A 69,702-nucleotide genomic window follows, 5' to 3' on the forward strand; every position below is an offset into this window, starting at 1 on the left:
CCCAGGCGCCCCTCCTGAACATTTTCTATGTGCCAGGCTGCCAGTATATAGTAAGGGGCCAACAAGACGCCCGGTACCAAAATCACTTAATGTCGGTCCTTATCCTCTTTTCCTAATTCACAAGTTAGGTAAAAGTTCAGGACAGAAATACAAGAGAGGTCACAAGGCAGGACAGGCTAAAAGCCAAGAAAAGAGCACGAGATCTGTGTATTTAGGAATAGTGGGGACACGGCCAGGAGGTCTGCAAAGGCTTCCTGGGGGAAAATGGGCTTGGAATCAGACCCTGGAGGACAGTTAAGAGGGGGAGGAGGGAAGACTGTGTGAAGCCATGATGGCATGGATGTAAGGTTGGGCTGGGAGAGGAGTTAGTGAGAAAAGAAGATTTGAACTAGACCCTTTCTGCAGCATTCTGGGCTTTTGGGTGGGGTGTAACCCCGGAGCACCAGTGAAAGAAATGTTCTAAATCTAAAAGCGGCAATCAAGGATAAGAATGTCCTTAACCATATCACAAGTGTTTGCATTTCTTTAAATTTTGCTCCAACGTTAGTATCGCCTTTTCTGCAGGGCATTTCCTGTAGGGATTAGTTCCATTCTTTTCTACTATATTTAACCCGAGTGCCTTTCTTACTCAGCAAGGCTCCTTGAAGGCAGAGGCTTCCTCGTAGCCCGGTGCAATCCCGGTGTCTACCTCAGTGGGCACTCAATCAGCATTTCATTCAGTGAGTAAATACTTCTATACTTCTATTTTACCTAAGAGCATGGAGCTTTGGATGGCGTGCTAAAAGTAATGTTTCCTGGCCTGGGGCAAGTCTAATATCGATACGCACAATCCCCAAGCCAGGCAGGATTGTTTAGTTGGCGACAGCTGCTGGAACGACCAGCACAGGATCTGGCAGGACAGAGTCACACAGAGGCCTTGCTAAACTAAACGTAGGAACTCACATCAGTTAAGGCGGTGTTGCTTTAAGCTCAGCCAACCAAAGGTGGATGCAAAAAACTTTCTTTAAACAAGCCAGCAGCTTGAGACTCGAAACAGAACAGAAAGGGAATTCACAGGACTTAACTTTGTCTTCTGGCTGGAGCCCTTGAGATCTGGCAATGCTGGCGAGGCCAACTGTGTGTTGAGATAAGAAACCGTAGCTTCTTTAAGGTTTATTTTGTTTTTGGAGCCGCCCGATCCAGTGGGCGGATCGTGCCTTGAAATAGAAGCATCTCAAAAAGCCTGTGAATCATTTCTTAGTGCCGGCCTGCAAGGTTTCATATCCTGTTCTTGGCGTTACTTTGGGTGCTGTGAGCGTGTGTATGTATTGTTTTCGGGGTTGTTTGCTCAGGATTTGGTTTTGAAACTTTTACTTTCTTTTAATAGCTTTTCTTTCTTTCTTTCTTTCTTTTTTTTTTTAAGCTGGAAGAGTTTTTCAGATGGTTTTTGCGAGAAAGTTCAAACTCTGGGATGACTAAGTCTCTGGAATAATTCGGACTCTGGGAGGGGGAATTTGCTGGCATTTGGCATGAATCATTCAGTCGCTGATTTCTGCAGTGAGATCTTTTGGAAAGCTTTTAGGTCAAGCCCCTCCGGGTACACGTGGGGAAACTGAGGCTCAGGGAGGGAGAGGGCTTCAGCCAAGGCCACACAGCACATCAATGGAACAGAGGGGACTAGAACGTAGGTCTGACTCCTGGGACCAGCTTCGGGTTTGCAAGAAGCTCACATGCACATGGTTCACGTGGAGGGGCCACATATTCGAGATCACTAAAGGAACAGAAAGAGAAAGAGAGTTGTGAAGAGTTACAACTCAAAGGGCATTCAAAGGGCATAGGTTTAGAAGGCTCAGAGAAGGGAACGGATGTGTGAAGGCATTCTACATGCACGACCCTGCTTAATCTTCCCCAGGTCCTTTTAGAGCAGTGGTTCTGAACCAGGATTGATTTTGACCCCAGAGGACATTGGGCAAGGGAGGAAGACCTTGTGTGTTCACCACAGCCAGGAAGGGGGTTTGCTACGCATCTCTCAGGTAGACGCCAGGGATGTCGCTCAGATCCTGCAAGGCACAAGACGGGCCCCGGCAGCCAAGGTCAACAGCGCCAGGGCCGGGAAGCACTGCTCTGGGGAGGACCCTAGAATCTGTTAATTCAGGGTAACAGCTGAGAAAGCTGAGGCTCAGGAAGTACAGCCACTCATGGAATCTTGGGCAAATTCCTCGACCTCTCTGTGCCTCATTTGCCCACATCTATAGGAGGGAGCTGGCAGCACTCGTTACGATGATTAGCAAAGTTAATATTTGTAAATCACTTAGGACAGTGCCTGGCACATATTAAGTATTATATGACTTGTTGCTAAAAAAGATAATAATAATGAAAATAAGTACCCTGGTCTAACACACACAGAAAATACGTGGAAGAATTATAACAAAATCTAGGGATCATTAAAGGGCACGGGGGCTAGAAGATGAGAGACCTTCTGTGGGTTCCAGGCTTAGAGAGCAGATGACGCACGTGGCTGTCCAGGTGACATCTTACATCCTCGTGGCCGTGAGGGTTTCCTTCCCACAACGGCTACCTTAAATGCAACTTCATCTTTTTATGTTAAAATGACATGCACTGTTAAACATGAATATCTTGGGCAAGTCTGACACAGCGAGCCACTATGAGCCATCAGTAATCGCTCATGAGAAATTGATCGATGAGTTCCTTCCCGGCGAGGCGGCCTGCCACTCCCCACAGGAATCCTGACCCACTGGTCGTGCCCACACCCACCAGCACCAACCCCGCACCCTGCCCCAGCTTGCACCCGACGTGAGCACCTGCTCCCCATCTTCCCGCCTTCTGCTCCAACAGCCCTTTCACCCTGCCTGGAGCCCAGTCCCTGCTTTGCCACTTTGTTTTTTGTGTTTTGTTTTGTTTTTAAAGATGTTATTTATTGGGGCGCCTGGGTGGGTCCACCGATGAGCATCTGCCTTCGGCCTGGGTCGTGATCCCAGGGTCCTGGGATTGAGCCTCGAAGCATCAGGCTCCTGCTGGGCGGCAGGCCTGCTTCTCCCTCTCCTACTGCCCCTGCCTATGTTCCCTCTCTTGCTGTGTCTCTCTCTCTCTCTCTCAAAAAAATAAATCTTTTTTTAAAAATTTTATTTATTTATTTATTTATTTATTTGACAGAGAGATAGAGACCACAAGGCAGGGGAAGGGGCAGAGGGAGAGGGAGAAGCAGAGTCCCCACTGAGCAAGGAGCCAGATGCAGGACTCCATCCCAGGACCCCAGGATCATACCTGAGCTGAAGGCAGACACTTAACCAACGGAGCCACGCAGGCACCCGCCCCTGCTTTTCCACTCTGACCCTCTAATGCTGTCTTCAGTCAAGGATCAGTCTCTTGGGTGCTGGTTGCTGAGCCCTACCAGGTCGCTGGCCTTGTGTGGCCCCCAAACTCTACCTGCTCAGCCCAACTCTCTCAGCGAGCACTGGACTCTGGGATGGAAACCAGGCACTGACGTCTCCCCTCAGCCTGGGATCCACCTTATAAGCCCATCGCTTACCACAGATGCCACAGATCAAGACTTTTAAGCTACGTGACTTACGCGCTTACAACAGTTCTCACCAGCTGTGCCCCACTCTCTCAAGCCCAGATCTCACTGAGCTAAAATCAAGGTGTTGGCAGGTTCAGTGTTTCCTTCTGAAGGCTCTAGGAAAGGATCCATTTCCTTGCCTTTTCCACTTTCTAGAAGCTGCTGACATTCCTTGCTTCATGGTCCTTTCCTCCATTTTCTTTTTCTTTTTTTTTAAGATTTTATTTATTTATTTGACAGATAGAGAGATCACAAGTAGGCAGAGAGGCAGGCAGAGAGAAGGGGAAGCAGGCTCCCTGCTGAGCAGAGAGCCTGACTCAGGACTCAATCCCAGGACCCTGAGATCATGACCTGAGCCAAAGGCAGAGGCTTAACCCACTGAGCCACCCAGGCGCCCCTTTCCTCCATTTTCAAAGCCAGCAACATGGTACCTCTCTGACCCCGTTTCCATAGTCATCTCTCTATCTGACTCTCCTCTTCTGCCTCCCTCTTCCATTTGTAAGGACGCCTGGGATTATACTGCACCCAACAAAATAATCTGGGATACACTTCCTATTTTAAGATCAGCTGATTAGTGACCTTCTGCATCCTCCATTTCCACCTGCCAGGAAACAAGGCCTATGCTCAGGTTCCGGGACTGAGGATGCAGACATCTTTGGAGAGGCCATTAACCTGCTGGCCACATTAACCAGCAGGGGTGGTGGGAACCACAACAATCCAGACCGCACATACTCCTTCTAAAGCCCCGGCTGATTTCATCACGCGTGAACCCAGGTTCGGTATGGTTGGGTCTACCCATCTGGGGCTTGAACTCTATGACCCTGAGACAGATCTGAGCTGAGATCAGGAGGTGGATGCTTAGCCAACTGAACCACACAGGCACTCTGGATCTACCAGTGTTTCAAATAAAGCTGGAACGTTAGAGTTTCAGGTGAAATTTTCCAATCTTGTAATCACCTGGTAAGACTGAAAAAAAAATTTTTTTCCGCACAAGCTAGATTTGGCCTGAGGCCACCCAGGTGTGACCTCGGGATCCACCTTCATCCTATCAGCTGCGGTGAGACGATGAGATGTTCTCTGGCATTTACAGGCTCTGCAGGCTCCGGGGTATGAGGAATAAGCTGGGCCTGGAGGTGGGAGGGAAGGTGGTCAGGAGTGTAGGGGGGATGCTGGTGGGGATTCCTCGGGGGAAAGTTTGGAGGGAGAAGGGACCAACCATTTCCCTGAGGGACCAACCATCACCTGCAGGAAGCAATGGTGCATGAAAGGGTACAGGAAATCAGGCAGAGACTGACCTGAAGAAATCAACCAGAGTAAGGTAGGCTTTATGCCTCATGACTTCAGAACAAATTAAGCATACACTTTCTAATTTCAAGAGGTATCAGTTCTTCCCTTCCCCTTGAAAAAATGAGCAAGACTGGCAGGATGGGGGATGGCAGGAATGGGGTTGAGAAGGAGGCTTTTCACCTGCATGCTTTCTGAATTTTGGGTCAGATGTGTTACCTATTTAAAACATTAAATTGAAATCCTTTTATAAATGTAAAAATATTTTCATATATGATAGTTCATGCTAAAGGTAAGACAGATATGGTTGTCATGGTGACTCTCCGTACTCTCATGAAGATGACAGGTGTGACCTCCTTGCAGAGAGGTTCAGAAATGGTGAGATGCTAAAAAATTACTTTGGACTTGTCATCTTAACTGACTGCTGCTTTTCCTTATCCTCACACACCAGAACTTCAGTAAACCAGACTGGAGTTGTTTTCTTCTTCCCCTCCTCCTCCTCCTCTTTCTTCTTCTTCTTGTTTTTTTTTTTAAGATTTTATTTTTAGGGGCACCGGGGTGGCTCAGATGGTTAAACATCTGCCTTCGGCTCAGGTCATGATCTCAGGGTCTTGGGATCAAGCCCCACATTGGGCTCCTGCTCAGCCGAGCCTGCTTCTCTCTCTCCCTCTACTACTCCCACTGCTTGTGCTCTCTTGTTCTCTCTGTCAAACAAATAAATAAAATCTTTTTTTTAAGATTTTATTTTATTTATTTGACAGACAGAGATCACAAGTAGGCAGAGAGGCAGGCAGAGAGAGAGGGAAGCAGGCTCCCTGCTGAGCAGAGAGCCAGATGCGGGGCTTGATCCCAGGACCCTGGGATCACGACCTGAGCCGAGGGCAGAGGCTTTAACCCACTGAGCCACCCAGGTGCCCCTAAATAAAATCTTAAAAAACAAAACAAAACACATTTTAAAAAAAAGATTTTATTTTTAAGTAGTCTCTACACCCAATGTGGGGCTCGAAATCACAACCCTGATACTGCGGTCTTGAGTTCTATTCTGTTCCATTCTAAATGGCAAAAAGCAGGGCACCTGGCTGACTCCATCGGTAGAGCACGCAACTCTTGATCTTGGGGTTGTGAGTTCAGGCCCCACGTTGGGTGTAGAGTTTACTTAAAGAAATAAATAAATGGCAGGGGCGCCTGGGTGGCTCAGTGGGTTAAGCTGCTGCCTTCGGCTCAGGTCATGATCTCAGGGTCCTGGGATCGAGTCCCACATCGGGCTCTCTGCTCAGCGGGGAGCCTGCTTTCCTCTCTCTCTCTCTCTCTGCCTGCCTCTCTGCCTACTTGTGATCTCTGTCTGTCAAATAAATAAATAAAATCTTAAAAAAAAAAAAAAAGAAATAAATAAATGGCAGAAAGCAAAGGCTCTGCCGTCAATTTGGCTTGTCCTTCCCACACTGGGTGACCTTGAGCAACATACCTGACTTCTTTGAACCCCAGTTTCTGCATCTGTAAAATGGGAGTAATAATAATACTAACATCATGGGTTGTGATGAAGATTAATGAGTTAATGCAGGGAAAGCACCTAAAACAGAACAGAATCAGCATCCATAAATGCTGACTTGAATTATTAACTATTTTTACTATTCTCTTTTAACCTTGTTTTTTTCTTTCTTTCTTCCTTCCTTCCTTCCTTTCTTTCTTTTTTAAATATATAATGAAAGTATTATTTGCTCCAGGAGTACAGGTCTGTAACCTTGTTTCTTTTGAGTGGGGAAATTACTTAGAACCGCAGCAACTTAAGACATGTAATGCAGGCAGTCTAAAATAAAGTGAATTTTTAAAATAAATAAATAAAATAAAATAAAGTGAATTTAATCCCTGGTTCCCCAAATCTTTACAACCACCCAAGGGAATATCACTGTCTCTGTTCCAGAGGTAAGAGAACCAGAGATTTGGAGCACGTATGCAAGTCACTCAAGGACACTGAATGGGGAGACTGAGAGGTAGAGGTTCAAACCAATTTTCAAGATTTCAGATCCTGTGACTTTCCACTCAAGTCTGCTCTATGATGCGATTATAAAATGACAGGGTTTGTTCCTTGGGTTTGGGGACGGCCCCTCCCCCATCTTTGGCCCCGGATCCACTAGATTCCAAGGTGGGGGTCAGGTCAGGTCTCTGGCTCCTATTCTGGCCTCAGCTTTGGAACCAAATCCTTTTCTCTCCTGGGAGGGAGGCAGAGTTGGGGTGGGGTAGTCAGAGGGGGAGTCAGAGCAGGGGACCTACACATGACTCTGGCCCAGCTGCCGCAGATTTCTCACGAAGCAGGCTCTGTCCGTGTCCCAAATCCGCAGCCTCCCCCTGACCCTTGTATTCTAAGACAGCAGTTGCTGCATCTTGAAAACATGTCTGGCATCAAACCGGTGCGGTAAGTACCCCCAGAAAGATGGAGTGCGCAGCGCAAGCAACCTTCATCCGGTGGGAGAGCCCCGAGGTCAGGAGCCTGGCTCTGCGGGCTTCAAAACCCGACTCCTCCGCTTCCTGGCTGAGCAGCCTCGTGTCACCTTTCCAAGAGGTCCACATCTGTGCAAGGAGACAAGGGCAGCATCTATGGCAAACGTAGGTGGAAGTACCACCCCCACCCCGCCCCCACCAAGACTGATTGATTGATGCAAGGGAGAGAGAGAGAGACCAAGCATGCATGAGTCCTGGGAGGAGCAGAGAGAGAGGGATAAACAGAATCCTCGAGCAGCAGGGAGCCCAATGAGGGGCTCCATCTCACCACTGGGAGAAAGGAGCTTTAGGGGTGACTGGGTGGCTCAGTCAGTTAAGCACCTGAATTCTGGTTTCAGCTGGGGTCGTGATCTTGGGTGGTGAGATGGAGCTCAGCCTTCGGCTGGGCACTGAACTGGGAGTCTGCTTGAGATTCTCTCTCCCTCTCCCTCTGGCCCACCCCCTGCTTGTACGTGTGTGTGCTCTCTCTCCCTAAAATAAATTTTTAAAAAATGAAAGTGCTCTATTAAGATATAATTTACATACCATCAAACTCACCCATTTTAAGTATACAATTCAATGATTTTTAGCATATTTACAGAGTTGCAAAACATCACCACATCAATTTTGGAATATTTTTATCAATCCTTTCCCCCTCCAAAACGCTGTTCCATTAGAAGTCACACCCCTTCTTCCTCCCAGCCTTTCACAACCACTAGTCTACTTTCTCTCTCTGTAAAGTTATCTTTTCTGGAAATCGCACATAAATAAAATCATACAACATATTCTCCTTTTGGTCTTGCTCTTTTCACTTAGAGAGAGGGGAGTGGGGAGGGGCAGAGAGAGAGAGAAACAATGTCAAGCAGACCCCCCACTGAGCCCAAAGCCCGACTCAGGGCTCAAGCTCACAATCCTGAGGTCAAGACCTGATCTGAAATCGAGTCCGACCCTTAACCAACTGAACTACCCAGGCACCCATCACTTAGCATAATATTTTTAAATTCTATCTGTGTGTTGCACATACCACTAACCCATTCCCTTTATTATTGCTGAATAATATTCCATTGTATGGAGGTGTGTCTGTTTATCCATTCATCAGCTAATAGATATTTGGGTCGATTCCACTTTGTGGCTCTAGTGAACAATGTGGCTATGAGTATCCATTCATATACCAACATACTAGACGTATGTTTTTACTTCTCTTGGGTGGATGCCTACAAGAATTGCTGGGTCCTATGGTCAATTTATGTTTTAACTTTTTAAGAAAGTGCCAACTGTTTTCCAAAATTTTCCATTCCCATCAGCAATGTATGAGGGTTTGTTGAGAGAACTAAGTGATGTAATTAACATAATGTGTTAGCATAGTGCCTGGTCATAGTGAATCTTCAAGAAATGGTAGCTGGTGCTAACCAAGATCTTAATAGAATCAACACTACCCACGGTACGGCTGTCTTCTTCCCTGCAAAGAAGGTGGATCTCTAAAGTATTAACACCCATATTCTTTATGCTCTTAGCCTGGCACTCAAGACACCCCGCACACCCCCACCTCCAACTATTTATCCAGTCTTGGCCAGCAGCGACCCACTTTCTAGCGGCTGCCTATGCAAGCTGATTAGCACTTTTGCTCACATTCTCTGCCCTCTTTCCTCCTGTCTTCCTCCTGCCTGCTCTTCATGTATTAGAATCCAGGCTGGGGATGCCTGGGTAGCTCAGTGAGTTAAGCCGCTGCCTTTGGCTCAGGTCATGATCCCATGACTCCTTGCTCGGCAGGAAGCCTGCTTCTCTCTCGGCCTCTACCTGCCTCTCTGCCTGCTTGTGTGCTCTCTCTCTCTCTCTCTTTCTGGCAAATAAATAAATAAATAAAATATTTTTTAAAAATAAAATAAAATAAAATAAAATCTATGCTGGCCTTCAACACTCAACTCCAATGTTCTTTCCTCTTTAAGATCTACCTTGGCTTTCTAAGTAATTCGTCAGTCCTGTCCAATTGTTTCCCACTAACCATGAGTGGCTACTAAGCACTAGAAATGTGGCTGGTCTGAACTAAGATGTGCTGCGTGAGGAAAAGCACACCAGGGGCACCTGCGTGGCTCAGTGGGTTAAAGCCTCTGCCTTCAACTCAGGTCATGATCCCCAGGTCCTGGGATCAAGACCCGCATTGGGCTCTCTGTGCAGCAAGGAGCCTGCTTCCGCCTCTCTCTCTCTGCCTGCCTCTCTGCCTACTTGTGATCTCTGTCTGTCAAACAAATAAATAAAATCTTTAAACAATAAAAAGGTGGCTGCTAGGAAACTTTAAGTTACAAATGCGGTCCCACTGGGCTGCCTCATGGTTCTATCTGGCAGTGTTGGTATAGGGCATCGATATTCTAACAGTTCCTGTTTATTGAGCACCTCTTTCTTCCTTTCTTTCAAGATTATTTATTTATTTATTTGACAGACAGAGATCACAAGTAGGCAGAGAGGCTGGCAGAGAGAGGAGAAAGCAGGCTCTCTGCTGAGCAGAGAGCCCGATGTGGGGCTTGATCCCGGAACCCTGGGATCATGACCTGAGCCGAAGGCAGAGGCTTTAACCCACTGAGCCACCCAGGCGCCCTTGAGCACCTATTTCTTACATTTTTCTGCTATCTGATGTAATGCTCACCACAATCCAGTGGGGTTGATGTTATGAATATCTCCTTTTTTACAGATAAGGAAGCAGAGGGAGGGTGTGACCTCCCCAAGGTCACACAGCTGGACGCCAGCAGATTCAGTATTCAAACCCAAGTTGTCTGACTCTGAAGCAGAGTCTCCCATGGGATTCTACTGCACAGACTACTAAAGCACCAGGGCTTTGGGGGTCTCCGTGGGGTGTCTTTGGCTGGAATTAGAACAGCTCTGCGTGGTAATGAATCATGCTAATCAGAAACTCTGAATGCTTGTCTTTCATAAATACAAAATGAGAAAGCAGATTAATTAATATAAGCAATACATTTGGAATAAATTGGATCTTGGGATCTGTGGGTAGAATAAAAGGCTGAGGACCACTGATCTAAACAAAGATCTCGTTTTGCAGGTGGGTGAACTGATGCCCAAAGAGGACAGAGGATTTGCCCAGGGTTGTCAGCTAGTGGCAGAGCCAAGTGCAAAGGCTGTGTTTCCAAGATTGGAGGCTGAGCCTCCCTGCACATACCTCCGGTCTCTGCCAGGATGGTCTCTGCCCCAAGCCACTTGGACGCCCTTTGTCTTGACTCAGCCTCCTTCCTCCCCCAAGCCCTGTCCCAAGGACTAGATGGGAGGGGGCCAGGAGACCCAACCCATTTCCCATCAGGGTCCCAAGGCCACCATCTGGTCCTGGGCCAGGAATTCCTTTGACAGACTGAACTAAACTGGGCCAAAAATAATGCTGAACCCTTGGATGCCTCCAAGAGCCCCTGTTCCTAGTGGACCCTGGTCTAGCAGGCCAGGCCACCCCAAGTCTTCTCCCTGCCTGTTCTCTGGGCTCCCGCAGTTTTCCCCTTGCCAGCTCCCATCTGCACTCATACGTGTGTCCGTGTAGGGAGAGGAATGTTTCAACAAACTACCCACATCCCAGGTTCTCTCTTGCCAGCCCTCTCCAAACAGGCAGGAGACTGTGCTAAACCCAGCAGCGTCCCTATGAGCCAACCCAGGAGAGCCCCAGCTGGAGACACAGACAAGGAGCCACCTAGAAACTGAGACAAGGCCACAAAGAGGCACACAGAGTGTGTCCGAGAGACAAAGAGAAGAGATAAAGGATGGGTGTTTAGATCTAGATAAAGAAAGACACGGAGTAAGAGACGAAGAGAATAGAAATGAGAAGAAAAGAGGTGGACGAGCAAAGGGGATTCTCGAAAAGGAAAATTAGAAGAACGGAAAACAGGAAGAAGACCGAGAAGTTCGAAATAGAGAAAAGGGACTGAGGGACAGACAGAATGGGCAGGAGCGAGAGGGCTCAGCGAGTGGGGGCGCGGGGCACACGAGGGTCCGCGGTGAGGGGTGTGCGGGGGTCGGGGGGGGCGGGTCCTTCTCCCGGAGCCTCGCCCTGCTGCGCGGATCCCAGCAGCCACATTCCTCCGGGTTTCCCACACGCTCGCCATCAAAGAGTCCCCAAAGCCCAGCTTTTCCCGCGCCCCTCCCCCGCCAGGGCTGGAGAAGCTATTTTTCACCCCCTCCTGGTCTTTAATCTGTTGTGGGGAAAGAAAGCGGCTTTTGTTGGGCGAGGGGCTGCGGAGGGGGGGGGGGAGGGGGCGCCGGCGATTGTGTGTCCCGCAGCTGCGCGCCTGGGGCCGCCGGGGGTGGGGGGCGCGGGGCGCCGGGCTCGGGGCGCGGGGCGCGGGTGGGGCGGGCGGGGAGGGTCCGGCAGGGTCGGGGAGGGAGCCGCGGGGCCTGGGGGAGCGGGCGGGGAGGGTTCGGGTGGGGGCCGCAGAGGGGCTGGCAGGGAGGACCCGGAGGGTCTGGCAGGGCCGAGGTGGGGCGCCCTGGCGCAGGCGAGGAGGGCCAAGGTCGGAGAGGGCCAGAATGGGGGCAGCCAGGGCGCGGGGGTGAAGGCGGAGGGGGTCACAGTGAATGAGGGAGTGGAGGAAAAGGCCACCCGGGCGTGCAAGCTCATTGTCTTCTTGGCTCTGTTTGCACCTGGCCCCAGGACTGGGGGGAGAGGGACGCACACTGCAAAGGGGACGTTAGGGAGAAGGCTGCACACCCCCCGGAAGCTCGTGTGTGTGCCGTATGCTGGGCAGGGAACCACCCCACAAATGTAAATGGGCCGCAGCACGGGAGAGACACCCACACTCTCACCAGGGGCCCAGACACACAACCCTCAAGAGGGATCCTAAAACCCAGGGAAGGGTGAAGGACCCACACTCAAGAAGGAACACACACTTTCTGGAGGAGAACCCACTTACTCAGAGACATACACACATAACAGTGCGGGACACCATGAGGGGCTGCTGAGCAAAATGGACTTCAGATGTGGATTTCCTTCTCCCATACTCAATTCCTCCTTAAGACAGTCCCCCGTTCTCCAGCATTTTCCTGCAGTTGGTAGCTTGGCTAACTGCACAAGCTTTGGACTCAGGCCGCTCTGCTCTGCTTCCCAACAGCTGAGTGACCTTGGGCAAGTCACCTCGCCCCTCGGACTTCAACTGATAGGAGGATTGAGACAGAGAAAATACATGTAAGATGCCTGGTTCCCTCTTCACGCTCAGCGAAGGTTGTCCTTTGCAAGCCTGCCGATGCCTGGGCCTCCACGGTAATGATTCCACTCAGGAGTACCTGTAGCGGGCAGGAGGCCCTCTGGTTGGGAGTGGAGGAGCCTTTTCCTCTCTGGCAGGGACACCTGTCTTTTAGGTCAGATCCCCCTCTCTTGACCTCAGTACCTACCCTCAAAGCCTTTGAACAGCAACTGGGACGTAGGCCAACACAAGACAGTATCTGGGAAGGGTGAACATTGCATTTCAAGACCTTTGTGGGGAGTACCTTTTTTCTTTCTTTGGACTCCATCTTTCTACAGGCTTTTCTGACCCCCTTTAGTGGGAGCCCAAATCCAGCTGCTGGTGTCTGCAGCAAAGACACTAGGCCTGAGAGTCACAGAATCAGAGAGACAGTATAACCTGCATTTGGGTTTTAAATCCCCCCACCCCCAAGGCGTCTCCTAAAAGTGATGACTGAGGTGGAATGTCATTCAGTATATCTTCACTAAGTGCCCACTCTGTGCCAGGCACTGGGAGGGATACTGTAACCAGAGAAAGACCACCTGGTCGCAAGGCAGGTGAGCTCTATGGCCCATCGGGCTGCTGGGAGTGTTCAATGAAAGCCCAAGTGAAAGCGCTTTGGAAATACTAAAACCTCTGCAATATATGTGTTTCCTTTTGTTGTTTTTATTTTTATTTTTTTAAGATTTTATTTATTTACTTGACAGAGAGCACGAGCAGGGGAAATGATAGGCAGAGGGAAAAGGAGAAGCAGGTTCCTGGCTGAACAGGCAGTGGGGCTTGATCCCAGGACCCCAGGATCATGACCTGAGCTAAAAACAGACACTTAACTGACTGAGCCATCCAGGCACCCCCTTCCGTTGTTTTTTTTTTTTAAGTCACAGTTAAACTCCCACATGACCCACGGATGCTCTCCAAATTCTAGAGGTTCTAAACTGTCTCTGCTTGACAGAGTGTTGCTGGTCATGCTCACTAGCCTGTAAGTGTTAGGGGGAGAGAACCAGTCCTTTGTGTCTGCACACTGTGTGCGGTTTCACACACGAGGATGAACTATGTGTGTGTGTGTGTTCATCCTCGTGCGTGTCAGGATTTGAGCCATAGACCCAATTCAAATCCTGATTGGTGGGGTTTTATACCAAGCAGCTGTGTGACAAATCTCTTTGAATTTCAGGATCTTTGCCATAATAATACCTACCCCCAAAGCCTCTAGAGCAGATTATATAAGATATTTTATAAGGCACCCAACAAAGGATAGGTTCTCAGAAAATAAACTCCCTACCTGCTTCCCTGTGGGTGTCCACTCCTTCGCCCCAGATGCCCAGCCAGCTCCTGGACATCCATGGTCACTGCCTACCTGTTGAAGCAAGGGGTTGGTTAACTTCAGGGTAGTATGACTGGACCAAAAAGGTGGAATTGGGGTTGGAAGAATGAGAGAGGGAGGAAACTTAATTCCAAACGGATTCTTAAAAACAGGAGATGTCATTCTGCACTTTAAGAATAAACATCCCTTAAAACATGGACAAGAAAGGGATTTGGGGGGAATAAAAAAAGCTTCAAATTTCCAAGAAATTTCCAATGCTCCCTGATTCTCTTTGCTTAGAAAAGAAAGGTTTTTCCCTTAATGTTCCCAGCACCTTAGTGTCTGTCTTCCTATCAAATACATCCCCCACCTCCCCCCCCCCACTTTGCTTTTCTCTATCCAGTACAGGTCCAATCTACCTTCGCAAGAAGTTCCTTGAAGGGACAGAATGAAAGGCATAGGCAAAGAAGGATACAAGTTTTGAGACAGGCAGACACGGGTACAAATCTTGGATCTAACACTCACTGGTTATGTGACTTTGGGCAAGCATAATAACCTCTCTGAGCCTCAGTTTCCTTTTCATAAAATGCATCAGTGAGATAATGTATGAGAAGGTGAACAGTTAAGATTCAATGAAGGATGATGATGGTGATGATAGCACCAAGTGCTTCTTTTTTTTTTTTTTTAAGATTTTATTTATTTGACAGAGAGAGATCACAAGTAGATGGAGAGGCAGGCAGAGAGAGAGAGAGGGAAGCAGGATCTCTGCCGAGCAGAGAACCCGATGCAGGACTCGATCCCAGGACCCTGAGAGCATGACCTGAGCCGAAGGCAGCGGCTTAACCCACTGAGCCACCCAGGTACCCGCACAAAGTGCTTCTTAACTATAGAATAGCCTATCTTGGAGGTCTCTGAAATCCCCACCCCTATAAGGACTCAAGTCTTAGACCCCCATGCTTCCTACAGTCCCTTCTCCATATTACCCACATTCCTGAGAACAGTCTCAGCATAAATCATTAAACGCAACTGGTACCACCTAGTCCACCCACCAGGGGTCCATCACATCATGGCACAGAAAAATAACTAATTGGTTCCCACAGTACGTTCCATCCCTCCTCCCCTTGATCCTTTCAGCTCTGAGATAAGTGGATATTATTTTCCTCCCCATTCTACAGAGGAGACAACTGAGGCAGAGTGAGGGGAAGTACTTCATACAGGAATTTGAGGCTGGTCTTAATTCTGAATTCCCTGTGCTTTCCTTGTGTCACATGAGTCTCAAGCAGCACTTTGAGGTCTAGGCTCACTGCCAGGAGAAGGGGGGTAGGAGGTGGGGGGAGTGGGAGGTGGGGGAGGGGGGGGGTCATGTTCTGTGTGCCCAGCTGGAAAATCCTCAGCACACAGTTAAGGCACTTTGGGAGCAAACAGGTACCTATTAGGAAATACAGCACCTGGGGATGTTCTGAGACCACAGCAGACCACCCTAACGCTAATGAGAGTTAGTGGACAGAGTGGACAGGGAGCCAAGGGAGGGGGAGGCCCCAAGTCCACAGCTGACATCCCAGTAACCTTGGGCAAGTGATTCCAACTTCACAACATAACGGGGGGGGGGAATGGATAGGTAGACAAGTAGATAGAAACTCAGTTTAGGCAAAAAGACATCTGCAGTTCTCATCATCATTACTCTGGCTTTGAAAGCGACAGCTCAGAGACCCCCCACCACTTTTTAAAATTTTAAAGACAAAACAGTATAACTTAATAGTTCTGCCAACTCTTCAAAAAAATCAGAGTACACAACACTGACTTTTTTTTTCTTTTCTTCTTCTTCTTCTTTTTTTTTTCTTTCAGTTTTGGCAAAGGAAGATTCAGTTCCTGGAAATGCTTACAAAATGATTCCTGACACTGGGAGGAGATAGTTTTAAAAGGAAGAAGGAGATGACAAAGAAAAAAAACTATATACATATATAGATGAAGGAAGAAGGTGGAGAGAAAGAATAAACAAAAGGAAGAAAAGAAAGAACTAAAAGAGGGAGGGAAAAAAGAATTTAAAGGGCCCCAATTCAGGGAACGTTATCAAGTTCCCAGCATCTGCAATTCACAAGCCGCTCGCCTGCAGGGGAGGCGCAGGCCCCGCCCCTTTCTCGGGTGTCGGGCGCTCATTGGTGGGGGCGGCAGTCGCCGACCGGTGACTGCCCGAGGAAAGGTTGCCTGGGACACGCATCCCTGTGTGAACGCATGACGTCCCACCCTGGCGCCAGGCTGTCTGGGGCTGAGTCTTAGATCAACACAGCTGTGGGACCGGGACCCACAGCTGGGCAAAGGAGCGGATTCCTCAACAAAAAATAGGATTGTGAGAAAAGTTCTGAAACAAAAACAGCGCAGACAAAAGCCTTAATGACATCCTTTCATAAAAATAAAAAATGCAAGAGGGGGGAAAAAGCTGGTAAAAGGAGCAGAACTGGGAACAGAAAGTTCAGAAGCATTTGGAATAAGAGGCTGAGGCCCCACCACCACTAAACTAGTCGCAGAAGGCCTGAGCTAGCCCTCCAGTCCGCTGTTGGAAAAAGAAGTCTCTCGGGTTCAATCTTTATTCAGTGTTCCCAACCGTACCCTGCTTCTTTCAGAATTAGAATCTTAGATTGGAGAAGACCCCCAGAGGTCCTTTGCTCCCTCCTCCCCCACCATTTTGCAGAAAATTCAGCCCAGGAAGGAAGAACACACGTCCAAAGCCACATTGCAAGTTACTGGCGTGGCAAGAGAGAATTCTGCTTGCTAATCCCACTGCACTTTCTACTGCCTGTGTCACACAGCCCAGAGGCATTTTAGCCTGAAATCATCTTGGGAAATAATAAATGTGAAGGTGCTTTGCAAACAGGTACACAAGCCTGAGGCATCAGTGGTAGTAACGGAGGAGGGAAAAGGAGAGAAGAGAACCTGTATGGACCTGTGGACCCAGCACCTACCACACACCTGGCCCTATGCTGTGTCCCCAGGCACCGAGGAGACTAACCAATCGTGGAGAGAGCATATCAAGTGCCTTGCGGAGCAGAGGCATTAGATAATTATTTGTTGAATAAATGAGGTAGGTCTAATTAGCTTCATTTTATAAACTGGGGAATTGAGGCACACAGAGTTGACTTAGTTCAACATCATTAGTAAAAGAGAAGAACAGGGATGTGAACATAAATCTGCCCGGCCCCAAAGGCCATGATTTTTCAGAACCACCCCTCAGCACCCCCTACCGCCCGCAACCACCTCCCCCCACCCTCGCCCCTGCCCGCCCCAGCTAGACCATTTTGCACAAACCACGGAAGTCTGTGTGATAGAAAAGGAAAGGGTTTTCTATTTGGTCACTCAGGACCACTTGCAGAGCCACCATTTTCCCCTTCCCACGACCAAATAGCTGGCATTCTCTTCTTTTGACGTCTATAGCATTTATAGACTGACTTGTGCACTCACAGGTTATCGTCTTCCTCCTTCTTATGCTAAAGAGTAGAAGAAACTTGAAAACATTAACTTTTTAGGGAAAAGTCTTTAGAAGACCCCTTTCTCGCAACACAGAGCCCTGTGGTTTGATGGGAAACAATGGGACTTCAGGGTTGGCTCTGCCATTAGCTGTGGTGTGACACTGGACATGTTTTATAGCCCCTCTCTGGGCCCTTTACCATCCCACTCCTGCCTATCCAAATTTCATAAAGCCTTAGATTTCCATTATTGGAAAAGATTTTAAATAATCACTTAGCACCATCTCACCATATTATTCACAAGGCAAACCAAGGCCAGGGTACGTGGACTTGTTCGAGATCCTATGGCTGGGATGTTGATCCCCAGCCCAGTGTCTTTTCTACCATGACAATTTTGAGATTCTCCTAGTTCTGAGCTCCCATTGTCCTGTTAATCAGTGCCACATACTATAGAACTCTTAATTGTTTCCTGTGTTAATTTTGTCTCCCCAAATTGTGAGATTCTTGAGAGCAGGAGCCACTGTTTTATGTAAGGTGACTCCATAAATATTTACCAACTGATTGACTTAGGAAGCAACCATTGGGGGAATCCCACCTGGGTTTCCAAGATGAAAACCAGCATTTGAGGCTGCAAATTCCCAAAAGTTCTGGGAAGTGACAAGAAGACAAGGAAAGAATACTGAGTGTGATGTCCTGTTGCAATACAAGGCTTAGCTTCCCTGTCCTCTGATCCTTTTCCTGGGCTCTTAGAGCTGGAGCTATTTCAGCAAGGCTAAGAATAATCAAGTCCAGGTGGCCTACCCTTCCATAGCAGAAAGGGACAGACAATTGAGTGATGAAATTACCAAACTATTGTTTTCTGCAGAGAGGTGTGTGGAAAGTGGGGGGGGGGGGGGGGGGGGGGGGAAGGGCAAAGCAAGAGTTAAGAGATTGGCTGACCCAATGGGGGCCCCTAAAAAGATTTATATAGAAATCATCCTGTCTGTCCCCCATATTTAAAACTCTATCCAAAATTCTAATCAAACTCACTTCCAAAACACAATTGGCATATCTTTGGCTGCTTATGGAGTCCATGGGGCCAGAGGGTGGGAGCTTCTTTCTTTCCCCATGCAAAAATCACGGATTCAGTCTGCTTTTTTTTTTTTTTTCTTTTCTTTTCCCCTGTTGTTCACATAAATAGTGTTCTTTGCTCAAACCCCCTTCCCCTCCTCCTTCTGCAATCTCAGCCCTAGCCCAAATCTGTTTTCTTCATTGTAACCTCAGCTTCACCGCAATTAATTTTTTCCCCCTCTGGTCACAAGATAATTCCTGACGCCAGTGAGTCTGGAGGTCAGACGAACAGCAAATTGGGGAACAAGGCGGCACTAATTCCTTACAAGTTTCCCTTGAAAAATCCTTTGCTTTAAAAAAAAAAAAAAATCTTCTTTGCTGTTCAGGGATTTATGACCTCAGAGGAGCTGTGGGTTCGAGTTAGTGTTGGGCTGTGGGTGGACTGGCAGGGGGCAGGGGAGCTCAAAGATCTGGGGCGATGCCAGGAAAAGGCAAATTCTTAAACTTAATGGTTTTAAGTGATTTTTAAAATCCTTGCTGGCAAAAGAGGCCCTGCCTCTCCCCAGTATCAGCGCTTCCTCATTCTTTGAATCCGCGGCTCCGCGGTATTCGGCGTCAGACCAGCCGGAGGAAGCCTGTTTGCAATTTAACCGGGTTGTGAACGCCCAGGGTTGGCGGAGGCGGGGCCCGGGCGCACGTTTTGCATAAAGGGGCGTGCCTTCGAGGCGGGCTCTATAAGTGGGGCCGCTGCTAGCGTGCGCGCGTAGCCAGCTGCTGTTGGGGGTTTTTGGCTGTCTTCGTCCTTTCGGCACCTCCAGTCTCATTCCTCAATATGAAGGCTCTGAGCCCGGTGCGCGGCTGCTACGAGGCGGTGTGCTGCCTGTCTGAACGCAGCCTGGCCATCGCGCGCGGTCGCGGCAAGGGTCCGGCAGCCGAGGAGCCGCTGAGCCTGTTGGACGACATGAACCACTGCTATTCGCGCTTGCGGGAACTGGTCCCCGGAGTCCCGCGAGGCACTCAGCTTAGCCAGGTGGAAATCCTGCAGCGCGTCATCGACTATATCCTCGACCTGCAGGTGGTTCTGGCCGAGCCCGCCCCTGGACCCCCAGACGGCCCGCATCTTCCCATCCAGGTGTGTGGGGGCGTGCGCGGGAGCTGGGGCGGGGCTGAGTTCCAGAGCCGGGATGCTGCCTGGACCCCTAAAACTCCCAAATGCCGTGCATAACTTTTCCCTCTTTCCCTTCTCTCAGACAGCTGAGCTCGCTCCGGAACTTGTGATTTCCAATGACAAGAGGAGCTTCTGCCACTGACCTGGCAGTCCTGGCACCTCCAGGTAAGCATCCTCACCTTCGCCCTGGGGGGTGGAGGTAGGGCGGTGCTTAAACGACAAATCTTGGAATTGGTTGGCCTTTTAAGGAATTACTGCCTCTTCAGTTTGGGGAAAATGAGGCGATAGAGGGTCAAGGGACTTATCCGTGGTTACATTAAATGAATGATAGAACCAATTCCCCGCCCTATGTGCGTTTCAACCTTGAACGCATTTTGCCCCTGCCCTCCATCAGAGGCCAAAGACACGAGAAAAAGTAGGCGCAGGTGAATAAAAGAGCCGTTCTGTTTGTAGTTTGGAATCGTAAAAGGAGCTGTATCTTCCTCTGCCCCTTCCTCTGCCCTCTCCCAGCTAGTGTCAATTCCAGGAGGGCGGGGTGGTTGCAGGCTCCGCCTGTGGTCCTTTGGCGCCAACTGGGTGGGGGCAGCGTGAGGCTCCGAGTTATCAGTTGGAGGTAGAGACCAAGTTTCCTCCCTGGCGCCGGGCAGTCTGCGGACGGCCCCCGCCTCGGCGCGCTCGGCGGAAACTGATGGCTCCCTGGTCTTCTTTCCTCCCCCGCCCAGAACGCAGGTGCTGGCGCCCGTTCCGCCTGGGACCCCGGGACCCTCTACGGCCGGAAGCCCGAGGGCATGGATGGGCCCCAACCTCGCCCTGCCCACTTGACTTCCCCGAACCCCTGCCTCGAGCCTGGACCTGGCGCCCGGGAGCGAAGGACTGTGAACTTGGGTGGCCTGAAGAGCCAGAGCTAGCTCTGGGCACCAGCTGGGCAATGTCTCCCGGCTCCCACCCCACCCCTAAGTTTTAAAGTCTTTCTTTCACAGTGTGGAGGTTGGGGGGGGGTGGCTGCTCTCCAAAGTCTGCCAAGGCCGCAGTAGAGCTGGTCTTCTGGTCTCCTTGGAGAAAGGCTCTGTTGCCCTGATTATGAACTCTATAATAGAGTATATAGCTTTTGTACCTTTTTTGCAGGAAGGTGACTTTCTGTGACCATGCAATGTATATTAAACTTTTTATAAAAGTTAACATTTTGCATAATAAACGGTTTTTAAACACTTGAGTATATAATTTGTTTTCCTTAAGTGCTAACACTCTCATAAGGCTGAATTTAGGAGAAATCAATGTCCTTCTTGGACCGTGGTAAAAGTAAACTTGCTTATGTAAGGGAGATGTGGGGAAATGCCAGCTAAGATTAGAGTTGGGGGGACAGTGGAAAGGGTTTATGATGGGATCCACATATCCAGTAAGGGTTGGGTGCAGAGAAGATCCTGGCCCTGGCCCCTCATTTTACAGATGAGGAAAGATGTGAGGGGAGCTCATCCAGCAAGTTGGGAGCTCAGGATAGAAATTAGGTCCTGAGTCCCAGTTTCTTAGGTACCTTGAGCTGTTTTGCTCCATTACCCTATGGCTTTGGTGCCATTAATTATTCATGAGGTCTTTCTAGCAGGGGATGGGGAAGAGTGGAGCCTCACCCAGAGCCCAGACCGGGGTGGTGGTTGATAGACCCATTTTAGAGATGAATAAGCAGATCAGGGCCCGGTTTCATTTCCCTCCTCATGCTCTCTGATTTGGCTTCCTCTTGGGCTTCCAAATTTGGAAAAAATAGGAGAGGGGCTTTTCTCATCCCTCAAACCCCCAGCCACTCTGATCAGAATGATATAGGTGCTGATTAGGGAACATTAATACCAATCCATCTCCTCCCACCAGGTAGTTGAAGACTGAGCCTAGACTGGGAGTTTGAAGCAGCCTCACAGCCTCCATTCCTTCTGGTATTTCCTTCCCATAACACCTCCACTGGGAGTCTACTCTGTGAGCATCTTTGACTCTATTTCAGAAATGGAGAGTATGAGGCTCCATGGATAATGGGTCTGAGCCGGGTTCTCACAGCCCCTTGAGATGGGATTTTAACATAACTACAGTGACTACAATTGTAGTGGACAGGAGCAGAGCCTGAGACTGGCCATCCCATGAAGCCAGGTCTGAGAGTGGGGCAGAAGGCAAGACCACCAATCACCACCATCCCCCTTTGCTCCCCACCTGGCAGCTCCCCAGGTGGGCTCCACCAGGCTCCTGGCCTCATGAGATTCCTGTTTATGATATGATCTCATCTGTGTGTTGGCCCCTGGCATGAGTTACTTCAATATTTCATAACAAACAGGTCACATCATCACCCTTCATGCCTTAACCCGGGTGAGCTTTCAGGGGTGAACAGGGGCACGTGGTGGGGAGGCAACCTCTGTCTTTGCCAACTGGCTGACCAGCGGTTCCTAACCTGTTTCCTGGTCTCTGATGATCTGGTGGGAGGTTTGAGCACACCAGAAAATACACACACCCTCTTGCAGAGTCATAGCAGACCTCCAATCCCCTGCGAGGTCCTCAGTCCCTATGTGAGGAACTCTTACCTCAACCAAGTAGACCCAGGTTGGGTCTAGGGACCCAGGTTTTGTTAGGGGTGCTGTGCTTGTTCTGGTGACAGCCGTACAGGGGTGCAGATCCTTGCTCTAACACATCCTAGCTATCCAACCGCAAGCGAGAGATTGCCCCTCTTGGCCCTCAGTTTCCACATCTAGGTAAGATTGCTGATCCTGAGCCATCCACCCTGAAGTACGTGGCCCTACCTTAGACCATTGATCGCAGTCATTGAACTCATCTTCTGCCCTTTCTGCCACAGCATGCTGCTTCCTGCTCACTCAGAAGCTAGGGGACTGGGGATGGTTAGAAAGACCCAAATCGCTCCGCAACGGCCGTGTGACCTTGAGCAAGCCGCTTTACCTCTCCAAGCCTCTCTTCTCCTTTGCCCAGCACCTGGCAGTTCTCGCTCCCTGAACAGAAGATAATGGTGGGAAAGTTCTTTGAAATGCATCACACACCTACAAGGTATTATTAAGCTAATTCCAAGGAAATTGCCTGTCAGGTCTGCTGAGACTGAGCTGTTCGGGTGGCTGGGACAAAAGCTGAAACCAGCATGCCAATTCATTAGTCATTAGAGAGTGAAAGCGATTTGACTGCGGGTAGGAAAACTCTCAGATTGAGGATAGTGTCTTCTGTCATAATCACCTATCGAGTGCCTGCCAGGTGCCAGGCTCTATGTTATCTTAATTTTTTTCTAATCACCACAACCCAGCAAAGCGGGTATCATTATCCCCATTTTACAGAAGAAGCAGATTCAGAGAGGCTGAATAACTTGGAGGGCACACACTACAGGGACGTAGCACAGCAAGGAACTTAAAAACCCACATTCTCATGTCTCCTCCAGGCCAGCTCTTCTCCCTCGCCATTTCCTGCACCTGGTACTTTTTTAGTCCCCAGTGGGTGCTTGCAGAATGAAAGACCCAGGGCCACCCAGGGTCACTCTCCCTCATTTGTGAAAGAGGGTGATGGTACCTCCTTTGCAGGTTTGTGACTCAGATTAAAGGTAACGTACATAAAGCATCTACCAAGTTCCCTGAAACACAAGCTTCACTATTAGCTGAGTGTCTTGGGTTCATTATCGCATCAGCTCTGAAACAGGGACATTTGGAAGAGAGTTTTGTTTTGTAAATAAAACAAACAAGCAAGACAGCCAGGCTCAGAACAGGCAAAGTAACTTGCCCGTGGCCACACAGCTCTAAGTAACAAAGCAGGGATTCAAAGTCATGCCCGTGACACCGGAGATGGTGTCTTGAGAACGCCAGTTATAGCTCTCCCCAGCTGTGGATGCGCCCGGCAACCTTCAATTATGTGTCCTCTCGGCCTCATCACCTCGCACGGCCACAACTCTTCTCCGTTCCCCAGACTACACTCTAAGAGCCGGTACCGCTCTCTCCCGCAGAACTGCTTCTTCGGGTCCCCTCTGCCCGCTCCCCTCCCTCGCAATTCGAGAGCCGCTGCCCACCCGCTGCGGCTTAGGGCCGGAGCCGGGGCGGAGCCTCGGCCCACGTGGCCCGAGCCTGGCAGGGCGGAGGCGAGCCGGCCCCGCCCCCGGCCCGCCCCGCCCCCGGCCTGGCGACCAGCGCTCCCCCCGCGGGCCCTGGGGGCCGCTCGCAGGTGTTCGCTGGCGCCCGGATGTCTGAGCTCTGGCTCCGCTCTGGCTCCGGCTCCCTCCGCAGCCTGCGGGAGGGGCTCCCAGCCCATCCGGAGCCTCGCGGCGCCCCCGCCACTCTGCCAGCAGCGCGGCCTCCCAGTTCCCAGCCTCCCAGCCTGGGGGGGCCCCCCATCCAGCAGAGTCGCTGACCGGACTGCTCTCCCGCTGCCCCCAGCTGCGCTCGGCCCGATGCTGCCTCAGCGTGCCCCCACCCCGCTTCCTGCCTAGGCAGCTTTGCCCTGGCCGGGTGGCCGCCCTGGATCGCACCCCCGTTCCTTCCTTCCTTCATTCTTTCAGGCAACTCGCATTCCTCGAGCGCCTGCGACGTGCCCCGCACAAGGCCAATCCGACCTTCCAAGTGTGGCCCCAGACCCGCTGGGGTCCTCCGGGAAGCCTCTGCCCTCTGCTCCAGTCTCCCCCCACCCCTGCCCGCCCCACTGTCCTCTCTCATGTCCTATTTCACTCACAATTTATTTATTTATTTATTTATTTATTTATTTATTTATTTTTAAAGATTTTTATTTATTTATTTGACAGAGAGAGATCACAAGTAGGCAGAGAGGCAGGCAGAGAGAGCGGAAGGGAAGCAGGCTCCCTGCTGAGCAGAGAGCCCAATGCGGGGCTGGATCCCAGGACCCCGGGATCCTGACCTGAGTGGAAGGTAGAGGCTTAACCCACTGAGCCACCCAGGCGCCCCTCACTCACAATTTAGCATTTCATTCTTCTTTGGTTATTTCTCCTCTTAAGGGTAAGTCAGTGGCAAGGTCAAGGGGTCTTCTCCTGACCAAAATCAGGAATCACTCTGAAAGTAGGGTGAGGAGTCAGAGTGTGTCCAGAGTTGGGGTTCAGCCAGACTGTGACAGGGTTTGGGACTAAGTGTGGATGGGAGCTGGCAGTCTGTGGCCTGGGTTAACAGACATAGTGTGAGGGTCAGTCTGACTAGTAGCATCAATGATCAAGGTTAGTGAGTCAGTCTTTGGGTAGGATCTGGACAGTCTGGATCAGGGTAGTAGGTTATTTAGGACAAGGATTTGGAGGTTGTCTTTGACAACCCAGATTAAGGAAGTGGGTGCTGTGGCCCTCTGAACTCAGATTCATATTGCTCCATGGCTGGGGGCTAGCTGACCATGGCCTCCCCTCTTCTCCACCCAAGCTATAAACTGACTTTCCATCTGGGGACACTCCCTCTCCTCCTCACCACCACCACCCTTCTCCAACTTTGTGCCAGACATAGGAGGCCGAACTCTCAGTGGGCCACACCGCCGTCAAAGGGAGCCCAGGTGGGCAGTAACACTGACCATGGTAGGGAGGCCTTGGGCTTCCTGCGAGCTCTACCCTGGAGCCACCCACATCTGACAGATAAGCTGATGTACTTCTCTGTACGTTTTGCCATTTGTTCATAAATCTAAAGCTTGTTATGGACAGAAGGGCCCAGAAAGGGGAAGGAACCTGCTCAGGCATATACAGAAAGTTCATAGTCAAGACGGGACTCGAACCCAAGCCTCTACCTTCCTGTCTAGGGCTCTTTTTGTGATACCTGTTTACCCTGAGCAGGGATTCTTATGCCCACTTTAGAAATGGGGCAAATGAGACCCTGAGAGGCTTATGGCCTCACACAGCTCCTATAGAGGGACTGCCAGGGGCTGGTAGCACATCCGTCCCCCCCCACCCCCACCCTCCCCCCCCCTCCCCCCCCCCCCCCCCCCGACCATATGCCCTGAGGATCTGGAAATGTGAAGTCAGGATGGTGATTCCCGAGAGCATTGCCTCCTTGTCAGTGCCACCCAGCCTCCTCCCTCCTGCCCTCATCAAGAGCAAATGAAACAAGGGTGGGCCAAGCGCGAGTTGGAAGCTGGGGAGGGGGGAGAACACTTTTTGAGAACTGCTGGGGAAAAGCTTAGCTGGGTTCTTATGGAAACATATGGAACTCATTACCTTAAGTCGAGGTGGTCGCTGGCCAGCTGGCAGTTGGTTGGTTTGGGGCTAAACGTGTGTGTTGTATGGCAATAAGTGTACCCAAGGCATGGCAGTCTCCTCAGAAAACCCCGCCTGCTCACTGATCCAGGTTCTTTCTGACCTTGGTTTTGTTCCCAGCTTATGCCATTTTCTAGCATTAAAAAAGGGGGGGGGGGTGCCTGGGTGGGTCAGTCGGTTAGGTGTGTGACTTTGGCTCAGGAATGATCCCAGGGTTCCAGGATCAAGCCCCACATCAGGCTTCCTGCTCAGAGGGGAGCCTGATTCTCTCTGTCTCTGTCCCTCCTCCCACTCATGTGCACTCTCTCACTCTCTCTCTCTCTCAAATAAGTAAATAAAATCTTCAAAAAAAAAAAAAAAGGTTTAAAAATAAAGGTTTCAAGATGCACCAGGGTACTAGGTCATGCAAGGAGGAGATGAGGACTCAGAGACCATCAAGACAGATACCTGGCCCCCCACACACCCTGGCTCATACCCATCCCTCCCCCATCCAGGCCCCTGATAGGTCTTGCAGCGGGTCCAGATGTACTAAGGGTTGATCCCAGCTTCCACTGCAGTTTCATCCCGGTGGGTCCCAAGGAGCCTACGTGTTGGTCCCACATCTTATCAATCGCGCTGTCTGCGTATATTGACTCCATATACAAAGGCAGCAGCAAGAAGGTGTTCAGAAGAGCCTACTCACCAGTGCACAGCATTTTAGTCTACATGGTAATAGGAGGCTTGGGAATTGCTTCCATTTCACTCCTACGAGGCTCCCAGGTATTAGGGAACCTGCCAAAGGTCACCCTGAAGTACACAGCAGAGTCCAGGTCTCTGATTCCACTTCCCCATCCGGTGCTGTGGATGTCTGCGGCTCTTTCAAAACTCTGTGCAAACAAATGGGTCATAGAGAATCAGCCTCAGTCAGCGACCCCAGCCCCCTGCACTTTGTCTCTGTGAGTCTGGGAATCAACGGACACGGGCTGAAATCCAAATTTTGTATGTCTCAGCTGTGCCGTTACAGGTAAGTTATTCATCCTTTCAGAGCCTGCAGTGGTTGCTTTGATGACTAACTTAGCTGACCTGTGCGAAGCGCCTGGCACTGGGTAACCCCAAGCAAGAGCTTGCTGGAAATGGTTGTCACATTCCTAACATAAATCCTTTCTCATCTTTCCAGCGTGTCGGTGTCGGTTGGCATAATCCAGTCATGGCATCTGAGCACTGCCTGCCCAGCACACGCACCCTTTGGAGACGTTTCACACACGGTGCCCCCCAGGAGCATCTGCTCAGCAGGACAGCCAGGTGCCTTGATGAGGAGAGCAGGGACCAAAAAGAAGGACTCCAGCCCGGTGCCTTCACTTGCCCGCTGTGCCACGTTGGACAAGCTCCGTCACTTCTCTGAGCCTCCGTTTCCTCCCTGTAATACTGCCAGGATCCCGCGCCCTGTCCGCAGAGGATTTGGTGAGGAACTGAGTGTGAAGCACTTGGAAACCCACCCGCGTGAGGCAGATCCTCGGTAAGTCACAGCTAGCTTCACTATTCCCTTTTCACAGATGGAGAAACCGAGTCCCAGAGAAAGGAAGTGACTCATCCAATGTCATGTGGAAAGGACTCCTCACAGAGCTAGAGCTTAAAAGCCAGATCTTTACAGTCCCAGTTAGTGCTCAGCTCCTCCTTTCTCATGATCGGGATTTGTAACTATTTCATGACAAGTGTGTTTTCAGTGGGTGGAAAGACGCAACTTTGAACTCTGTGAGCCTGGCCAGTTTCAGCCTGATCCAGAAGCAGCTCACTCATAAAAGGACCCCTCTCTAGAAGAGAACAGGAGTCTCTTCTAGGTGGGTGTAGGAAGAACAAGACCCAGAGGCCAGAGGACCTGGAGGACAGAGGTGACATAATCACGGGTGTGAGCAGCAGCTTTGTGGTCAAAGAGACCCCCATACAAATCCCATCTCTGCCAGTACTTAGCTGTGTGACCAGCCAACAGACACTAACTCTCTGAGCCTTGGTTTTTCATCTGTAAAGCTTCCAACAGTACCTCTTTCAAAGGGATGTAGTAGGAATTCAATCAGACAACAGAGTTAGAGTACCTGGCCCAGGTAAGCTGTTGGCCGTTGGCAGCCCTCATTATTTTATCAAGGTAATCAAGCAGAAGCCACCTGCTTCTTCATCATCCTCAGCTGCCCGTCTGTTTGTAAATGTTTAATTGCACTAACCATGGGTAATACAGATGTTCTAATATCTGGCTATTGAAATGCTTATGTTTGCCTCCTCTGCTTCCCGGCTGTGTGAACTTGAACAAGTTAACTTCTTATATCCTCAGTCTCTGCATCTTTCTGCCCCTATACTGGGGGTGGGTGGGGCGGGGTGGGGTAGTATCAGTCCCTGCAACAGACAGCTTTGAGGATTAAACTAGTTCACGTGTACAGAGCTCTCAGACTAGTACTTGGTACCTCATACTCGTTGTCTTTCATCACCTTGAAATACCACACGACATTTACGTTCTTAGCCATTTTATAGCCATCTGCACTTTCATGTAAAATTCACCATGTCTCATGGGGCCCCTGATGGCTCAGTCGGTTAAGTGGTTGCCTTAGGCTCAGGTCATGATCCCAGGGTGCTGGGATTGAGCCCCGCATCATATTGGGCTCCCTGCTCAGCAGGGCGCGTGCTTCTCCCTCTCCCTCTGCCTGCCGCTCTGCCTGCTCGTGTTCTCTCTCTCTCTGTCAAGTAAATAAATGAAATCTTCTTAAAAAATTCATGTCTCAATTTTGGAAGTAAAATTGACATTTTGGGAAAATGTACAGATTTGGGTCACGTGGCTTTGTGAGACCCGACACCCAGCCAACCTCACACAGTCACACGTGTACACTCACCCATGTGCACGCAGACACACACACTTGGAGAAAGCCAGGCTATGCTGTTCTGCTCCCCAAATGGGCTACAACGAACCCTCTTACCTTGGAGAATGGCCCGCAGCCTCCCTCCCACTCATCATGCTCTGTGGAATGAGACAAGAGAGAGGGATCACCTCTCAGCGGGAGCTTATTCCTTGGCAAAACTGACTTGGGAACAGGTCCAAGCTCCAGCTCTTCACCTACATCTTAGAGCCTGGGGCCCCATCCTGGCTCTATCCAGGTTGCTGTGCAACCCTGGGCACGGAGCTTCACCTCTCTGAGGCTTGGCTTCTCCTCAGGGAAAGGGGGCTGACCACGTCTACCTTTCCCGGTTGTTGTGGGATTAAAGAGATGCCTAGAAAGCGCCTGGCACACCACAGTAGCTCCATAAATGAGTGCTGTTAAGAGCTTGGCTGTTTTTTTAATCCGGTAAGGGCTATCTTTTATATATATATATATAATTTTTTTTTTAGTAAGATGGGGCCATGTTTTGTCGGCCTCACATAATATTTTTTATTGCTTCTAAACACATCTGTTAATCCAACGAAGGTGTGTTCCTGCAAACATTATTTTATTTCTTATTTTATTCATGTTTTACAATGTCTGGGCAAATCATTGAAACCCACTTGAGGCTCAGTTTCCTTATCTCTAAAATGGGAAAAATGCCTTCCTCACGAGGTTGTCTCGAATTCAGTGAAATGGCATATGTGAAGGTGGTTTGCAAAATCAAGCACGTAGAAGAGATGACTTTTTGCTCTCGTCCTTCCCTCTAGAAGGGTGAGTTCCTCAGAGGCGAGAGTGAGTTTTGTTTATCTTCGCTTCCCCAGCTTTGAATGTATAGCAATGTGTTTAATAACAGTAGTGATGGGGGCGCCTGGATGGTTCAGTGGGTTAAGCCACTGCCTTCGTCGTCTTGGGTCATGATCCCAGCATCCTGGGATCGAGTCCCACATCGGGCTCCTTGCTCAGCAGGGACCCTGCTTCTCCCTCTGCCTCTGCCTGCTACTCTGTCTGCCTGTGTTCGCTCACTCTCTTTCTCTGACAGATAAATAAATAATCTTTAAAAAAAAATAACAGGGGCGCCTGGGTGGCTCAGTGGGTTAAGCCGCTGCCTTCGGCTCAGGTCATGATCTCAGGGTCCTGGGATCGAGTCCTGTGTCGGGCTCTCTGCTCAGCAGGGAGCCTGCTTCTCTCTCTCTCTCTGCCTGCCTCTCTGTCTACTTGTGATCTCTGTCTGTCAAATAAATAAATAAAATCTTTAAAAAAAAATAACAGCAGTGATGGTGACAAGAACTTTCCTTTCCTGAACGCCTACTGTGTGCAGGGCTCTGGACTACGTGCCTCGTAAGGAAAGGAAGAAGAATAGACATTTAGAAATTTTTGCTTCCTTCTGCTGATATTTACTTATTTATTAAGAGAGGGGAAGGGGAGAAGCAGAGAGAGAGAGAGAAAGAGACTCTTAAGTAGGCTCTATGCCCAATGCCTAGCCCAACATGGGGCTCGATATCATGACCCTGAGATCATGACCTGAGCCACAATCAGGAGTTGGATACATAACAGACTGAGCCACCCAGGCGCTGATTACTTCAAGGCGAAGGAAATGTTTTTCTTTCCCATGGGCAAGTTCTGTCTTCCATACTGCAGATAAATGAATCTCAGTCTTGGGTCTCGTACATAATTTGGCCAATCTAGCTGAATAACAAGAATAGTAATCGTTAGTTCCCTTACCCATAAAATGGGCTTATAAGCAACTTGCCTTATATGAAGGTGTCCCACAAATGACAACTTTCCCTCCCCTCTTCTTTCTTCCCTACCTGCATGTACCTTCCCTTGGAGAAGATGGTGACAGGGCCAGATAAGTAAACTTGGCGGCAGGGAGCTGAGTTCCTTCTCTCCTCTGGGCTTTTCTTTCTTTTTGGCACAGGGTGGCAGATCTTTTGGGAATAATTTTCTGATTCAGAGACCCTCCAAATCTTGCCTCCTTTAGAAAATCTCCCTTAGGAGCACCTGGGTGGCTCAATCGGTTAAGCGTCCGCCTTCAGCTCAGGTCATGATATCATCATGGTCCTGAGATCGAACCCGGCATTGAGCTCCCTGCTCAGCTGGGAGCCTGCTTCTCCCTCTCCCACTGCCTGCCACCACCACACCCCCACTTGTGCTCTCTTTCTCTCTCTGTCAAATAAATAAATAGAATATTAAAAGAGGGGTGCCTGGGTGGCTCAGTGGGTTAAACCTCTGTCTTCAGCTCAGGTCATGGTCTCAGGGTCCTGGGATCGAGCCCTGCATTGGGCTCTCTGCTCAGCGGGGAACCTGCTTCCCCTCTCTCTCTGCCTGCCTCTCTGCCTACTTGTGATCTCTGTCCGTCAAATAAATAAATAAATAATCTTAAAAAAAAACTCCCTTATCTTGCCATAGCGCCCATCATTCGACTCCCCCCAAATACCACATGCCCCCTGCAAGCATGTGTTGCAGGTTCCAAGTAGATTTAAGTCCTAGAAGGCAGAATTGTGTGTTAGGAGGTTGATTTCTATTTCCTTAAGCATTTTATTCATCATCTCACTTCATCCTTTAGAGCCTTCCAAAGTCCCCAGGTCACAGATGAGGCAGCTAAATCCAAGACAGAAGAAGGGCCTTGGTGAAGACCACAGAGCCAGTCCTATGACCCAAGACGTGCCAGGAGTCAGTGTGAGCTCAGGTTCTGGGTACCTTTTTTTTCTTTTTCTTTAAAGATTTCATTTATTTATTTTTATTTTTAAAAATAAACTCTACACCCAACATAGGGTTTAAACTCATGACCTTGAGATCAAGAGTCACACTCTGAGCTCCAAGGTGGCTCAGTTGGTTAAGCCTCCGACCCTTGGTTTCAGCTTAAGGTCACAGTCTTAGAGTTGTGAGATTGAGCCCTGTAACTGTCGGGCTCCCGGCTCAGCGTGGAGTCTGCTTGGGATTCTCTCTCTCCCTCTCCCTTTGCTCCTTCCATCTCTCTCTCTCTCAAATAAGTAAATAAATCTTTTTTTTAAAGATTTTATTTATTTATTTGACAGACAGAGATCACAAGTAGGCAGAGAAGCAGGCAGAGAGAGAGGGGAAGCAGGCTCCCCGCTGAGCAGAGAGCCCAATGCAGGGCTCGATCCCAGGACCCTGAGACCATGACCTGAGCTGAAGGCAGAGGCTTTAACCCACTGAGCCACCCAGGCGCCCCATAAGTAAATAAATCTTAAAAAAAAAAAAAAAAGTCACATGCTGTATGAACTTATCCAACCAGGTGCCCTCTCTGAGTACCTGGTTGATACCAAGTTCTGTGATTGGTGCTTTCTCCCAGTAATTTTATTAAGCAGGTATTGGGGCGCCTGGGTGGCTCAGTCATTAGGCATCTGCCTTCGGCTCAGGTCATGATCCTAGGTCCTGGGATCCAGCTCCACACTGGGCTCCCTGCTCCTTCTCCTGCTTCTTCTCCTTCTCCCACTCCCCCTGCTTGTGTTCCCTCTCTCGCTGTCTCTCCCTCTCTGTTAAATAAATAAATACAATCTTAAAAAAAAATAAAGCAGGTATTGTCCCCACTTTCCAGATGAGTAAACTGGGACTTGGACAAGTAAAATAAGACACCAAGTCAGTAAGGGACAGAATCATGCTTCGATAGGGGCTGACTCCCAAATGTGGGATTTTTATTGACTACTTCGAGAGGGCCCTGCTGTTTTGCTGTTTGGGGCTTCTTCAAGTCTCTGCAGTGGTCGTGTTGTCCACCAAAGCAAGGAGTCATTTCCAAGGCTGAGCCCCGTGCCCCGCTGTCAGCCCCAGGAGCGGGGCCAGGGGATTCCTAGAGCAGAGCAGGCAGAGCTCCTGCTGCATCAAGTGTCCCCCATCCCTAAAGCCCATTGTCTCCCCAGGAGACAATACAGATAAAGGACGCAGCCTTGTTGCCTGCCGGCATCCATCTGTAACCATGGAAACCCCCAAGGAGACAATTCCAAACTCCCCCAGCCACCCTCCGCCCTGCAGCTGTGGCTCCAGGAACCCAGCCGCTAGCAAAGGGGCACTGCTGGTAATTGCCACCTCCCCACCACTACACCACCAAATGGGACACAGCTGGGCTCTCCTCCCCAGACATCCTCCCAGCCCCTCAGTCCCAGAACTGGAATTAGCAAAAGGGCCTTGGATGCATTTCAGGTCTAAACTTTATTTCTTTTGCAAGAAGGTCAGTTTCGTGAGATTCTGGCGCAGGCTGGACTATGTCATTGATCCCAGGGTGGGGCATAGGGGAAAAAGGGCTCCGCAGAATCCTTAACCCTTGAAGGGTGGACCAGGCCCCTGGGAAGGGCTTTGGTCCTTGGCGCATGACTCCCCCCTGGTGGCCAGTTCCTGCAACTGTCAGTTGAGGTCCGAGAGAAGCTCCAGACCTCTTATTCTTGGGTTATCTACCGGGTTCCAGACGCCCATACATATTAGATCTAATCCTGCAGAGTTCTTGTGAGGTGGGTATTCTTTTTTTTTTTTTTTTAAAGATTTTATTTATTTATTTGACAGAGATCACAAGTAGGCAGAGAGGCAGGCAGAGAGAGAGAGAGAGAGAGCGGAGGAAGCAGGCTCCCTGCTGAGCAGAGAGCCCGATGCGGGGCTCGATCCCAGGACCCTGAGATCATGACCTGAGCCGAAGGCAGAGGCTTTAACCCACTGAGCCACCCAGGCGCCCCTGAGGTGGGTATTCTTATCCTACTTACACATACTGAAGCCAAGGCTTGGACAGCAGAGTGGTCAAAGAGGATGAACCCAGAATGCCCTGGCTCAAAACCTCCCTGACCTTCCAAGCCCTGTGTCCTTGGGCTAACTACCCAAACTCTCTGGGCCTCAGTTTCTTCATCTGTACAGTTGGAGTGATAACAACACATACTTCAAGCCTTCAGAATGGTGAGTGGCACATAGTAAATAAATATAGTTCTGGACCCTGAAGCTGTGTGCCTTCAAGGCATATCATTGAACTACTCCCCTGCCTCAGTCCTTTCATCTGTAAAATGGGGCTGGTTGTGGCTTCCTCCCAGGGCTGTTGTGATCACTGAAGTGGATATGGTGTGTGAGTGTGCTTGCTTTGCTACTATTAGCATTGTTGTTTTGATCTGCCCGTGGGGGTGGGGGGGGGGCTTGGGGACAGGTGGGATTAGAAAGCAAGAAGGGATTAGAAAGCAAGAAAGTCTCTCTCCACAAGCCAGGAGAAGGTGGTGCCTGAGAATACCAGCCCTTGTGACCTCTTTGGCCCCACAGGGCCCCCTCTTTCCCCCATGCAGTGACACAAAGAGATTCTGACAGTGGCCAGAGGCTTTTCTGGGAAGAGATCAGAAGTGATCTTTCAGGGTACCTGGGTGGCTCAGTCGTTGGGCGTCTGCCTTCCGCTTGGGTCATGATCCCAGGGTCCTGGGATCGAGCCCTGCATCAGGCTCCCTACTCGGCGGGAGGCCTGCTTCTCCTTTTCCCACTCCCCCTGCTTGTGTTCCTTCTCTCACTGCACCTCTCTCTGTCAAATACATAAATAAATAAAATCTTAAAAAAAAAAAAAGAGTCTAAACAACATTCACTGAGTTCAGTTCAGTAAGCAGTTCTCCTGTTTCTACTCTGTGATGGACACTGGCCTGGACATTGGGGTGTAATGATAAAGAAGACAAGGAACAGCTTAAATCTGGGGAAGATGACAGAACCGAAAAACAATTGTAATGACAGTGTGGCATTAGGATAGCCTGAGATTCCTAACAGGACATGGGGAGCAGGCATCAGAGTCCGTTTCCAAGGGAGGGGTGGGTGAAGCCCTCACCACCCATGCCCATACCAGCATCACCGGGACTCCAAAGACTGAATGTCTTGTTTATTTCAAAAGTATTCTGAGTCTTATTTCTCAATGTTAGTAATTGATCTGGATCCTTGACTTTGCTGGTTCAGTTCTGTCAGTCGGAAGGGTTCCAGGACAGCCATTTTTATCGAGTGTTGTTTGAGATCACAGCATTCTCAATGACTTGTGTATCTGAGAAGCCCGTGTCTGACAACAGACTTTTTCTTCCTGGTGGAAGAGAAAAGAGGACAGGATAGGCCAACAGGGAGAGCAGGAAGGTCGGAGGGGAAGTCAGAAGATGTGTATTTGATCAGAGCCTAAGGTGTCCAAGCGAAGTGGGCTGAAAAGCAGGGGCTAGGGGCAGAGAGGTGGTCCAGGCCTTGGTGGGTGCCAGATCTTAAGCTAGAGAGTGATAAGATCAGGTGTGTGGTTTTTTGTGTGTTTTTTAAAAAGATTTTATTTATTTATTTTAGAGAGAACACACACACACACACACACACACACACGCACACACACGCACGCACGAGTAGGGATGGGGCAGAGGGTGAGAATCCCTAAGCAGGCTCCCTGCCCAGCAGGGAGCCTGGTGTGGGACTGGATCTCATGGCCTGTGAGATCCTGACTCATGAAATCATCACCCAAGCCAAAACCAGGAGTCGGTTGCCCAGCCAACTGAGCCACCAAAGTGCCCCAGTTTTTTTTTGTTGTTGTTGTTTTTTGCTTTTTAAAGATTTACTTATTTATTTATTTATTTATTTGAGAGAGAAAGAGTGAGCAGGGGCTGGGCCAGAGGGAGAGAGAGAATCTCCAACAGGCTCCCTGCTGAGCTTCTTCCACCTGGCTCTGGGGCTGGATCTCAGGACCCTGTTCAACCTCAAGCCTCAGAGACCATGCATGATCTAAGCAGAAATCAAGTCAGACCGGAAAGGGACTGAGCCATCCAGGTGCTCCTATCAGGTGTGCCTTTGAAGAGTTCCTACAGGGGAGCCTGGGTGGCTCAGTGTGTTAAGTGTTTGCCTTTGGCTCAGGTCATGATCCCCAGGGTCCTGGGATAGAGCCCTGGGTCAGGTTCCCTGCTCAGCGGGGAACCTGCTTCTCCCTCTCCCCTGCCCCCTGTCTCTCGCGCTCTCTCTCTCGCTTTCTCTCAAATAAATAAATAAAATCTAAAAAAAAAAAAAGTTCCTACAGGAAGAGGAAAGAATTAATTGAGAACCCCAGGAATTATGGGTGTTGTCCGCCTAAGCTGCTCTGGGCATCTCTATTGGACTTGAATCCGACTGCCCTCCCCACAACGTGCGGCCACCTTCACGGGACCCAATATCTGTGAAAAACATCTCCAGGTCTGGACACATCTGGAAAGAATCTGGCCAATTTGGTAGCGCCCCCCGCCCCACGCCCGCGGCCTTCCCAGCAGGGCGACGCCTTTCACATCCTTTTTCTCCTCCCCAAGCCCGTAGGGGGCTGACTTGACCAAAAATAGACCGCCTTGCAGGCTTGGGTCAGTTGCCTGAGCTCACCTCTAGGTGGCACCCTTAACCATTAAGCCCCCGCGAGCTTCCACCCAAAGGCCAAAGAGCTGAGCGAGAATAGGAACTAAAAAATACCAACCAGTACAATCACCTTCTTAGGTGCACAACATTATTTCTGTTCTACAATCGAGAAAACTAAGGCTCCAAGAGAGGTGAAGTCATGGGTCCAAAGCCACACAGACAGGAGAGGTAGTGGAACTCAGTTTCTCTTGAGCCTCAGTTTACTCATCTGTGAAATGGAACTGACCCACCTCTACCCACCTCTGGAAACACGACTCTGTTTTCTGGCACTATAGATTTTCCTATTCTGGACATTTCACGTTGATGGAATCATGTGGTAGATGGCCTTCTGTGCCTGGTTTCTTTCACTTAGCACAATAGTTTTCAAGGTTCATCTGTGTTGTGGCTCTTGTGTGTAACTCATCCACTTTTATGACTGAATAATCTTCCATTGTATGGCTACGTCACCTGAAATTTATCCACCCAACCACCGATGCCTATTTGGGTTATCTCTATCTTTGGTTGCTATGCATAATGCTGTTATGAACATTCATGCACACATTTATTTTCAGTTCTCTTTGGTGTATATCTAGGAGTGATATTCCTGAGTCCTATGGTAACTCTGTGTATAAATGTTTTCCAAAGTGGCTGTACCAATTTACCTTCCAAGTGGCAAGGAAGGAGAGTTCCAATTTCTCCACATCCTAGACACTCGTTTTTGTCAATCTTTTTGATCATGGTGGTCCTAGTGGGTGTGAATCTCATTGTGATTTGATTTTCTTTTCCCTAATGAGCAGAGACCACCCCCCCCCCCCCCACTTTCCTTCCTACAGCAGCTCCCTTTTGGCTTCTCTCTCTCAATTTTAGATTCATATGAACAGGTAACCCACTGGAGAGCCCCCAAACAGGAGGTCTGTACCTTCAGGAAGTTTCTATCAAGCGTTTTGTATTTTGATAAGTAGGACTTTGAACAGAGGGAATCTGAGGCTTTTTTTCAGAAGATACACCAGGGATGAGGTACATCACTTGGAATGGAGCTTGCTTTGGTTTGGGGACTTTCTTTTCTTTTTGATTGATTGATTTATTTTAGAGAGAGAATGCATATAGGGGTCAGAGGGGCAGAGGGAGAGGGGGAGCCCTAAACAGACTCCATGCTTTTTAAAAATATATATTTTATTTATTCATTTAGAAAGAGAGAGAGAGTGAGCACACAAGCAGGGGGAGCAGCAGGCAGAGGGAGAAGCAGGCTCCCCCCTGAGCAGGGAGCCGGGAGCCCTATGTGGGACTCCATCCCAGGACCCCGGGATCATGACCTGAGCCGAAGGCAGACTCTTTACCAACTGAGCCACCCAGGCGCCCATGCCATCCTCATTTCAAAGGTGAAGAAAGTGAGGCTCAGAGAAGTCTGGCAACCTGACCAGGAGCACAAGCTAGGAATGGATGGGGCAGGAATTCAAGTTCAGGGAGACAGACTACAGATATGCCCCACAGGAATTAGTCCGTTCCCAGGGAGTGAAACCAAAGCTAGCCCCGGCGGCCCGAAACTCAACCACAGAGAGCTGGCTCTTGGCCCCCTTGCTGGCTCCCTGCGTTCTCTCAGCCCCACCCTGCCACCCCCATTTCCCTTCCTGGCCCTGGGGCTCTGCTCCTTCCCCAAACCTGCTTGGCCACAATTCCTTCCAGGATCCCTCATCTGTAAAATGGGGATAATAACAGTGCCTGTCCCAGAAGGGTGTTGTGAGGGTCATTACCATCCCCATTTCAATAGTGTCTCAGAGACCTATGAAAGCAACTGAGTAGAAGCCTTGTCGGTAGTTGATGGTTGAGAAGTGGAGTAGCGGCCTGCCCAGGGTTGCTCAGCTAGGAAGTGTGAAGTGGGACTTGAATCGCAGCCTCCTTGCCACTAAATAGAGCTTTATTTGTTGAGTCAGAATACACTTAGCATGGGAAGAGGGCATGAAGCTCTCTAACTGGGAGAGGGGAGGCAAGCAGGGAAGGCTTCCTGGAGGAGGTGACGTTTAAGCTGGACCTTGAAGAACCGTGAAATATGTAGACTGGAATGAAGGGGGTCTGCGTACTGGAGATAAGGCTGGAAATGTGACCACAGCTATTTCTTGAGGTTCTTCAGGAACCAGGCTGTGTGCTGACAGCTGAACCTGATCTCATGAGATTTCCCCACCATCCTATGAGGTGGGTGTTAATAGGGTGAGAAAAGTGAGGCTCAGAGAGTTTATAAAACTTGCCTGGGGTCACACAGTTGGTAAAGTGACTGGGACTGGATTTAAACCCAGTGCTGTCTGCTACAAAGTCTGGGCTCTTGATCATCGTGCATTAGTGTTACGTCATCCTCGAGATCTGAGTATAAGGACCAGGTATGAAGCTGGGGACCAACTCTGGAGGGTTTTGAACGCCAGCCTCAGACCCGCATAGGAATCACGCAGCACCAGGCAGGAACTGGTAGACTTGGAATTTAGCTTCTTGCAGCTGAGGTCACTTCTTGGAGCCTAGGCATCTCTAAGCTGGAGAGACTGGGAATGTAAATGGATTATTGGCAATGAAGGTTTTGAATGAGGGAGGGAGGCTCTTGTGTGTGACAAAAGGATTGTTTAGGAGAAACATGGAGATGTTCAAATATTTACTGAATGTGGGGCTCTGGGAATGTCACTGAGAACAAGACATAGCTCTGCACTCTGGACCCGCAGTCCCCATCCAGGCCTGCAAGGGGCAGGCACAGCTTGGGAGGGTGGGGGAGAAAGCTTTTATTGGAACAAACAAGGGCTCAGAAGCTGGCCTGTTCAGATTGGACCGCCAGTTCTCAAGTCAGTGAATCTCTCTGTGATCCTAGACAAGTTACCTAGCCTTTCCGTCTCTCCAGTCTTTATCACGAAGACCATCGTGCCTCCTCCTGGGATTGTTGGATTCAATGAAATAAAACAACTAGCAGGGTGCTTGGCCTACTGGAGGCCCTCAGCAGATGTTAGTATCCTCCTATCATGAGGTATAAATATTAGGCTCCACCCATCGCCCCCCTGCCAGGAAAGAAAACAGGTTCCTGGCTTTCATTTTAGCGGGGCAGAAAAAGGATATAAAAGCGTATATGCAAAATAACCAAAAGCCTTTGGCCTGGGTAATGTGCTGCTGGGTCCGGGCTCAGGACAGGACTCCGTGCCCAAATTCCCTCCTTCCCGCACTCCCCTCTCCCCGCCACAGGGAATCCAGGCCCTTTCCTCAGCAAGCTCTGGCTGCTTCTGCACGATACCGAACCACGACCCCAGGCTGTTTCTCCCGCGGCTAGGGACGGCGGGCGCCCGGCAACAGGAGGTGTGGCGGCCCCTTTAAGCAGCGAAGCTCGTGTTGCAATCGCAGCCTCGGGAACCGGTCCTTTCCGGGGGGTGGAGCCTGTGCCAGTAGCGGCGGCCAACCAAAGCGCGGCATTTTCCGCGGGAGATCCGAATTTCGCGGCACGCAGTTTGGCGCTAAAAAAAAAAAAAGAGAGAAGAAGGAGGAAAAAAAAGAGGCAGAGAAAGACTTGGGGACCAGAGAGCCAGGCGAGAGGGAGTCGGTGCAATCGGCCCCTCTTCTCCGTCTGAGCGCATCACCTCTCCTCCGAGCCCCCGGCGACCCCAGAGACCCCTACCAGGAGCCAGCCAGACCCCAAGCGCCGAGGCCTTTGGGGGCGCGGGGCCGTCCCGGGTCGCCGTCGCCCTCGGGGTGGGACAGCCACTGGCCGTGCCGCCGCCGCCGCCGCCGCCGCGGGGCGATCTCCAAGCGGGGATCTCCAAGCGCTGCTCTGCTCGGCCGCTGGCCAGGAGGGGAGGGTCCGGCCTTGCCCCGCAGGCGTCCATTGGCGGCTTTCCCCTGCCCCCGCGCCATGCCTCGGGCGGTGTGAGCCTCCGCGGGCTACGGAGCCCGCAGGTGCCTGCGGGCGCGCCAGGCCAGGTTGGGGAGGGGGCGTTGCGCTCGCCATGCTGCGAGGGCCCCGGGCCCTGGCTCCAGCCGCCGGGCCGCCCTCGAAGGGACTGCATGCGATGAGCCCTACCGAGCTGTGGCCGCCCGGCCTCAGCAGCCCCCAGCTCTGCCCGGCCACCACCACCTACTACACCTCGCTGTACCCGCAGACTGTGCCTCCCACTGCGGCGCCCGGCACCTGCCTCGACGCCACCCCCCACGGACCGGAGGGCCAAGCTGTGCGATGCGTGCCGGCTGGCCGGCTGCCGGTAATGCTGGGGACCTCCCCACCGCCGCCCACCGCTTCTCCCTCTGCTTTTGCGGGTGTGGGAAAGGAGGGAGGGGCGCCTGGGACCCAGTTTGAACGAAGCAGGTCGAGTTGGGGAGGGAAAAGAGGGCTTTCAGCCTCCAGAACAACCCATTGCCCTCATATCTGAGTTGAAGGAGCCCTTCATTTTCGGACTTGGGATGAAATAACCATGCACTGGAGTGGAATGAGCACTGGACTGGGAGTGCGGAGACTCAACCCACTACCCCCAGTGCACCGTGTGACCTTGAGGAAGTCCACGGAGCTGACATTGCCACCATTCCTTCATTCTTTCATTCATTGTTTGGTCCAGAAACTGGTACTGGGCATCTGCTATGGCACAGGTATAGGGCTTGGTCTAGGCGTAGAATGAGGGACTTTAAGGTGGGGGGCAGGGATGGGGTGTCTCTCAGGTCCAGTCTAGCTTGGACAGACTCTAAATTTCCTGTACAGCCGACTCTTTCCCAATTATCTGCCCTATGGCTCTCCCAGACCCAGTCTTCCCTCCCAGACAGCCAGTAGCAGGTGCAGACTGGGGGCAGCCCCCTGGGTTTCCTATTCAGATGGACTTTTCCTTCCTCAAGCCCCCAGGCCATTGCCAGGGAGGGCCTTAAATGTGGTGGCACCAGGTACAGGGTGTGTTTTGTGGGAGTGGAATTCCTGGAGCCCTTGAGAATGGAAAGAACCATAGGGTAGAGCTGGGTGGGGTGGGAAAAGCCCTGGGGAACTGGGTGGTGGATGGGGAGCTTGGTTTCTGGTCCTGACTGCCACTAATTCAGTGTGGCTCTGGACAAGTCTTGGCCCCAGTCTGGGCTTACATTTCCTTTTCTTGAAAATGCGTCTGTCCATGGCATAGTTGGGCTAACTCATCTCAGGTCATTTCCAGCTCCTGGTCCTGGGTTTTGGAAAGCGGCTCCAGGAAGGGGAGATGGAGGTGCTGTAGTTTGCTTCCTTGTGAGTGGTGTGGATAATTTCAGGTACAGAGAGATAAGACCAGCCCTCCCTGACGTAGAGGCATCAGGTCAGACCTTTGTTGGTAGACAGGCACAGACCCCCCAGCCTTCCCCGGATGCAGCAGGCACAAGTCCCTGCTAGGGGAATTATGCTTTGCCCATGCTCAAGGCTTTAAACTTTCCAGAGCCCCTTCCTGCACGAGGGAGCCAGGGGTGCTATCCTGTTTCACAGGTCAAACAGCCAAAGATAATTGAGACTGGGTATCTATCTTTATGTTCAGCATTTTACAACCTAACACAGTTTTGTACCCTGGGAAGGAGGAGGCCTTAGTAGCTCCAGGGAGAAGCTGAGGCACAGAGTGAGGATATGATCTGTCCAAGGTCATGCAGGGAGGTGCATGACCAAGGCTGGTGATCATTGGTCTCTTCTCTGCAGCCTTGACTTTCTGCAGTACTGCCTGACCGAGGAGCTGGGTGCCCCGGGCGGGGGGAAGGGGCTCAGTGGAGGGTGCAGTTTTCTCTGGCCAGCTGCTTTCAGGCGCCCAGGCGGGGTTTCAGTGGCTGCGTTTCAGTAACAGCTGTGGTTTTGAACTGCTTCCCTCCCAGAGGAGCCTGAGTGCATCTGTCTGTAGCTCCCTCCCAGAGGGGCTCAGTGATCACAGCAAGAATGGTTCTCTTTTACTGAACGCCTCTCGTGTGCCAGTCACTGCTTGGCACTCCTCACACTCGTTATCTTGGCCAAGATGCTTGGGATGAGGCATCTTACAGATGAGGAAACTGAGCAGAGACGTGAAGTCACTTGTCCAAGTCACAAGCCAAGCAGTGGGAGAGTCTCCTTGCATTAGACTGCCCTAAAGGCCTGTCAGGCCCAGAGCCCCCTCTCCCATCAGATGCCCTCTGGCCCCCAGCCCCATGGGCAGGCGTGCCCCCCCCCCGCCCCCCGTTACTCATTTTACCAGGGCTGGACCTGGAACAGCTCCAAACCCAACCCTGGGTGTGGCTGCTTGGGTTGTGGCCAGGCTGCAAAGGGCAGGGTGAGTAGGATCTCTTGGGGAGCTGCTGTTTAAAGGGACCTCGGGGATGGCAACCAAGTTCAGTGGCAGAATAGAAGCCTGAACCCTGGTCTCCTCACTCGCTGTCTGGGGCTCTTTCCAGCACCCTCTGGGGAAGGCTTGGGATGTTCCTCTATGGAGTCCCTAGTCCAGCCAGGCACACTACGTGATTCTCTCTTATTCCTATGGGAATCTGTGAAGAGGGTGGGATTCTGCACGGTTCTTCTTCTTTTTGTCTGGCTTTTCCCAAAGTCCCCCTGAGAAGCTTGAAAGCAAAGGAGCATGTTAAGGAACAATCCTCTGAGGCGGGTCAGATGTGGAAATGCAGGCTGCTGAGTGGTAGGGCTGGGATCTGGAACACTTGCTCCTACCCCCACTGCCTAAATTAGGACTTGGGGCTTGGAAAAAGCCTGGCTTCATTCCCTGAGTGACCTTGGGCAAGTCACTTCCCTTCCTTTGAGCCCCACCTTCGTCACCTTGCTGCCCAGAGTGGGTTTGCGTCTGGGTATCTCTGGCCCCCTCATTTCTGGGCCTGCCTCTTTTCCCGAGGGGTTGGTGGGGAGCTTGAATCCTAACCAGGCCTTTAAGAAACAGCCAAAGGGGCTGCCTCCTAAGAGGTCCAGATTAGAGCAAATGTGCCTTTGTTCTTGGCACATTCCCGTCTCTTCAGCTTCCCTCTGCACTTCCCCCTTGCTGGCGGCCCTGGGACCTTTAGTGATGGCGGCTTCCGTGTGTGAGCCAGGCGCTTTGCTGCACCGTCACTGGGACCCCGGCCAGGGTGGAGGCAGAGTATGCCCATTTTACAGGTGGGGCTCCAAAGGTCAACTGAGTTGCTGAGCTCACCCGGCTAAGAAGCGGGGAAGCCTGGAGGGGAACCCAGAGGGATCTGGCTCCAAGCCCTTTGCTCTGGCTCTTCTTGGCCCTTATCTTCCTGGGCTTGTCCTCTGCCACCTCTGTTCTGTAGGCTCAGGCACATCCATGGGCCTTGCCCCAAGGTGTCAGGGAGATGTCCTTAGGTGAGGCACATTTTGCTGCTTTGGGATGCTTGAAGTACAGGGTAAGGGGAGGGACTGTAAGGGAAGGGAGGGAACTGCTATGTGTATATAAAGTAATGGGGGGCTGGTGGGCACAACCAGGCCTCGGCTCAAGTTCTAGCAAAATCTGGGGGAATGTGTGCAAAAGAGCTGAGACGGCCTGGCACGTGGCTTTGGAGTCAGACAATCCTGGGTTCAAACTCTGGCTCTGCCCTTTGTCTGTGTGACCTTGGGTTCATGCGTTATCCCCTCTGAGTCTCCGTTTCTCTTCTGCCAAGAGAGATTGCCAGGACTGATGGTACAGGACTGATGGGCACGTGATACTCCGTTCAAGGTCCTTCCTTCTCCCTGCTCTGCAGGTAGTGAGGCTCTTGCTCGTGTTCCGTGAACTCAGCAGAGCCTGGCTCCTGTTGGGTGGGCGAGGTGGATGGCGTTGGGGAGACTGGGCTGCCCCACTTCTGTCCCGGGTAGAACTCAGCTTGACTTCTCTTCCTCTCCCTGCTCTTGGCATTCCTTCTTGAGGGATGGGGGAAGGGTCCTCGGATGGACAACCTCGATCAGGATTGACAAAGATGTTGGAGTTCACCAGGTCCCAGTTACTTCAGCTGTTAAATGGGGCTTGGTGGTGCTGGGGAGATTCGGTGAGGTGATGAATGTTGGGGTTCGGCCCAGGGCATGTGGAAGTTCTCAGTGAACGGCTGGGCCTTTCTCTAGAGACAAGATAAGTCACATTCCCTAGAATCTAGGATCTCACCAGCTGAGAGGTTAGAAAAAGAATATGCCAGAGGGTCTTCAAGAGGAATGAGCAGGGACGTGTTTGGATCATGTCCAGGTCTGGATAGGGGTGGACGAGAGGAGCAGCATATCCAGGCTCCTCAAACCAAGGAGCGGGTCTCCTGGAATCAGTCTGGGAGGACTGCCTGGAGGAGGCAGAAGCAGGGAGGGGAGCTGATAGCCGGAAGCGCTGTCACCACTTCCCACACCTGTCAGCCCAGCTGTGCTCAGCAGCAGTTAGAAGTGTCAGGCCTGCCAAGCATGACCTCACTGTTAAAGGTTAAAATAGGCCTCTCTGTCCCAGCCAGCTTCAGGGTGTCTGGGTGATTAGGGGAGAGGGAGAGGAAGGAAATGGGCTCAGGGGCCCCCTGAAGGGTGTGTCAAAGAAGAGGCCAAGCCTGGATTTCAGGAAGGGAGCCCGCATTTTCTGAACACCTACTGTGTGCTGAGCTGTAGGGTGAGCACTTGGCAGGGGTTATCTCCTTGGTTTCTCACAGTGGCCCCTTAAAGCAGGTGTTTTCTGCCTCATTTTACAGAGGAGGAAAGTGAGGCTCCTAGCTGTTGCGTACTTCCCCAAGTCTCACACACACACACACACACACACATGCAGTGAGCCCACAAAGGAGCTGGGAGAGTCAAGTCCAGGCCTCTGACCTATGCCCCAGTGCCCCAGTACCCTAGCCCTGCCCCTGCCCAGCCGTAACAGGAGAGAGGCCCCTTCCGGGCCAGTGCAGCTTCTGGGCCTAACTGGGGCCTGGTGGCAGCGGGGTGAGGAGCAGATGTCTGTGGTTCCATTTCCCCAGCAGGTGTTTCCCAAGCTTGGCGGGAACAGGCAGGGGGAGCAGGGGGACCTCAGCTGTTTGTCCTTGAGATGCAGGGGAGAGATTCATTGTCTGCCCCTCTCAGCAAAGAAAGATTGGCAAATTGAGTCTATTCAGGAGGCCCCCGGGGCCCTTGAGTTGGAGCCCAAACATGGGGGTGGGGAATGTTTGCTCGGCTTCCCGATGTGGGCACCTCCCTGGGGTGTGGCACGGAGCCAGGAAGTCCCCTGGGCCTGGGCGGTTGCCCAGCCCCACCCTGATAAGGGCCAGCTGTGGGGCTGTGATGGGCACCAGGGCAGGCTGGGCCAGCTGCTCGTGCACTTGGTGGGGCGGGAGGCGCTCCCCAGCCCGATGTGGTTTAGGTCCTACCCACCTCTTCCTCCCTACTTCAGCCTCTGGGCGCGGGGGGTTGGGGATGGCGGATGTAGAAGTGACCTTGGGGCCCATTATGACAGAACCCTGAGCCCTTGGCCAGACTGGCTTGGGTAGTCTTAGAGTACCTGCACCTCAGGCTGAGGCTCAGGACTCCTTTTCCCCCCAAAAGCTCGCTTGGCCAGTCACTGCTGTTTCCTCACCAAGTGCCGAGATGTTTCCCCGGGATTGGCGGTAAACTGAGGCACAGAAAGCAGCTGCCGGTGGCCTCCATGCTTTGGCCCCAACTCGGGGAAAGACTGAAAGAGGAATGATACTCAAACTCTGCCTCTCTCTCTCCTCTCTCCAAGGCCAAAAGGAAGCTGGACCTGGAGGGGATCGGGAGACCAGCGGTCCCTGAGTTCCGGACTCCCAAGGGGAAGTGCCTTAGAGTGGACAGTCTCCCCAGCCCCAGAAGTAAGCCGCACAGATGGGGCATCTAAGGGCAGGCTCAGGAGGGGGGTGGGAGGGGAGGGCAGGCAGGGGCAGAGGGCAGCGGCCCTACCCACATCAGCAGGAGTGATATTTGTGGCACACTTCCCGGTTTACAAAGCAGCTTTCTCTGCCATCTCTCACGGGACCCTGCCAGTTGTCAGCACTGTCCCCCTTTCCCTGATGAGGCTGTCAGAGACTCAGAGCCTGAGTGATTTGCCCGAGGTCACACTGGTGGTGTCGGGGAGGGGTGTCAGGGCCCAAACCCAAGCGGGCACAGCCTCTCCCACACCACGCACCACTCTCGTGACCTCAATGTGGTGACGGGTGTTTCACTTGGGAGCTTACTCATTTTTTTAAAAAAAAGTTTGTATTTAGTTCAGTCTGACCTTTTCTAAAAGAAAGACTCGAGCTCCGAGAGGAGCAGGGCTAGTCGGGGTCTTTATCCCACAGGCAGAGAGCTGAGTGAGTGATTCCAAGGGAAGCCTGGATTAGTCTAAACCGTGAAGATCCTGGGGCTGCCTGAGCGGGGTGGGCGGTGTCTTTCGAAAGCTAAGCTGCAGGAAATTTCTACTTCTGCCTCTTGATATGTTCAGTCAACATCCTGGTTTCAGCCGGAGTTTTAGAAACTTAGGTTAGGGAGGAACAATGATTTGGGGGGTCGGAGACCTCATGAAGAAGGTATGTCACTGGGTGGGAAGCATGAGGGTCGGGGATCTGGGCAGGACTCTGGTCCCCCCTGCTGTGAGCCTTAGCTGTCTCTTCTGTAAAACAAAGCCCAGCTGGGTCAGGGAGGGCAGGAAAGCTGGCCCTCCTGTGTGGGTAGAGGCTGCCTGCAACATTTTATAGAGAGACACTAGGAGCACTGATCATTCAGTAGTGTCTGCCAGGGACCCCAAACATGACCCAAACCTCCTGTGTGCCGAATGCCTGCCATCCGTATGTGACAGGGTTCAAAAGTCCCCTTCCGGAGGAATCTGACGCTCTCCAAAGCTCAGTTTCCAGAACTCTTCCGCGGCTAGCTTGCTATAGGACTTTGCAAGTCGCTTGATTGCCAAAGTCCTCTTGTGGTTTAAGATACTGCCGCTGGGATGTGGTCTTGTGACATCAACCCCATTAAGAAAGTCTCTTTTTTTCACGAACCTGCCCCACTTGGTATCATAGGACTGATTCCTTTCCGATAATCATTAGGCTATACGTGGAAAGAAAAAGCAAGTCGAAAAATGTGCCCGAGTCCCAGCCCATCATTCTCTTTCTCTCATTACCCTAATTCCAGATTGCTGGCAAAGCTGGCAAGAGAGGGGAATGGTTAAGAAGACAGACTCTGCAGCCAGGCTGCCTGGATTTAAATCCCAGCTTTGGCACTTTCTAGCTGAGTGAGCTGAGCGAGTCACTTTCCCTGTCTGTTCCTCAGTAGTCTCATCCATGAAATGGGGATGGTTGTACAGCAGCCTCTTAGGGGGTCGCAAGGATTGAATTTGTTGTATATGGAAAGTGCTTAGAACCGTGATCCTACACACACAGTGCTTGTCGTCGTTGGTGGTGGAGGTGTTGATACGGCTCCCTTAAGCTATGGTGGGAAGGTGCTCTGAACCAGGAGTTAGAAGAGGCTTGGTCTCCAGTCCTGTCCCTGCCCCTGACTGTGAGACCTTGAACAAGTCACGTTCCCTGCCTGGACAGGAGAGGTGAACAACCATGAGGTTTACAGAGCCTCGTGGTGCTCTGTGAACTGGAGAGTGGTTGTTCCTGTGTTCATGGGAAGGGCGATACCTGTTAGGTCCCCATCCGTGGACAAGGCTGCCCAGGTGGCTCTCCCTGAGCGGTGACTGGGCCCCTTTCCCCCTCAGCCCCCAAGTCCCCTGGAGAGAAGACTCGTTATGACACGTCGCTGGGGCTGCTCACCAAGAAGTTCATTTACCTCCTGAGCGAATCCAAGGATGGGGTCCTGGACCTGAACTGGGCTGCCGAGGTGCTGGACGTGCAGAAACGGCGCATCTATGACATCACCAATGTGCTGGAGGGCATCCAGCTCATCCGTAAGAAGGCCAAGAACAACATCCAGTGGGTGTGAGTGCCTGGGCTGGGGCCCATGGTTCCCTGGGGTGCACGTGCCATGGGTGAAGGTGGGGGAGGGGCACGATATCCAGCGGGTGCGGGGGGTGCTGGCGCCGAGAGCAACATCCCATAGGCTTACATGGTGGGAGCTGAGCCAAGGTATTGAAGAAGGATTTCTAGAACATGTAAAGACTAAGAGGACCCAGATCGCCTTGAGTTGGGGACCCCAAGATTCCCCTCTTCTAGCTTAAAAAAGTCCCCTAGACCTGGGCTGTTGCAACTGACCCTCTTTCCAGCTCAGATCTGAGTCCTCCGGGCTCCTTTCCTCCAACGAAGACCAGAGCAGACCTGCAGGGAACCCAGGCAAGGCATTTGGGGGAAGCTGGGGTGTAAGGTGGACCGTGTCGAGAGCTCTTCAAAAGCAGGGTCAGGCTTGACTTGTCTCTTTTCCCTAGCCCAGCCCCCGAACTTCAGGTTCCATTCCCAGCGGCTCCCTGCCCGCTAGGAAGGACCACTGATTTGCACAGCCCAGGGAGCCCCACTGTAGACCACACCGATGGCCCCGTTCTGGGGTTTTGTATGTTCTGGGCGGGTCCGCATGGCTGCCCTAGGGTTGGGGCCCCTGGATGTGGACTGAGACTGACACTGGGGAACGGCTCTCTTCCCAGAGGCAGGGGAATGTTTGAAGACCCCACCCGGCCCGGGAAGCAGCAGCAGCTGGGGCAGGAGCTGAAGGAGCTGATGAGCGCGGAGCAGGCCTTGGACCAGCTCATCCACAGCTGCTCTCTGAGCTTCAAGCATCTGACGGAGGACAAGGCCAACAAGAGATATCCTGTCTGGCTGGGAGGGGGGGTAGTGGTCAGGGAGCAGGGCCCTGCTACATGCTCTATCCATCCTGAGTTCGTGCAGAATCTCCCTAGGGTCTGTCATGTCTGTTTTTTTTCTTTTCTTTCTCTCCCCCCCCCTTTTTTTTTTAGAGATTTTATTTATTTATTTGACAGACAGAGATCACAAGTAGGCAGAGAGGCAGGCAGAGAGAGGGAAGCAGACTCCCCGCTGAGCAGAGAGCCCGATGCGGGGCTCGATCCCAGGACCCTGAGATCGTGACCTGAGTCAAAGGCAGAGGCTTAACCCACTGAGCCACCCAAGTGCCCCTCATAAACAGTTTTTAATGTTGCTACAAATCCTTCCTATTTGCTTGATCCACATGGAATTGTTGCTATTGGACGATTTTTTTTACAAAAGTACCAACCTCATGTGATTTAACCTAGTGTTTAGAATGATTTGAGACTGTCTTGCTCAGACTATGTTCTGGTTTGTTGAGAAGGCCTAGAATCAACTTTTAGATTTTTTTTTTTTTTTAATTTCTTTACTTGAGAGAGAGAGAGAGCGAGCACAAGCAGGTGAAGCAGCAGGCAGAGGGAGAGGGAGAAGCAGGTTCACCACTGAGCAGAGAGCCTAACATGGGGCTCGATCCGAACCGAAGGCAGCTGCTTAACCAACTGAACCATCTAGGCGCCCCTAGAATCAACTTTTAGATCGATTTGAGTTTTCTGCTTTTATAAAACAGGATTGTGATGAATATCTTTGTATAGAGAATATTTTCCTTTATTTTTTACTTATTTCATTAGATTCCTAGGATTAAAATCATAAACATGGACTTTGCTTAGGTTTTTCTTTTTCTTTTTCTTTTTTTTAAGATTTTATTTATTTATTTGACAGAGATCACAAGTAGGCAGAGAGGCAGGCAGAGAGAGAGATAGGAGGAAGCAGGCTCCCAGCTGAGCAGAGAGGCCGATGCAGGGCTCCATCCCAGGACACAGAGATCATGACCTGAGCCGAAGGCAGAGGCTTAACCCACTGAGCCACCCAGGCGCCCCTGCTTAGGCTTTTCATCCATTTTTCCCAAATGGCTCCACCATCTCATTGGTTTTAGGATCTCACCTTGTATTTTCAGAAGGATGCTAGGCATTGGAGAAATGTATAAAAGTAAGACAGGTCTTACTACCTGCTCAAAGATAAGGATCTAGTCTGAGAGATAAAGTCTTTTTTTTTTTTAAATATTTTATTTACTTATCTGAGAGAGAAAGAGCACAAGAAGGGAAAAGGGATAAGCAGACTCCCTGCTGAGCGGGTAACCTGGTGTGGGGCTCGATCCCAGGACCTCAAGATCATGACGCGAGCCGCAGTCAGATGTTCAACTGACGGAGCCACCCAGGCTCCCAAGATAGTCTAGAAAATGGACAAGAGGCAACATTTTAAAAAATTAATTAAAAAAGTGATTTGTACTCCCATTTGTTTTCTAAAGGGATCCACGGTAGCTTACGATGCTAAAAGGACGGGTAGTCGTTTTTGGTTATTTGTAAGCTGTGGAAGGAGTGAGAAAGACATGTTCAGAGGCTTTGTCTGGCAGGCTAGAGGTTTGAATTTTGACCAGTTACTTCTCTTGACTCTCATGCCCCTACACTGGCCTACGTGACTTACCAGGACATCCGTGCTCTTGGCAACTTTAAGGAGCAGACAGTGATCGCTGTCAAGGCCCCTCCGCAGACAAGACTCGAGGTGCCCGACAGGAGCGAGGTGAGAGGGGGAGCATTTGGCGGAAAGAAGGTTAAGGAGGGTCCCAGGCTGTGCTGTAGGCTCTGTGCCTGGCCCTGCCTAGCCCCAAGCTTCTCTGAACCATTCTAGTGCCCGTAGCAAGATTGGTGGTCTCTGAGCTGGGGCAGCGATGGCAGGAGCTGGAAAGGACAACAGACGTCAGCTACTGATCTAAAAAAATCTCCGCTCTTGGGACCTTTCTGCACCCACCAGCCCCTGCACTCCTGGGCCTACACGCCATGGTACTGGTGGCTCACCATGATCCCTTCTTGCCTAGGTTAAAGACCCAAATTCTTACTGCTTCCCTAGGAGGCCCTCTGGGCTCTGATCTCACCAGTGTCTTCTCTCATTATGTCCCATTGTGCCTCTGCTTTAGCCCCTATGACTTCTCTGCTGTGTTGCCACCACACTAAGCTTGTCCCCATTATAACACATTCTGCTGCTGCTCCCACCAGCTGAAATGCTCCTCCCTTGGACTGCCTGGTTTACTGCTATTCGTCCTACAGGTCTCAACTCAAACCTCACTTCCTCAAGGAAGCCTTCCCAGATTACCACCACCCCACCCCTCCCAGATTTCATAAGTACCTGTGCTTTTCTATTGCACTTACCCTCCGTTTGCTGGAAGATATGGGTGACTATGTGATGATACTGTGCTTCGCCTATTAGAGGTTAGCTCTACAAAGACATGCTGCACGCCTGTGATACCCCTGGCCCAGAGCTGGACATGTCCTAAGTGCTTGAGAAGTAATTCGTTTAATGGAAGGATGTTAAGATAAATAGGACCTCACCCCTGCCTTGAAGGAGCTCAGGACCTAGTGGGAAAAAGACCCAAGGAAGCAGTCATGTTGCCATTTATAGATTTAAGGTGCTTCGAGGGCCCAGAGAAAGGACAGATAAAGGAAGAGCCCATAGATGGTTACAGGTATTGGGTCCTAAAGAAAGACCAGGACTTTTGTCAGGGGGAACAGGAGTAGAGAGAGGGCCCTGCAGGTGCACTGGGGAGGAGACCTGGGTGCGTGTTGGAATGGCAGGTGTGTATGATGGTGGGAGGGAAGAAGCAGGGGAGGGAAGGCCAAGTATGAGGACTCCTGGTTATAAGCAACAGAAAGCCAAGTCCAAATGGCTTAAGTCAGGGGTGGGGGGTGGAGGGGACTGCAGGGAACCAAGCGAGAGGTCCAGAGGGAAGATTTGGAAACTGCAGGCAAGGCTAGATGCTTCACCCTGTGCTCTCCATCTTTCTCTGCCATTCTCTGTGCTGTTTCCATTCCTAGGTGGGCTTCCCTCTTCCGGTGGCAAAGGTAGCTTTCATGATCCCAGCCCCGCAACCCCAGGGGGAAGGGAGCTTCCATTTCCAAGTCCAGCACAAGTCCTGGGTCTGATGCTCGAGACCTGAGCTGAGTCGTGTGCTTCCCTGAACTAGTCACCGTCACTGTGACCTTCCCGTCCTGCTCCCCAAGCTCACCCACTGGAGCTGGGAAAGGTGTTGTTCCCCCAAACTACATGACTTGAGAGTGGCAGAGGATGGTTTCCCAAGGGAAAATCGAGATGTTCTCCCTCACAGAAGGGAGCCTGGGGGCCAGACAGGCAGAAGGAGCAGATGTCCCCCTCCGGTCAGATGGGGCAAGCATGGGGGCCCAGGTCAGGAGTGTGGCTTGCTCACATGGGTGGTGGGAGGCCTGGGTGTCCATCCATTCGGCTGAACCCATGAGTCAGTGCCCAGCCGCCCAGAGTCATGACCTGGTTTCTCTTCTTCCTCTAGGAGAACCTGCAGATATACCTGAAGAGCACCCAGGGGCCCATCGAAGTCTACCTGTGCCCAGAGGAGGTGCAGGAGCCCGACAGTCCTGCCAAGGAGCCCCTCCCACCAACCTCCACCCTTGGCCCCAGCCCTGACTCCACCCAGCCTGGCAGCAGCACGGACCCTGGGATGACAGAACCCGTGGCATCCCCAGGTAGGACCCTCTGTCCAGAGGAGCAGCAGGTGGGAGAGCACCCAGCTTTTGAGTTTCCTCCTCCATGGCAACATTTGTTGGGCAAGGGGAAGCTCGCACTTTACACTTTATAAAGCCTGTGTGTGTGTGTGTGTGTGTGTGTGTGTGTGTGTGTGTTCTTGTCTCAGTCGGGAGGCTGATGCTGCTCTGGGCTGATGCTGTTCTGGGTCCTGGGTTTGAATCCCTGCACTTCTGACTACCAGCTGTGTGACCTTGGACAAATCACTTAACCTCTCTTTGCCTTAGACTCATCTCTAAGTTGGGCACAGTAACAGTATCTACTTCATAGGTTGTGAGGATTGAATGAGTTCATATAGGGAAAGCCCTTGGGATGGTGCCTGGCAGTAACTGCTGGTTATTCTTGTCATTGTTAACCTGCCAGTACTGCTAGAACACACTTCCATGAGGACTCCAACCAGCAAAGCCTCTGGCACTCAGGAAGCCCGCAGTAAATGGGAGCTACAGATTTTGGAGGAAGGCTCAACTACGATTTTTTAAGTCACAGCTATGTACTGGGTACATCTATGTTATCACATTACTTTTCATAGCAGTTCTTGAGGTAGGCATTATTGTTCCCAGTTTAGAGATGAGTAAACTGAGGCAGAGAGGTGATGTGACTCGCCCAAGGTCTCCTTGGGCAACAGAACTGTGTCTTGACCCTCTGTTTCTACACACCTAGCCCAGTCCTCTCTCCGTGAGGCTCGGAACAGATCAAGGAAGGGGTTCCTGACCAGAGCAGTTCCCCCTTGCTGGGAGGTGGACCGTACAGCTAAAGCTGGCTCTACCTGGCAACAAGTAGCATGAGGCAGTCATCAAGGAGCAGAGAGGCGGGAGAGGTCTCGGGGAAGGAGTCCAGAAGGAGTGGAAATGGGAGCCTGGGAAGGCCCTTCCCCCAGGATGGTTTTTCCTTTTACGGGGATCACACAGCAGGTCAGCCTGACACATCCTTTGAGGCTATGGAGGCCGTGTTCAACTTTCTGTTTTTTTAGCTCCAGAATTCTCTTAAGTAGAACTCTGGTGTTTAAAAAAACCAGAGCTCGAACTGGTCTGACGGAAGAGGCTTGGTGGGGCGTCCACAGAACACGGGCTGGATTCCATTTCTTTAACTCAAGGGTCCACAAACTATTGCCTGCAGGCCAAATCTGGCCTGTTTTTAAGTGGCCTATGAGCTAAGAATGGTTTTCATGTATTTAAAGAGTTGGGGGCAAGAAGAAAGTGACTGTGTAACAGAGACTGTAAGTATCCTGCAAATCCTAAAATACCATCTGGCCCTTTACAGAAGTTTGCTGAGCCCTGATCTAACTCAGCCCTTCATTTTACACATGAATAAGCAGAAGTTCAGAGAGGGTAAGTGACTTCTCTGAGGTCACACAGCAAATTGGAGGCAGAGCTTGGACAAAAGCCCAGACCCTCAGCTCTTCTCTGGTGATCTCTTCTCTGTCACACTTCTCCTTGCACCAGTCATCTGTCCCTCTGGGTACCTCCCAGTGCCTATCTCCCATGCCAGACCTATGCCACACCCTGTTTTCTCTCCTGCTTCGCTCTGCCTTCTCACTCCACTGTCAACATGTGCACAGCTCTCCCAGTTAGAGCCACTTGGACTTCAGATGTCCTCTGAGACCTGGGGCAGAGTGGAGGTGGGGGGAGACCTCCAGCATAAGTAAGGGTGAGGTTTTTACCTCAGTTTTACTGATCAGTTGTGCTCCTGGAAGGAGTAGAGGCTGACAGAGTGCTTGGTGGTGGGGCAGCCTAGGAGCCAGCTCTGTGCCATGGGTGCCCCTCTCCACCCTTGTTGTGTGGCCTCTTAGTGACATCCTTGGCAAAGGGAACAGAAGGACAGTTCCTGGAAGGGGTACACACACACACACACACACACTCTCTCTCTCTCTCTGTCTCTCACACACACACACACACACACACACACACACACACACACACACACACATACCCTTACACACTTTCTCACACACGCTCTCACACTCACACACATACACACACTCACACTGTCTCTCACACACTTTCTCACACATTCTTTCTCTCACATGCAGACACATACACACACTCCATGTTCTTGCCTGAAGCAGAGCCATTTTGAGATCTGAGCGCCAGGGGCCACACGCAGTCTGGGGACCCAGGTTCTGGCATCACCAGAGGGAATCACTTCCGCTTTGGGGCCTCAGTTTCTCTCATCTGTCATGGAGGGGCTTTGGGTATGGGTTGTCTCTACCATCTCTCCAGGCTCTCACATTCTGAGGTAAACGTGAATGTTGCTACGGTGCAGGCGTCAACGCTGGGAGCCTGGGGCTTGAGTTTGCACGTCACCTGCTGTGACTTGGTGACTAGGCGGGACACTTCAGCCCCTCAGAACCTCTGTTCGCACTTCTGTAAAACTGGGACATGTAAAACTCCCTTACGATTTCTGGGTGGGTTACAGGCAGTGAGACAGCGTGAATGTGATTTTTTAAAAAGCTTCTGTGAACCGGGCGCCTGCTGTGTGTGGTCTGGAGATAGAGCGTGAGTCTGAGCCATCAGAGTGGGCACAGATACGAGAGAGCAGCTCCGTCCTGGGTGATAAGCAGCGCCAGAGAGCAAGGTCCAGCCCACAGGGACTTCCACACGTGGGTTATCTCCTTGCTGTTCAGCATGTCGGGGAGGTAGCGCCTTCTTTCCCCTCCCGGGAAAACTGAGGTTCTGGTCCTACAGCTGGCAAGGCGTGGGCCTGGGGTCCGAGCCTGGACCGCCCTCCCCCGCACCACCACTCCCAAGCCCAGCATTTCACTAGAACTGCAGGCCTCAGCAACCCACTAAAGAAACATGCCGTTTTTTTCATTCATATACATTTAATTGGCTCCTTTGAGCCTCAGTTTCTTCCTCTGTAGATAGGGGTCCCAGGATTACCTCCTGTGGGGCCCCTTGAGGAAGTGAAACACCCCTGTCCTTGAGAGCAGGGCCGGCTATGGTAAGCCCTTGGTAAACCAGAGCTCTTCTTATTTTTATTTATTTATTTATTCATTTATTTATTTGAGAGAGAGAAAGAGAGAGTATGAGAGGGGAGAAGGTCAGAGGGGAAGCAGACTCCCTGCAGAGCAGGGAGCCCGATGTGGGACTCGATCCCGGGACTCTGGGATCATGACTTGACCCGAAGGCAGATGCTTAACTGACTGAGCCCCCCAGGCACCCCCAGAGCTCTTCTTATTGATGAGGGTTTTCTCCCTGCACCTATCCCTGAGTCCTCTCAGTAACCCTGCGAGGCAGGGAATGCGTGTCTGCCTTTTAAGGTGAGGAAGCAGAGGCTCGTCCACATTAAGTCCCTTGCCCACAGATACACGGGAGTAAGAGGCTGATCAGGCAGGCGGACACACCAGCACGGCTCTGTTTTCCAAGGAATGCTTGGTTGGGGTTTAAGGCATGACTCAAACAGTGAGATTCTGGGCGTTAGGATATATTTGGGGGGATTCCCAGCACCCTATTCCTTGTCCCTGTGTAGGAAGTCGCCCTGTGACATCTAAGTAGAAATGCTTTTGGTGTGCTCGCAGCAGACGAGCCAGTGTAGCTGGAGAGGCTGCGTGGGAGTGGAAGGAGGCAGGACAGAGGGAACAGAAAGGCCGGCAGGTGCTACATCCTTCGGGGTGTTCTCAGTGCTGGTCAAACTTGGATTGTCTTCCAAGCCATTTTTAAGCCAGAGCACAAGGGTCAAGGCAAGGTGTCTGGGAAGAAGTGTCTCAGTGGGAGACAACGGGCTAGACCAGGGTCACAGCACTGGAACTAAATGGACTGGGTGCTGGGGAAATGCCAGGATTTTTTTTTTTTTTTTAAGATTTTATTTATTTACTTGACAGAGAGTGAGAGAGAGCACAAGAAGGGGAGGAACAGAGGCAGAGGGAGAAGCAGGTTCCGTGCTGAGCAGAGAGCCTGATGCGGGGCTGGATCCCAGGACCCTAGGATCATGACCAGAGCCAAAGGCAGAGGCTTAACCCCACTGAGCCACCCAGGCACCCCGTTTTTTTTCTTTTTTAAAAGATTTTTATTATTTAGTAATCTTTACACCCAAAATGGGACTCACACTCACAACCCTGAGATCAAGAGTTGTGTGCTCTTCCAATGGAGCCAGCCAGGTGCCCCAAGCGGGTAGGAGTTGGAGACCAAGAGATCCCACCTCTTTCGAGAGGTGGGAGAACAGGGGCAGTGGCTGGAGCTGTGCCGGGAGAGGGAGTGTGTCCCCTGCCATTGGGTGTGAGGCAGGTTTGGAGAGAAGAGGATGCCCAGTCATCCAGGGAAGGGGTGGGGGAGGGCCGTTCCTGGGCTCTGAGGTTTGACCAGAGGCTTTTGGGCACCAGGTCTAAGTGTGACCTCTGTCTGCTTGTCTCCAACACCAGTGCTGACTCCCCAGCAAGTCCCGCAGCCGCCAGCGCCCCCGCCCCTGCCACTTGTCCCCCTGGAGGCCACCGACAGCCTGCTGGAGCTGCCACACCCACTTCTGCAGCAGACTGAGGACCAGTTCCTGTCCCCGAGCCTGCCTTGCAGCTCTCCCCTGATCAGCTTCTCCCCGCCCTTGGACCAGGACGACTACCTGTGGGGCCTGGACGGGGGTGAAGGTATCAGTGACCTCTTCGACTCCTACGACCTTGGGGACCTGCTGATTAATTGAGTGGCCTTGCCTGTCCCAGCAACCTGCCCTTGGCTCTACCTCTGCACAGACGGACAGGCCCTCTGCCCGCGCAGGGACGTGGCACACAAGGTGCTGCCCTAGGGATGGGGGGAACCTCTTCTCTTTCTCACTCCCCCCCCAGCCAGCTGAAGCTATCTCGGAGAGGGGGTTTGGGTGAGGAGTGTATTAGGGGTTGGGTCCTTTCTTTCCTCATGGAAGCTGGGCCCAGGAAGGCCCATCCGGCTTCTGACCTCTGACCTCTCACATGAAGGGCCACAGGTGAGGCAACCAGGTCCAGGGAAAGGCCCTCCCCTCGCCTTTTGCAGAGGGTGAATTAGGACCCTGAATTTATCAAGAAGCACTTAATGCCTTTGTATTTATTTCAGGTTGAGTTTTGTTTGTTTGTCTTCCTTGAGTTTTTAGCAGGGAGATTGTTCTAGTTTCTAGTAAGACTTCTCAGACAGGCCCAGTGCTGTCCACGGTCCGAGGGCAGCCCAGGGCTTCCTGGGCCCCAGGCCAGTCCCCGATTTTTCCGTAGCTGTAGGCCGGGTCTCTGGGGGCTGTCCAGTCTGCTAGAACGCTACTTGCACTTCGGCCTCGTAATTCTAGTAAGTGGTGGCCACAGGCCCTTTGGCTCCTCTTGCCCATCCTCTCCCCCTGAGGCAACAGCCTTGGGTTCATGGCTTCCTCTGTCCCAGGGATGGTTGCAGGGAGCCCTCCCGGGGAGGTGGCATCAAGGCTCCAGGTGTGGAGACCCACTTCTGTGGAATTCCCTACCTCTCCATCTCCTTAGAACAGGAAAAACCACCTTCTAGGGAGTCAGCACTGAAAGGCCCCCCTCCCCAGGGAAACACGGACAGGAATGTGGAAGCAGCTAGAGGGCTGCTGAGGCCCTTTCCTCCATTTGTGCCTCTGCTTGGGACAGAGGCTGTCTTACCCTGAGTACCTGGGAGGGAGTGGCAGCCCCGTATAGAGAAAGGTGGGGTTAAAGCAAGAAACTGCCAGAAAGCAGCCCCTCTGGAAGCTGCTGTTATCATCCTCTCCTTCCCTGGAAGGATTTGTTTACTGAAGGGAGTAATTCTTTAAGGATCTCCTCTTCTCTGCAGCTCTCACACAGACCCCCCTGCACCCTAGGACAGAGGTGACCAGGGCTTGGTGGCATTTTAGCTCGTTTTGTCACGGGAATGCCGAAGGGCTGGCAGGAGTCTTCATTGCAGACCAGACCTTCGCCCTGATGGGGAGACGGGTTTATGTTACCTCTTCAGGCTTAGGGTCCTGAGAAGGATTATTGCCCTGGCCTGCCCCCCGCCCCCAGAGGCTTGACCGTCCCACAGTGTCTCTGCAGCCCACTTGGGTGTGAGGGATGAGGTCAGCTCTCTTCCCCACCCAACGTGGGGCGGGGCTGCTCTGGGCTGAACCAAGGCTGTGCCCTCTGGAGAGAGGCAGCCAGGGATGGTGGTCTTAGAGGCCCACCACCTACCCTCAGGGAGCTAGGTTTCCTCAGGGGCTTGGCTGGGCAGCACTTTTTTTTTTTTTTTTTTTAAGTTTGTAGCATTAAGTTGGTTTTAAATATGAAGTTGGCCTCGTGGGATGGCTCCTGAGTTACCCAGAAGCTGGCATCTGAAGCTGGGGATGTGGGCTTCTTTGGGTGTGGGTCTGGTGTGAGTTAATGCTCGCATGGGGACAGCGTGCCTTGTCATTTTCACAACTTCCTGGGCCCCTGACTGTGCCCTCTCAGGAACAGATGTCCTGTTCTGGAAACAGGGTTTATTTTGTAGGCTTTACAGACATGGTGTTGGTGTCCCCTCTCTAGATACTCACAGAGGTGTCATCAGAAGCCTGCTTGGAAGCCCACTATGTCCAGGGTCAAGAGACTACCTCAGCCCTTGGGCAGGGGACAGGAGTGTTGCTTGGAATTCTTTTGGGGGCCTGTGGGGCCTAGGTGGCTTTGCTGTTCTGAGGTGTCTGGGCTGCCATTTAGCTATGTCCCATCCCTGAAGAGACGTTTGACTTCCATGCCTTTGGCTCTGTCTAGAATCTTCTCCTAGAATTAAATCAGAGAAAAGAGAGACGAGGCCTACAGGACTCACCAGGAACGGGTTTACTAGTAAAGTCTGGCCAGAATTCAAGCTCATTCTCCAAATGCTGGGCCATAGTGCTGGACAGAGGGGCTGCCCCTTGGGCCCATGGTCTATCCTGAGTAGCTGTCCCTGTCCTGTGCTATCCCCTCCACACCCTGCCTGGCCCCTGGGGCTGGACCGCCCAGGCCAAGCCTCAGGCTGTGGGGGGGTGACAAGCTCACACCTCTTCCTTGCCAGCGACACTTGAAACCTCTCAGGAGTTGCATCGAGAGCTTTAAAAATGTCTGTTTGATGGTATTTCCTTTACGGGCCATGTAAACTTTAGAACTAGGGTGGAAGAAAAACCACTTTTCTTTCTGAGGTACGTTATTTCTTCCAGGACATTTCCCAGCCCCACAGGCAGCCCCCAAGTCACCTGTGCCGCACGGGGGCACCAAAGGCTCGGGGGCTCCAGGGAACTCAGTAGCGTGAAGTTGTGGAGGTTCGGCCCCGCTCCCATGTCCCTTCCCATGAAACGTGTTCACTAGAGCAGCGCGAGGTCCCTTCTCTGTGGCAACGCTGTGGTTGGACTGGTGTGGTTGTGGGAGGACGAGGGGGATGGTGAAGTTCAGAAAGCTGGTTCTGAGAGGGTTTTGACTTGACTTTCCCTCCCCAAGTGTTCTCAGCCTCAGTTTTGCAGTGTTTAGTTCCTAGGAAAAGCATCTGGGTGTTCCCGCGTCTGAGCGTCGTGTGGCTTGAAGTGAAAGCCTTCTGGGGTTGTTTGCAGGCAGCTGTCTGGTGCTCCTCTTGGTGTCCCAGAGCCCCCACCTCCCCCTGGGACCCTGTTCTTCCACGAGGACCCTTGGTGACCAGAAGCCCAGCCAGCCTGCGGGCTCCTGGATGAGGGAAGAAGCCTTGTGTACGGCAGGTGTGTCTTGAGGGTGATGAGGCCCAGGCCACCTGGTCCCTGTGCAGGGACTCTAGACAGGTCACTTCCCTCTGGTCTGGTTTTACCCCAGGTCCTGCCTTGATGAGCACCGTGTAAACCTCCTTGTGTTGTGATAATCGGGCATTAAATGACAACTCTGGACATCTTGATTCTTGTGCTTTCTGAAGGTCATTACCAAGCGGGGTCTTGTCCTCCCAGGTGGAAGGTAGGGACTATCCTGACCGCCTCGCTGATTTCTCCCCAGAAATAGCCTCCCTTTCCCACACTGGCTTATTACCAAGCCTGAAATCTCACCACTAAGACACTGAAAAGTTAGCAGGTTGAGAATGTGAGCCCCTCCCCTCCTCCGTCTCCATCACCTTCCTCTCAGCTGGATGGTTTGGAAAGCTTGCGACCCACTCTTCATCCCATCCTTCATATCAGTGGCTCTCAGAGTGGGTTCCTCAAGCCAGCATTACCCAGGTACTTGTGAGAAAAGCACATTCTCAGGCTCTACCCCAGACCTTCTGAAACTCAGGGCAGGATCCAGGATCTGTGGCTTAGTGAGCTCTTTGATGCTGAAGCTTGAGTACTCACACCCTCCCAAACTCAGTTCTGATCGTGTCTCTCCTGTTTAGTGGAGGGCCCCTCTCTGCCCTTGTGAACCCTTCAATTGGCATAAAATTACATTTACAACATGACTAGTGGCTTCCCTTACCTCTCCAGCCTCACTAACCACTCCATCCCACCACCTATAGCCACACTGGACTTCTTAGTTCCTGAAAATATGTTTTTCCTCTGCGGGGCCTTTACACATGCTGTTCACTTCACCCGGCATGCCCTTCCCTCCATTTCAACTGAGCAGGTGCCTGCTTATTCCTTAAGGCCCCGTTCAAGAGCCTTTTCTTATAGAGTTTTCTTAGATACTAACATGTAAGCATTAATACTTTGTACACAGATGTGGTTATTTACAGGCTATTGAATACCTACTATGTGTTAGGCACCGAGGAGACAGAATAAAAATAGCCCCCATCCTGGGGCGCCTGGGTGGCTCAGTGGGTTAAAGCCTCTGCCTTCGGCTCAGATCACGATCCCAGGGTCCTGGGATCGAGCCCGCTTCGGGCTCTCTGCTCAGCAGGGAGCCTGCTTCCTCCTCTCTCTCTGCCTGCCTCTCTGCCTACCTGTGATCTCTGTCAAATAAATAAATAAAATCTTAAAAAAAAATAGCCCCCATCCTTAGGATGTTCATAAGACAGACGTATAAAAATATAATTATAAATAGAGTGATACTTGCAGTAAGATACATTATGGGGGGGGGCGGTCATTAGGAAGGCTTCCTGGAGGAGGTTAGGCCCAAACTAGGACATAAAGGATTAAGAGGAGTCACCCAGAGTTAGGTCATATGAGGGACGGGAGACGTCCCTTCCAAGCAGAGCAATGAGTATCTTCCGTCCTGTCATTCAGCAGACAGGAGAGGCTCATGGACCACTGCTTGCTGCCCGATGTCAGCCAATTTGGAGCCCTTTGCCTAGGAAAGGCCACTGAGCCAAAGAGGTTGACACAAACCCTGAGGGCAGTGGGAGAGGGGGACTAGGTTGGAGGGTCCTGTTAAGATGGTTAGGGGACTGTGACTAAGAAGAAGGGTGTGGAACTTGACACCAAGAAGTCAGTTTACAGGGAAGACTTGAAGACAATCTCACCCAGGTAAGTTAACCCAGGTCTGAAGCTTGGGACATTAGTAAAGACAAGGGAACATAAAAAAGGTGTCATGTATTGAGCCTTTTGGATATCCGGGCCCAGAGCCCTGCTAAATCCGCCACACATCATGATCTCCCTGACTTTGTGAAGTCTGTTATTATTACCACCACTTTATAGAGGAAGAAACAGTGTCTTTTTAATTATTTTAGAAGATTTTTATTGGGGCACCTGGGTGGCTCAGTGGGTTAAGCCTCTGCCTTCGGCTCAGGTCAGATCTCAGGGTCCTGGGCTCGAGCCCCACATCGGGCTCTCTGCTTAGCGGGGAGCCTGCTTCCTCCTCTCTCTCTGCCTGCCTCTCTGCCTACTTGGGATCTCTCTGTCAAATAAATAAATAAATAAAATCTTAAAAAGAAAGATATTAACTTATTTACTTATTTATTTGACAGTGAGAATGGGAACACAAGCAGGGGGAGAGGAAGAGGGAGAAGCTGGATTCCCACTGGGCAGGGAGCCCAATGGAGGGCTTGATCCCAGGACCCTGAGATCATGACCTGAGCCAAAGGCAGAGGCTTAACGACTGGGCCATCCAGGAGGCCCTGAGGAAGAAACAGTTTAAATCAATTCTCAGGTAACCCTCATACTTAGCTAGTGGGACCATAAGAGGCTACCTCCACTTGGAAAGCATTTTGTCAGTTCCCCAAAAAGATAAATCTACTGGGGCCCTTGGGGGGCTCAGTTGGTTAAGTATCCGACTCTTGATTTCAGTTCGGGTCATGATCTCAGAGTCATGGGATCGAGCCCTGAGTCCAGCTCAGCGCTCACCTGGGAGTCTGCTTGAGATTTTCTCCTCTTTCTGCCCCTCCCCCGGGGCTCGGGCGCTCTCTCTCTCTCTCTGTGTGTGTCTTTCAAATAAACAAGTAAATCTTAAAACAGATAAAACTACCATAGGACCCAGGAATTCCACCCGTAGGTGTCTACTCCAAAGAAATGAGAGCATGTCCATGCAAAGCCAAGACTTGCACATGAGTGTTTATAGCAACATTATTCATAATAGCTCCCCTGGAAACCTCGAAATATCCATCCATTGGCTCTTCTGAGTCGAGTTGCAAAAATCCACAACAGGGGACGCCAAGGTGGCTCCGTCGGTTGAGCGTCTGCCTTTGGCTTGGATCATGATTCCAGGGTCCTGGGTTGGGGAAACGTAAGGGTCTCTGCTCAGCAGGGAGCCTGCTTCTATCTCTGTCCCTCCCCCTGCCTGTGCTCTCTCTCAAATAAATAACATCTTTTAAAAAATCTGAAAATCAGCTAATGTAATGTGCCGTATCAGTAGGATGAAGGATAAAAACCAAATGACCATCTCAATAGATGCGGGAAAAAAAAACAACATTTAACAAAATCCAACACCACTTAGTGATTTAAGAAAAAAAAAGCCCTCATACAGCTGAAACTAATATAGTACTGTATGCCGGAATTAAAATGAAAAACTAGAAAGGAAGGAAGGAAGGAAGGAAGGAGAAGGAAGGAAGGCCAGAGGGAGGGAGGGAGGAAAGAGAAAGAAAAAGAAAGAAAGAACAAACAGATAAACGGAGGGAGGGAAGGAAGGAAGGAAGGAAGAAAGGAAGGGAGAGAGAGGGAGGGAGGGAGGGAGGAAAGAAAGAGACAGGGAGGGAAGGAGGAGGGAATAAAGAAAGAAGGGAAGGAAGGAAGAAGGAAGGAAGGGAGGAGAGAGAGAGGGAGGGAGGGAGGGAGGAGGGAAGAAAGAGAAAAAGGAAGGAGGGAGGGAGGGAACGGGGAGGGAGGGGAGGAAGGGAGGAAGTAGGGAAGAAAGAAAGAAAGAAGGAAGGAAGGAAGAAAAAGAAAGAAAGATCCATCGATCTCAACAATTAGGGATATAAGGAAACTTCCTCAACCTGATAAAGGGCATCTATGAAAAACACACAACTAGCATCATGCTCAATTGTGAAATACTAAATGCTTTCACACCTAGATCAGAAACAAGATAAGGATGTCTATCTACTCCCTCTTTTTCTATTCAACATTGTACTGGAGGTTCTCACCAGGGCAATTAGGCAAGAAAGTGAAATAAAAGGCATGCAGATGGGAAATAAAAACTAGCTTTAGGGACACCTGGGTGGCTCAGTCCTTGAGCATCTACTTTCGTCTCAGGTCATGATCCCAGGGTCCTGGGATCCAGCCCCTCTTCGGGCCCCCTGCTCTACTGGAAGCCTGCTTCTCCCTCTCCTACCCTTCCCCCTGCTGGTGTTCCCTCTCTCGCTGTGTCTCTGTCAAAAAAATAAATTTAAAAAATCTTAAAAAAAGAAAGAAAGAAAAATAAGCTCTATTTGCAGGTAACATGATCTTGTGTTTAGAAAACCCTAAGGGATCCATCAAAAAATATAAAACTAATAAATGAGGTCAGTAGGGTTGTAGGATACAAAATCGACATACAGCAATCAGTTGTGGGTTTTTTTTTTTTTTAAGATTTTATTTATTTATTTGACAGAGAGATCACAAGCAGGCAGAGAGGCAGGCAGAGAGAGAGGAGGAAGCAGGCTCCCTGCTGAGCAGAAAGCCCGATGTGGGGCTCGATCCCAGGACTCTGAGATCCTGACCTGAGCCGAAGGCAGCGGCTTAACCCACTGAGCCACCCAGGTGCCCCAATCAGTTGTGTTTTTATGCATTAGTGATGAACTATGCAAAAAAATGAAGTTAAACAATTTAATTTACAGTAGCACCAAATATAATAAAGTAGTTAAGAATAAGGTCAACTTTTAAAAGAAGAAGATAACTTCTACTCTGAAAACTACATAGCGTTGTTGGGAGAAGTCAGAGAACACCCAAGTAAATGGAAAGACGACTCAATAATAAAAATGTAAATAACCCAATTAAAAATGGTCAAAGGATATGAATAAACATCTCTCCAAAGAAGATATACAAATGGCCGATAAGCACAAGAAAAGATACCAAGCAGCCTTAGCCTCCCATCAGGGAAATGCAAACCAAAACCATAAGATATGGGCTGCCTCCTGGCTCAGTTGGTAGAGTGCGTGATACTCGATCTCAGGGTTGTAAGTTCAAGACCCACGTTGGCAGTAGATGTTACTTAAAAATAAAAATCTTTAGCTTTCTCTTTTTTGCCGCCATCCTGCTGTGTGCCGCTCGCTGTTAACTGACCATGTCTTCTCACAAGACTTTCAGGATAGGGGCGCCTGGGTGGCTCAGTGGGTTAAGCCGCTGCCTTCGGCTCAGGTCATGATCTCAGGGTCCTGGGATCGAGCCCCGAATCGGGCTCTCTGCTCAGCAGGGAGCCTGCTTCCTCCTCTCTCTCTGCCTGCCTCTCTGCCTGCTTGTGCTCTCTCTCTGTCAAATAAATAAATAAAAAATCTTAAAAAAAAAAAAAAGACTTTCAGGATCAAGCGATTCCTGGCCAAGAAACAAAAGCAGAATCGTCCCATTCCCCGGTGGTTTCGGATGAAAACTAGTAATAAAATCAGGTACAACTCCAAGAGGAGGCACCGGAGGAGAACCTAGCTGGGTCTCTAAGGCGTCCCACATCACGTGATGACACACCTAATGGGCACCACATATTTAATTAAGCTACTTGAAGATCATGTGTTCTATTCCGTCACCCTGTAAACACCTTTCTGCCTGGCCAATAGATACCATTTATCAGCGAAAGATTTTTCTGTTACTATAGCTCTGCACCAGTCAGTTGGTTTGGTAATAAATGTGAGGCCTTTGAGCTGTAATAAATAAATAAATAAATATCTTAAAAAAACCCCATGAGATCACTCCCCATACCTACTAGGATGGCAAAAATAAAAAAGACAGTAACAAATGTTGGCGAGGAAGTGGAGTGGGAGCTCTTGGACACTTTTAATGGGGATGTCGAAGAGTACGCCACTTTGTTTTTTGTTTTTATGATTTTATTTGACTGAGAGAGAGAGAGAGAGAGAGCACAAGCAGGAGGAGCGGCAGGCCGCGGGAGAGGGAGAACCAGGCTCCCCACTGAGCAGAGAGCCCGATGTGGGGCTCGATCCCAGGACTCTGGGATCATGACCTGAGCCGAAGGCAGACGCTCCACCGACTGAGCCACCCAGGCGCTCCAGTTACAACCACTTTGAAAAAAGTTTGGCAGTTTCTCAGAAAATTTAACATAGACTGACCATGTGGCCCAAGTAATTTCACTCCTAGGTATAAACCCAAGAGAAATGCACACATATGCACGTCCACACAAAAACCGCACCAATCTGTGCAGCACCATTATTTATAATAGTCCGAAAGCAGAACAACCCAAATGTCTATTAACTGATGAATGGACAAATAAAATATGTCCACATAATGGAATATTATTTAACAATAAAAGAGCATAACATACTGACACCTGCTACGACATGGATATACCTCAAAAGCATGATAAATGAAAGAAGCCAGACACAAATGGCCACATAGTATATGATTTCTTTTACACTGAATGCCCAGAATGGGGCACCTGAGTGGCTCAGTCATTAAGCGTCTGCCTTCAGCTCAGGTCATGATCCCCGGGTCCTGGGATTGAGTCCTTCATCAGGCTCCCTGCTCAGCAGGGAGTCTGCTTCTCTCTCTCCCTCTGCCCCTCCCATTGCTCATGCTGTCTTCCTCTCTCTCAAAAAAAAAAATAAATAAAATCTTTAAAAATATATACTAAACGCCCCAAATAGGTAAATCTATATAGACTGAACCTAGACTAGTGGTTGCTCAAGACTTTAGAGGGAGGGCTGGGGCACCTGGGTGGCTCAGTGGGTTAAGCCTCTGTCTTTGGTTCAGGTCATGATCTCAGGGTCCTGGGATCGAGCCCCGAATCAGGCTCTCTGCTCAGCAGGGAGCGTGATCCCCCCAACCCCTGTCTACTTGTGATCCCTCTCTCTCTGTCAAGTAAATAAATAAAATCTTAAAAAAAAAAAAAAGACTTTAGAGGGAGGGGAAGGGAAGAGGGGAGTGACTGCTAATGGATACGGAGTTTTAATGGGAGAGATGAAAGTACTCTAAAATTGATGTGATAATCGTTGTATAACTATGATTATCCTAAAAACCCCTGAACTATATACTTTCAGTAGGTGAATTATATGGTATATGAATTATAACTCAATAAAGCTATTATTTTATAAAATGACAAAGAGATCCTATTGGGGGCATGAAAATGTTCTAAAGCTGATTTATGATAACAGTTGTTACTTAATAAAAGTTCTAGAAATCATTTCATTGTACATCTGAAACAGATGAATTTTATATTATGTAAAATATATGTCAACAACGTTGTTTGGAAAAAAAAAAAAAAGAGTTCCTGGGTAATGCAACCAAAGAGAGGCAAGGCTGAAAATGTATGTGAAAGGGAGAATTTTCTAGAAAATAATAAATGTACCCAAACTGACTCAAAAAGAAATAGAAATCATTAACTAACTCGATGGGGCATTCAGGAGTTTCTGACTCCAAAATGATGCCAGAGCCAGATGGATTTATAGGCAAGTTTTATTAAATCTGATCTTGAACTTCTACATTTTTCAGACAATGAGACAAAGGAAAATCGTCCAGGTTATTTTATAAGGATAGGATAACCTGGATCCCCAAACCAGAAAAAGGACAATACAAGAGAAGAAAATAACAGAAGAATTCCCTTAAACATAGAGACATAGGGGCGCCTGGGTGGCTCAGTGGGTTAAGCCTCTGCCTTTGGCTTAGGTGATGCTCTCAGGGTCCTGGGATTGAGCCCCGAATTGGGCTCTCTGCTCAGCAGGGAGCCTGCTTCCCCCTCTCTCTCTGCCTGCCTCTCTGCTTACTTGTGATCTCTCTCTCTCTGTCAAATAAATAAATAAAATCTTAAAAAAAAACACATAGAGACATAAATCCTAAGTAAAAATTAGCCAATTAAATAGAACCTAAATAGAGGGGGAAAAAAAGTCATAGCCAAGTTGGACTGATCCAAGGACTTCAAGCATATTTCATATCAACACATTTGCTGCAAAACTCCAAACCTTTCTTGTGTGCAGGATGTGAGATAGAAATGCCACTTTGTGGAAGCTTTCCCCAGGAATCTGTTGTTCCTCATTTATTCATTCAGTAAATGTTTGGGTGCCTATTAAGTGCTCAGTACAGTCCTGCTACCAGTGCGTAACATAAACTCCTGCCTTCAAAAATGAAAAGAGACCGAGATACACAATCCCCCACGTTAACGAATTAAAGGAAAAACCCATGTGACCATCTCCATAGATATAAGAAAAACACTAGAAAAACTCAACACTCTTTTATTTATTTTTCTGAAGATTTTATTTATTTATTTGACAGAGAGAGAGGGATCACAAGTAGGCAGAGAGGCAGGCAGAGGGAGAGGGAGAAGCAGGCTCCCCGCTGAGCAGAGAGCCCAATGCGGGGCTTGACCCCAGGACCCTGAGATCATGACCTGACCCAAAGGCAGAGGCTTAGTCCACTGAGCCACCCAGGTGCCCCTCAACACTCATTTATAATTTTGAGAAACCTGATACATGAGAATACACAGGAATTACTATTTTATTTTATTTTGTTAAGATTTTATTTATTTATTTGACAGAGAGAGAAATCACAGGTAGGCAAAGAGGCAGGCAGAGAGAGAGGGAGAAGCAGACTCCCTGCTGAGCAGAGAGCCTGATGCAGGGCTCGATCCCAGGACCCTGAGATCATGACCTGAGCTGAAGGCAGAGGCTTTAACCCACTGAGCCACCCAGGCACCCCAGGAATTACTATTTTATAGCAAATACCATACTTAATGGTAAAAACTTAGAAACAAGACAAGGACACCTGCTATCACTGTTACAAATCAACACCATCCTGGAGATCCTGGACAAAGCAATAAGACAAGAGGGAGAAAAAAGCCATAATCTGACTACCTAAAGCCCAGTGCAATTAACTACTGTGCTCTCCTAGATAAGGGTCATTTCTTCATCAGACATTTACTGAGCATCTATCCTGTGCCAGGGCGGGATCATAACTTAACCTTACTTGTCAAGGGTATTGACCTGTGTTAAGAATTGGCTTCCTGGGGCTCCTGGCTTTAACTCACTGAGCAACCCAGGTGCCCCTTCCTGGGGCTTCTGGGTGGCTCAGTGGGTTAAAGCCTCTGCCTTCGTTCGGCTCAGGTCATGGTCTCAGAGTCCTGGGATCGAGTCCCGCATCAGGATCTCTGCTCAGCAGGGAGCCTGCTTCTCCCTCTCTCTCTGCCTGCCTCTTTGCCTACCTGTGATTTCTCTCTTTGTCAAATAAATAAATAAAATCTAAAAAAAAAAAAAAAAAAAAAGAGTTGGCTTTTTCCTTCCACAGATGCACACGGCCTGGTAGGTCTATGTCTGCAGCAGAGCTCTTGGGGTACCTGAAGGGTTCTAGATTACAGCAAGGAGACCAGACCTCCACCGGGTTCAGAAGGAGAGTTTCTAACAGGGCTCAGCAGCGTGACAATGCTTTGTTACGTGTATTTATACATTTCGTTTGCCTCTTGATACTTCCATCAATCCTGGAGAGCAGAATAGAGTGTCCCAATAAATCTCAATTCACTGGTGTCAGGCTTGTGCCAATCCTCAAGTGACCAGAGCCACGAGTGACCAGCAGAATGCCGGTGTACCTGCTGGCTGGGGCTGTGTTGACCCCAATCAAGGGACACAACCCTCCTGGTAGGCGCGCGCTCCTTCAAAGGGATCACTGATTACCAGGCATATTATTTTCTCAGCGTGGGGACTGCTGCCCTCTGGTGGCCACTCTGCTTAATGTCTAATTTAGGAAAAGAATTAGAATTTACAGAGACCATTAAGGACCAGGTTTTATCTTATTTACCGCCCCCGCCAAAACCTTACAGAACAGGTATGATCCCCAGCGAGGCTCAGAGAGGTGAAGCTACTTGCCTGAAGTCACACAGCCAGAAGTGGCGGATGGGCTGTGACTAGGGCGAGACACGAGGCAAAGGCCAGACTGGCCCCTCACCTGCTCCACCTTAACCCCAGCCCTGGCGAAGGCACAGGACTAGAATCAGGTCAGCCAAGTTCCTAGACTCCTGGTCTTAACCACCTGGTTTT

At 50.6% G+C, this 69,702-nt stretch overlaps 2 protein-coding genes and 1 long non-coding RNA gene across 4 annotated transcripts; all 3 read left to right on the top strand.

The window, feature by feature from the left end:
- The first annotated feature begins 19,092 nt into the window (after window positions 1–19,092).
- Window positions 19,093–20,720, top strand: ID3 (inhibitor of DNA binding 3). The gene is made up of 3 exons (XM_047726020.1): window positions 19,093–19,471; window positions 19,590–19,672; window positions 20,230–20,720. The coding sequence occupies exons 1-2, from the start codon at window positions 19,172–19,174 to the stop codon at window positions 19,647–19,649; spliced, it is 360 nt and encodes a 119-aa protein (XP_047581976.1). The 5' UTR covers window positions 19,093–19,171; the 3' UTR covers window positions 19,650–19,672; window positions 20,230–20,720.
- Window positions 20,721–26,571: 5,851 nt separating this feature from the next.
- On the top strand, window positions 26,572–34,032 carry LOC125097874 (uncharacterized). Its single transcript, XR_007126642.1, has 3 exons — window positions 26,572–27,775; window positions 31,148–31,268; window positions 33,853–34,032. It is a non-coding gene; the product is annotated as an uncharacterized LOC125097874 (long non-coding RNA).
- Window positions 34,033–39,384: 5,352 nt separating this feature from the next.
- On the top strand, window positions 39,385–60,091 carry E2F2 (E2F transcription factor 2). 2 transcript variants are annotated; one of them, XM_047726018.1, is made up of 7 exons: window positions 39,385–40,134; window positions 45,529–45,634; window positions 47,497–47,716; window positions 48,373–48,531; window positions 50,170–50,284; window positions 52,062–52,254; window positions 56,631–60,091. In XM_047726018.1, exons 1-7 carry the CDS (start codon window positions 39,883–39,885, stop codon window positions 56,939–56,941), a joined length of 1,356 nt encoding a protein of 451 aa, XP_047581974.1. In that variant the 5' UTR covers window positions 39,385–39,882; the 3' UTR covers window positions 56,942–60,091. The 2 variants fall into 2 exon arrangements, with proteins under 2 accessions (XP_047581974.1, XP_047581975.1); XM_047726019.1 differs by having other exon boundaries at window positions 39,405–40,134; window positions 56,664–60,091.
- The last annotated feature ends 9,611 nt before the right edge of the window (window positions 60,092–69,702 follow it).

Source organism: Lutra lutra, chromosome 4 (genome assembly GCF_902655055.1).
Source record: "Lutra lutra chromosome 4, mLutLut1.2, whole genome shotgun sequence".
Taxonomy (NCBI): Eukaryota; Metazoa; Chordata; class Mammalia; order Carnivora; family Mustelidae; genus Lutra; species Lutra lutra.

Coding starts and splice junctions, on each gene's coding strand:
- ID3 (XM_047726020.1), top strand. CDS start 19,172: ATGAAGGCTCTGAGCCCGGTGCGCGGCTGCTACGAGGCGGTGTGCTGC. Junction 19,472..19,589: donor GCCCGCATCTTCCCATCCAG/GTGTGTGGGGGC, acceptor CCCTTCTCTCAG/ACAGCTGAGCTCGCTCCGGA.
- E2F2 (XM_047726018.1), top strand. CDS start 39,883: ATGCTGCGAGGGCCCCGGGCCCTGGCTCCAGCCGCCGGGCCGCCCTCG. Junction 40,135..45,528: donor TGCCGGCTGGCCGGCTGCCG/GTAATGCTGGGG, acceptor CCTCTCTCCAAG/GCCAAAAGGAAGCTGGACCT. Junction 45,635..47,496: donor CAGTCTCCCCAGCCCCAGAA/GTAAGCCGCACA, acceptor TTTCCCCCTCAG/CCCCCAAGTCCCCTGGAGAG.